This window comes from Telopea speciosissima, chromosome 8 (genome assembly GCF_018873765.1).
Source record: "Telopea speciosissima isolate NSW1024214 ecotype Mountain lineage chromosome 8, Tspe_v1, whole genome shotgun sequence".
Taxonomy (NCBI): domain Eukaryota; kingdom Viridiplantae; phylum Streptophyta; class Magnoliopsida; order Proteales; family Proteaceae; genus Telopea; species Telopea speciosissima.
In genome coordinates this window covers 58,240,925-58,313,013 of record NC_057923.1, presented here as the reverse complement: position 1 = coordinate 58,313,013, position 72,089 = coordinate 58,240,925, and the positions used below count along the sequence as shown (strand labels likewise).

Genomic DNA, 72,089 nt, shown 5'->3' with positions numbered 1-72,089 from the left:
CATTGAAACATATTAGACATTTTTCATATTCCTTTGTGGAATAACAAAGTAAGGAGACTTCACATAAAAATTTGCTACACCATCAAGTTTGGAATGGTTTCACAAACCCCCATACTTAGTAACCTAACTAAGTTATCTGAAACATGTAAACTATCCCGAATGCTTACCAAGGCTAGATGAGATTCGAATAATTCAAAATAATATTGGGTTAGGTTAAGACCTGACTAAATGGTCTTTAACCCCATCTCCCCTGTAGTTTTGAATGTTCGATCTTTGTTCAATCCCTTTGTAAGGGCATCTGCCATATTATCCTTCGATCTCACATCAATCAAAGTGATAATCCCTTGTTCTGTTCTATAATTCAGCATGGCCTGTTTCAACCTGATGTGTCTCCTCTTACCATTAAAGAGTGAGTTATTCACAATCGTCTTTGTTGCTTGATTATCACAGAATATAGATATAGAGTTTAACTTAAAACTCCTCAATGGAATATCCATGATCGGATCATTTATCCACTCGCTTCATCTCCGCATGAAGCTAGAGCATAAAGTTCGATTCCATAGATGACAGAGCAATACTAGTCTGTCTTTTGGATTTCCATGCTACTACTGCTCCTCCTAGTGTAAATACATAACCACTTGGATTTGTTGTCTCCTAAATCGAGCACCAAGATGCATCGAATATCCTTCCAAAGTTGGAGGATGTCCATTATAACATAAAGCATAACCTTGAGTACCCTTAAGGTATCTCATCAGCCTCGATAGGGCATCCCAATGCTCTTTTCCAGGATTACTAGTGAAACGACTCAGCATGCCTACCGTAAAGGCTATGTCTGGCCTAGTGCAACTCATTGCATACATGAGACTACCAATCAGTTTAGAATAATCTAACTGATTCACGGTGTCACCTGTGTTAGGTTTCAACCGTTTGTTGTAGTCATAGGGTGTCTCAATCGGTTTACAATCACTGTATCCCCAACTAGAAAGTAGCTTCTCAATGTAATGAGTCTGACTAAGGGTGATCCCTTGCTCACTGAAGCTTACTCTCATTCCAATAATGGTGTCTACCACACCAAGATCTTTCATGTCGAATTCTTTGGACAAGGTTTCTTTAATGTCACTCACTACAGAGAGATCAGAACCTAGAATCAACATGTCATCTATATACAGGCAAATAATCACGACCTTGTTTGACTCAGACAAAAAATAAAGGCACTTATCCGAGTTGCTGGTTTGAAAACCAAGGCTCTTTACTGTCTTGTCAAACTTCTCATGCCACAATTTAGGTGCTTGTTTAAGACCATAGAGAGATTTGTTTAATTTACAAACTCTTTTTTCAGAACCTTCCATGACAAACCCTTCAGGTTGGTTCATGTAGATTTCTTCTGTTAGGTCTCCATTAAGGAAAGCCGTTTTTACATCCATTTGATGCACAACATAGTGCTCAATAGATGCTATGGCAAGAAGAATCCTTATTGTTGCCAAATGGCGATCGGGAGTAGATGTCAAAATAATCTATCCCTCTCACCTGTTTATAGCCCTTAGCTACTAATCGTGCTTTATACCTGGCTATAGACCCATCCGGATTAAGTTTCTTCTTCAGTACCCACTTACACCCTATTGTCTTGGCCCCTCTAGGTAGATCAACAAGGTGCCAGGTCTCATTCTGCATTAAAGAGCTCATTTCCTCATCAATGGCTTCTTTCCATAACAGTGAGTCCCTAGATCTCATCGCTTCCTTATAGGTGGATGGATCAGCCTCTAAATGGTAGGTCACAAAATCCTCACCAAAATTCTTGGGTACTCGATCTCTAGTAGATACTCTTCTAGATTCTGATTCAAGGAGCATTGTGGGAGTAGTGTCAGAAACAATTGGTTCAGATTCCAAAGGTGATTCTGTAACCACTTCAGTTAAACCAGGCAAGGTCAGGCCTTTATCTCTAAGGAATTTATCCTTAAAGAATATAGCATCCCTAGATTCTATCACCACATTGGTTGATAGATCCAAAAACAGGTCTGCAGCACTGTCTTCTGCACAACCTAGATATACACAAGTGTTTGTTCTAGTTCTCACCTTAGGTCTCCTAGGGTCTTGTATCCTAACATAAGCTACACAGCCCCAAACCTTAAGAGTGTCATATCTATAGGGATGATTATGCCATAGTTCATAAGGTGTAGAAGTCAGTTTTGAATGTGGTAGTCTATTTAGAATGTGATTTACAGTCAACACTGCTTCTCCCCAATAGCAAGAGGGCATGTCAGCTGTCAATAACATGGAGTTTAACATCTCTGTTAACGTCATGTTCTTTCTTTCAGCTATGCCATTTGATTGAGGTGAGTAAGGAGCAGTAGTTTCAAGGATTATGCCTGCAGATGCACAGAATTCCTTGAACTCTGTCAATTTGTATTCTCCTCCCCTATTACTTCTAAATCTTTTAATTTTCAAGTTCAATTGATTTTCTACCCTATTCTTGAAAATTTTAAATTTTTCAAAAGCTTCATCTTTAGATTTTAACAGGTATAAATGACAATATCTAGAAAAATCGTCTATAAATGTTATCAAATACTTCCGACCTCCTCTAGTTGTGTAGCTTTTGAAGTCACAAATGTCAGAATGTATAAGTTCAAGAAGTTGAGTGCTCCTAGAAACCGATCTGAACGGTTTTCTAGTTATTTTGGTTTGAGCACACACTTCACATCTGTTAAATCTAATTGAAGTGTCTAATGGTAAATTATGAGTTTTAGCTAGTTTGAGCATTTTCCTATAATTCACATGTCCTAACCTACAATGTAGTATTTTGGGATCAAGTGAATTATGGTTAACCTGGTTTATTGTCTCATTAGCTAAACTCAACCTAAACATACCATTCAAATTATAAGCACATCCAAAATAGAAGGAGTTAACAGACAATGTTACTCTACCACTACTAAATGTAATAGACATGCCAGCATCAAGCAAAATTCCAATGGAAATTAAATTCTTTTCAAAACCAGGAAAGATTTTAATATTTTTCAAAGTTAATATTTTACCTGATGATAGAACCAGGTTTGCTGTCCCTTGTTGAGCCACTTCCACGACGTCTCCATTTGCAACAGTGACAGTCTCTGCTACTTGAACAACATCAGTGAGCAGGTCCTTGCTATTGCAAACATGACAAGTCGCTCCAGAGTCTAACCACCAATCGGAAGATGTACTGGCCAACCCCTTACCCTTGCCAATCATGGCAACAAAGTTAGTAGGCTCAGTCTTGTCCACCAGCATGTGAACTTCCTTCTGTGGTGTGTCAGTGTTCCCTTTCTTAGGACCCCTACACTCAGATGCATAGTGACCCCACTTTCCACAGTTGCGGCACTTGCCCCTCTTTTTAAAATTAGTCTTTTTGGCCTCCAACTGTTGGGGTTCTTTCTTAGGTGGCTTGGACTGCCTAGGATATTTCTTGGGTTGTGAAACCAAATTGGCAGATGCCTGTTGTTGTTTCACCATCTCTAAGTTATTCCTGGCTCTGTTCTCATCTTCGATTCTAATGAACCGTTTGAGATCATCCAGCCCCACTTGTGTTTTCTTTCTGTGCATTTCAGTTTTAAAGGAATGCCAGGTAGAGGGTAACTTAAAGATAATTGCACCCACTAAGAATGCATCAACAACGGGGATGTTTTCTTGGTTCAATTTTGTTCTCAAGTTCTCAAAGTCTGTTACTTGTGGAAGTATCTCCTTATCTTCTTGAAACTTGAAGTCCATAAACTTGTCAACCAAGTGAGTTTTTGATAGGTCCTCCTCCTTTTTGAATTGGGCTTCTAGGTTTTCCCAAATCTCTTTTGCAGTCTCATATTTATTATAGGTCTCTGCCAGCCTATCTGACAGGCAGTTCAATAGGTAGTCTTTGCAAAAGTCTTCATCACTTATCCATTGGGCTTCAGTTAGGTCCGTACAATCAAAAAATTTATTTACTACAGTGTAGAAAATATTGAGGTACTTCAGTCCAAACTGAGTCCTCCTTTTCCAAGAACTGAACTCAGAGCCACTAAAGCTTTCCAATTTGATCATCTCAATTGGAATAGCGTGTTTCTCCATATTTATGTGATTTGTTTATATGCCCAAGCAAAAGTTTAAAAAAATAAAAAAATTAAATGCTCAAGGAACAGTCACACCTGAGATGGAGAACCCTGGATTTAGATGACGGAGGAAAAGATCGCGACGGTGCGGGTATCGACACTTGTAACGTACACGCTAATGCAGGCTGCTGGTGCAGGTGTTGATTGCTTGCGGGTATTGGCAGCTCACAAGTACTGGCCGAACCCAAAAGCAAATAAAAAACTAAAGCCTCTTTTTTTTTTTTTTCTTTTCAAAACAGCCAAAGCTTTGCTTGTTCCAACGTAATCTGATATGCCTCTCTTTTTTGTTTTTTTTTATTGCAAATCAGAATCAAATCAATTGCTTTTCAATTCAAAGCATTGATTGCTTTGACTTCTTTTTTTTTTTTTTTTTTTTTTTTTTCAATGATCAATCAAATCAAAGTGCTTTTTCTGTTCAACCACTTTTGATAGATTAATGGAACAAAGGCTTATCTCTGAAATCAGAAAACAAAAGGGCAAACTTCTGAATAAAGAAGCTTTGGATGTTCTCTCTGACAAACACAGAAGCACGATAACCAAAACTTTGAAGGTGCAAATGAAATTCGATTTCAGGAATCAATCGCGGCTTTCACTTCGCAATTAACACCTGACACGAAACCCTCGTGAATGATATGCCCGCGTAAAAAACGATCAAAACCAGAGTTGTAGATCCGAAAATCTAAAACCGATCACAAAGGTCACCTTGCCGTGAATGATAAACGCCAATAAAACTAGGATTGCAAAATCGATCTTCCAACTGTAATTCGATCTCCAAAGTCGATTGACAGAAAATACCTAATGCTTTAAGATTGTTAGGGTTTAGGGTTTAAGCACAAGGTTGCTTAAAACATTACACCCTGGGTATCTAGTTTGGAATACCCAGACTGGTGCCTCCAGCTAGTATATATAGGAAAATTAGGGTTTAGGTCAGATGGGCTAATTACTAGATTGCCCCTCATAGCCTGGGCATTAATACAAGTAAGATTATATTAGAACATATAAAGGGATATTACATAAATACCCTTACATCTTTGTCATCATTTTAGCAGGGAAAATCAAGCTTGACTAGCTTAGGAACGTAAGTTTAATGTAAAGTAGAAGCTTGTACGTATGGGTTGGTAACGTGGACTCAATCTCTCAAATAGCTCGTTGAGCCTTAAAAGAAGATGTTGTTACCATTCCAATTTGGATAAGATTTGTTCTTATCCTTGTTTGAGCATATTTACCTCATGTTCCAATCTTTCCATCCGTTAATCCTCCCTTAAACTTTGATACCAAATGATACGTGCACAAAGAAGAAAAGAGAGAAAAAAAAAAAAAAAGATAAAATAAAAATGGTAATAAAAATATAGAAGAGAAAGTAAGGGGTTTTGGATTTATAGACGAAGCCTTATGTCTTGACTTGGGTGAGGAAGCCTAGCTTATCTTTTTAGAGATAATTTAGGGATTCAAAAGTTGACTATTCTTTTATTCATCTGTTCCTAAATAAGGTACAAAGTGGTTATTATAACTCCCCACTACTATCTATTATAACTTCTCCCTTACACATCACCTCCACTAATAACCACACTATTACTCCATCTAACTACTACTATGAAACATATACTACACTTAACATATATAATACAACTGACCATGCTAACATAACTTACATCATAACCACATAAGCCCTCTATACATGTATCCTACTAACCCGTGCAACTCACTTACAAACAATAACTCTCAATTCTCATGACTCCTAATTAGTTGCACTACCACACAACATGCCCTACTCCCATAGGACTCCATAGATGATTTGCAGATTCTCATGTAATATAGTCACTCGTGTGTCTTTCATGTAATACAATCAAAACATATAATACAAACCTCTTAGACAAAACCCATATTTTCCAATATATTACGAAATTAGGCGGGAAAAAAAAAAAAAACAGCCGAAGACATTCAGAAATCTAAAAGAAAGTCATTTAGAGTGAACGGGTGTCTTAGTGCCACCGTCAAAAGAGTTGGGGTGACATAGTCCGATGTAAATACCCTTTATTAGTCAAATTCACTTGAACCTTATCGAACAATTTGCCAATCAGCTAATGATAATTTGAAGGCAAATTTGATTCTCACACGAAATCAATAGACGAAGCAATGTGAAAGGCTCGAGTCAACCATGCAAAATTACAAATATCAGATGGGTGGATTTAAATACATAAGAATTATAGCAACACAGCTCTTCGGCCTGACTCTGAGACTAGGTTTTGAAGGAGAAGAACTGATGTATCAAATGGATTTACAAAGGAAAATGTAAGTTTCAAAATACCTCTTTCGATTTTTCATGTTTTCGCCTTCCACAAGGTTTGACCATTGATCTCCCCGATGTTGCTTTTTATGAAACAAAGTAGTGGAAAATGTTTAGTCTCACATTGCTTATAAAATAGAAAAGAGTGTGATTCATGTTATTTAATGGGTGATTTCTATTTTGAATCGGTTTGATTTTAGTACCTTATTAAGGGTATCAATTCTAGGCCCACACTGGTAGAACCGATCTATCCGGAGCGATGAAAACCTGAAACTCGCCTAAAAGAGAAAAGAGTGTGATTCATATTATTTAATGGGTGATTTCTATTTTGAATTGGTTTGATTTTAGTACCTTATTAAGGGTATCAATTCTAGGCCCACACTGGTAGAACCGATCTATCCGGAGCGGTGAAAACCTAAAACTCGCCTAACACGTTAGCTAAACTTGTTGTTCACGGTGCAAGAGGATGGATTGATGGACACCGACATGTTTAAGCCCATTTATGAACGGTTTGTTTTGCTCCAATTACCCCTTAAAATTTTTATTTTATCCCAAATATACCCTTTCTTAATATCTGTGATTAATTTATCTTCTCGCATTATGTAAGCTATAAATAAAGGACTATGACCCAAGTAAAAACATAGAATTGAAAAATCAACTATTAAAATACTATGGAGTTTATGAGCTAAAAATAAATGGAGCATATAATCAAGATCATTTATATTGTTCGAAACCATCATATATATGTCCATTGAGATTGAAGTCCATAGAGCTCCAAATGCATTGAGATTTATTCATTTAACATTTAGCTCAATGAGAAATATTCTCTCAAGTTCTTGTTCATCCTAAAGATTTGAATCATTATATGGACCAAACATGCACATTTAACCCATTTAGTATTAGTACGAGTTTGATTATAGATCGGTACTCAACTAATCGTTTATAAATAGGATCACGCCTAACCTATGAGGATCGATTAATTAAACGGTGCCGGATCCTAAAATAGGGGGGACTGATTAGGTTCGATCGAAACTAGCCCGGATCGACTGATTGATACCCTAAAATTGTCCAACACTTGGATTAAAGCAAAAAATAGAAGAGGTCATTCTAATTTCATTAGCAAACAAGACAATGTCTATTCCTTTTGCCTTAAGAATGGGGAGAATTAAACCAAGGAAATGGATTGCCAATGATCAAGAAAGATATATCGATTTTACAATCCCAACCAAAAAATTTTCAGTTTTTTATAGTAAAAATCATGTAGGAAGGAAAGCAATAGAGAGATGGCTTAAAGAAACAACAAAATGAAATTGGACATTCATACTTGATGTAGCTAAAGCTTGAGGATGAAGAAAGATCGAAGAAGAAGAACCAGACTAAAAACCCCCAAAAAAATGGAGGAGCTGCAAGAGAGCTTCCTCCAAATAAGGCAATGATGGTTGGGGTCATCATAGCAAATGTAGATTGAAAAACCTCGCTCACCCCAAACTACCTTATATCAGTCAGGGTGGACGGAGGTGTTCCCTCTCCTCAAAACAACATTTTATAGTCTAAGGACAAAAGTTAAAGTGGGTACGAGTGGTAACTAGGCCCAACTGGACCCTACCCTATTACGAGCCTCATAATTAAGCTCAGGTTCGCATTGTATTCATGCCCGACTTGGTTTCTTACTAGTTTTCATGAATTGCATACATCTTATGGGGGAGGGGGATTGCTACCAAGCTGCATGGCCCTTGCACCAATGTCGAGGCCAATGAGAATGTGCAGGGCATCCCACAGAGTAGGGGTGTCAATTCTAAGCCGGCATTGTTTCAACTGATGAAAGCCTAAAATCGGTCTGACATATTATCTAAATGTGTCATTCACGGTGCAAGGGGATGGACTGATTAGTGCTTGATTGAGCCCGACAAGTTTAAGCCCGTTTATGAACCATTTTCTTTACCCCAAATACCCCTATAAATTCCCTATTTTATCCCAAATATACCCTTTTAATTTTCTTGATTAATTTTTCTTCTCAACAATACGTAAACTATATATAAAGGACTGTGAGCCGAGTAAAAATATAGAATTTGATAATTGAATATTAATGTACTATAAAGTTGATGGGTCAAAAATAAATGGAGCACATAATTAAGGTCATTTATATTGTTCAAAATGGCATCATATGTATCCATTGAGATTGAGGCTCATAGAGTTCCAAATGCATTGAGATTTACTTATTTAGTCGTTAGTCCAGTGAGGAACATTCTCTCAAGTAAGTTTTGTTTCATCTTGAAGAACTGAATCTCATTAAGAGCTATGTGGAACAAATTTGCATAATCAATTGCAGTGCATTTAATATGAGCCCATTTATAACTCATTCACTATAAGCCTGATTATAGACCGACACTCGATCGACCATTTATAAATAGGACCATGCTTTGCCAATGAGGATTGATTACTTAAATGGACCGATCACGATGTGGGGTCCTAAAATAGGGGACCAATTAGGCCCGATCTATTGTCACCCCTACACCTTATCGCTTTGATATAGAAATCAAATGAAGTAGAAATTCTGAAATAGCCTAGCTAGGAGCTTTTCAATTTTGAAATTGGAATTGGTTTCACTCTTGCTTTTTATAATGAGCACATAGTTAATTTGATGGGTAAAACAATAATTCATATTAAAAATAAAACACCCAACTCTTCCTATATATCCACCGCCCTGCCACCACCACCCTCTCCCAAAGATATGTAGAGAAATTATCTTAAAATATTAAACTACCAAATATATTTTTTATTCTTGAAAATTTTCAAATTGAATCGATTGATGCAACCAAAACAATTTCAATTTCTTAACAAAAATATATTTATTAATTATTTAATGAAATCAATTCAAAATTTAAAATAGAAACCATACCAAATCTGACCCAAGAACCAGAGCGCAACAAAGTGGACGATTCAAATCACCCGGGTTGGTGTTAGTTTTAGAATTCAAATCATTCACACACACACACGAAGGAAAGAAAGAAAGTGCTAGAGATTACAGAGATAGAGATAGAGATAGAGAGAGAGAGAGAGAGAGAGGTTGGTTGTTGGTCATGATACTGATGTGATCAATAAAATTAATGGAATCTGAGAATTGAGTTGTTTCATTAACGCATTCATTACTCCAACTAAACTTCACCAATACTAATAAATGTGAAAGAGACCCCAAATTCAGCTTTTCGAGACCAAGAAACACACCAAGTTATCATCACACAAGACAGAGAGAGAGAGAGAGAGACTGATCAAGAGAGATAAGAGAGATGGAAAACGGTAACAAGTGAGATGCTAGCAGTGCTGTACCTTCCATGGATATAATGGTGGTGGGTTCAGTTACAGAAGAGAAAGGAAGCACGGGTGTGCAAACTGTGGAGACCTTGCTCCGCCTCTTCCCAATGGTCCTCTCTGTCACTGCACTAGTCATCATGCTCAAAGACTCCCAAACTACAACTGATTTTGGCTCCATCTCTTCCCTTGATCTTGGAGGCTTCAAGTATGTACTAATTTCTTGCATTTCCATAAATAATTTCCTTTAATTTTAGTTCTTTTGATTTCATATAACTACAAAGGGTGGTGGTGATGGGTTTGCAGGTATTTGGTGTATGCGAATGGGATCTGCGCGGGTTATTCTCTTCTTTCAGCTTTCTATACTGCGGTTCCTCGATCCTCCACCATGTCTCGAGCTTGGTCTTTATTCTTCTTCGACCAGGTGAGTCACTTACAAGGAACTACTACATCTCCCAGTTCTTAAGTTATTAATGAAGAACGAAAAGAAATTGGAGAGGAAGTGAGAGAGAGAAACGGTTCATAGAAATTCATGCCTGTGTGGGTTCACAATATCATTTTCTAAAGATGAATAAAGTTTTCCTTCATCCGTAGAGAATGAAGAATTTCTTCATCACTACTGATTTGACTTTGTGATTGAACTCCTATATTATCATTAAGCCTCACCCCTATTATATCGGTTTGGGATCAGGTTCTCGTATGAGTAACAGGTATGAGAATGCCTCATGAGTGTACAGATGGAATCTACCATGTGAGTCCAACCTGTGGTAGCTAGATTCCATCTTCGTACAAGAACTTGATCCCTTCTCGCCAAGAACACCCATTCTTGGCTTGTTAGTCTAATTAGACTAGAGCAATGATAGTTGCTAGGGTTTTAAGAGAAGAGATTTATGTAGGATTGCATGAATCCCATCAACGACCTATACAATAAGGGGTGTATTGTCATTTTGATGTCTACATCGAAGGTCTTGTGCGTGATCGTGCATCATGCACAGCCGTGCATGGAACGTTTTGCCTGATTAAGCTCTGACCTTAGAGCTGGACTATTAAAACTATGAGAAGGAAGGGGTTACTCTTGACAATAACGGTGAAACTGTAACAGTGGACCACATGGTACCAATGAAATCTGTTGGGTCCATGTAGTAGAAGGTCCCATGACCACTCCACTACAAAACTATTTCAGCCCTAAAGGAATATAAAAAACAAATGTGGTTCAAAGTTTAAACTCAAAGTATTTGTGAAGAGTCATTTTCTTTCTGATAGTACAATTCAATTCTTTTTTTGAGCAAGAAATAGCTGCCCTACATTGAATATACCCAATTCTCTCTGTATAAGGATTTGGATAAGAAATGCTAGTACTGCCACCCAATGGCACAAGGCCACTATGTCCCCTGACTCATAACTTCTATAGTTCCATGCATGTCCCCTAACTCATAACTTTTGTCCTTGCTTGGTCCTTGGAGCACATGCCAATAAGGAGTGTGGTCTTGTTAGCATTTAAATGGGTGTACTCAGAGCATGAGACTCTCGTCATTGCGAGGTCTGGGGAAGGTTTAATGTATATAGTTTTATTCTTGTTTTGTAGGCATTGCAGAGAGGTTGTTTTTCAACTCAAATCTGTGATTACTAGGTTGAAATGGAGCAACTTTACCGTTGCACCGTGGCCTTATTAGCATTTCCTAATTAAAAATCAAGTCAATTGCCACCTCCTAATTGTTGAAGTAAATGCCCATAGAATCCAACTCACGCAATGAAAGGTTAGATGCTAATTCTCCCTTGATCCTACTCGGGGTGATTTTGTATGGAAAAACCCTAATTATCTGGAATATGTCGATTTAATCCGATTTGGATCTCTATTCTGGGTTCTTTTAATTTGTGAACAACAAAGCAGAATGCCATTTGAAGTGCAAAATTTGAAGCATTCATGTTTTCATATTAGACTATTAGCTAGAATTGGTACAATCTTTTTGGTTGGGAGTCATAGAGTTATAGTCTCACATCGATTTGTTCAGGTCTTTAATGCCTTTCATATACTTGAGTAACTCTCTCCACCTAATGCCTTAAGATTTTGGGTTGAACCCTCCAATATTTTCTACGTATTAAGTCTGGCCTCAAGTGAACTAAGGAAGGAAATGCCTGCCAAACAAGTGATGAGATTGGATTTACCATTGACCTTTAATTTATAACAAATGCAGATATTGACATATATGATCCTTGCGGCTGGGACAGTATCAGCAGAGGTGGTGTACTTGGCTTACAAGGGAGATGAAGCAGTAACTTGGAGTGAAGCATGTGTATCTTTTGGTGGGTTTTGTAGAAAAGCCACAACTTCAGTGATCATCACCTTTGCTGCAGTTGCTTGTTATGCTGGTCTTTCTTTCATCTCTTCCTATCGTCTCTTTAGTAGGTTTGATCCTCCTGTTAGCTATCCTTCTAACAAGGGGGTTGAGAGTGCAGTATTTCAAGGCTGATGGTTAGAGAGATAGCTAGAGTCCATCTCTACTACTTTTACATGTTACCAACCTTTGAACCATGGAATCATCTTAAAGCTTATGTGTATTGAACCTAGCACCCATCCTTGGGGTTAATATAATGGTATTACATATTACTTAAGAGAGTTTTTCGCCACCTAGGGTGAAGAGAGAATCTCTTCATCCTCATCCAATGTGATTTAACGCTATGATTGAACTCCCGCCCATTTTATGATGGTCTGATATAACGTTTCTCATTCATATTACTTAAATCTAGGGACTGAGTTCCTTGTTCCTGGTAGTATTCTTTTTTTTTTTCCTTATTTTTATGGACAAAGTTTTCCTTCTCCCATAGGGGTGATTCACCCGTGATTCACCCATCATCATCTAGTTTACAAATATTTATAGGGTTTTAGTATTTTTCCAAAACATCCTTGCAATGCCTCTCCCACCCATCCCAGACCAATAGTAAATGATCTCATTCACATTATAACCAACAATAAGACTAATCTGATCTTGCTCTAGCAATCACAGTATGATTGATCCATAATTTTTTTTTTAGGGTATTTTGAAACATGCCAAAACCCTAGGAGAGGTTTATGAACGTAAAATGGTGGGTAGGTGGAGGAAAATTTTGTCCTTTTTTATATTTTTTCCTTTCTAAGCACAAAAAGCTTACTTCACTAAAACCAGAACAAAGCAGAGTATGCTGCCATAAAATGAGTTCATCAACGGATGTGAGAGAAATCCACAGGGCGCAGTAGAGGATCTGAATTGAGAGAAGGATCCAGATCTTCTATGGCGTGCTGCCCGTAGCGGCCTGAGCAGCGTAGACACAGGGGACTGCCTTACCCCGGCTCGGGCAAGGCACTTAGGCAGGGGTAAGGCAGTTATTGCGCCTTAGATGCACTTGGCGAAAAACATAGGCACATTGTCCAAGGTTTTGAAAGGGCGGTGGAAACCTTTGAAACTACGCTCACAGTTTAAAAGTTCGGCAGGAAGGTCGATCAAAGGTTGAAAAATTCGGTGGAATAGTTCGACCAGAATTTGAAAAGTTCGTATAAACAGTTCGTGATTGGGTTCTAAAGGTCCGGTTAGAATTTGAAACGTTCGTCGTAACAGTTCGGATTAGGGTTGAAAAGTTCGGGAAACACGGTTCAGATAGGGCTTGTAGGATTTGAAAAAAAGGCAAACAGCGTAGCGGTATTTGCAGGAATAAAGCAGCAGTGGAACACAACTTGTGAACAGCGTCTTCTTCTCTTGGGGATTGGTGGATCGCAGCAGCATAGCAGATGAGGAAGGCGAAGTCAAATAATCAAATTGCAACCTTGTGGGGCCTTGGAGAAAAAATTTACAGATTTTTCTTTCAAATCCATTATTCTACAGAGGAGGGAGGGAGAGGATCCAGATCTTCTACGGTGCGGGTTACCCGTGCTGCGCAGACATAAAGTGGTGTGCATTGACCGTTTTACTCCTGTCTAAGCACCTTACCCGAATGGAGGTAAGGGGATCATTGTGCGTGGTGCAGCATAGGCAGGACATGACAGCGCACGATCTGTGTTGGAGAAGAAAGGCTTTTGAATAAGGGTTTCTCTTCTAATTCTTATGATACAAAAATTTTTCTAGCCCACCATTTGTATATTTAGGTTGAAATAGAATTGCAGAATAAGGCTTGTAGTTCTGGTGTCATTTAATCTTCGTTGGTTCTTTTTTTAAGGATTCACAAGTTGTGTTTTCTATCTCTGTATTACTAAACCATGCATCTCTCCTTCCTTCCCTCCCTCCCTGCCAACCCCAAACCACCCCACTCTCCCAAGAAAAAAAAATCTTTATTTTCTTTTTTAGTAATAATATTTTATTTCCAATTCTATAATGCATATTATTTTAGGAGAGAATTTTCCAGGGTGAAGAGAGAAGAATCTCTTCAGGCGGATTGATGGAATCACTCAATATTGGCGGTCCTCGATCTCGATTCCTGGTGGATTTTGTATCAAAAAAGTTGTATCAGATCAAGGGAAAATTACATGATTAGGTACTTTTGGGTTTTCATTTACAAAACTGTCCACCCTATGTTTGAGTTAACAAATATAGACAAAAACAAGTTAAGGTTTACAAAACTGGACAAAATAGTATTTCTCCCTCCCACACTTACTTTTTTAGACATTTTTACCCCTGTCATTGCCTTCTCACCCAGGCATCCTCCGTTCCCTGCAACTAGGGCTGTAAACGGATCGGATTCGGCTCGGATAGTGCTATATCTGCATCCGTATCTGATTAGCTATCGGACGGATTTGGATAGTGCTACACGGATACGGATCGGATATTTTATCCGTTTACATGTAAGTATAGTTTTTCGGATAGCTATAGCCTATCTGTATCCGTATCCGCATCCGTTTAACTTTCGGACGGATTCGGATAGTGCTAAACGGATACAAAAACGGGTTTCGGCTATTCATTTACACCCCTACCTGCAACCCTACCCTTGTCCCAGCCACCACCATTCTTTGCTACCCCAAGTAACATAGGAAAAAATTAGAGATTTTTTCATAGGGGAACTGCCGAGGAAGGAAGGAGAGTCACTGTTTTGTCTAGTTTTGTAAAACTAAACTTGTTTACTTGTTTTTGTCTATTTTTGTTAACTCAAACATAGGGTGGACAGTTTTGTAAATGAAAACCTAAAAGTAGCTAATCATGTAATTTTCCCTCAGATCAATATTGGCCAAGACGGATCCGATACCAATTCCTAAACTTTGATTCTAACTAATGTTCAACTAACTAGCTTGTATAATAAGACGAAGAAGGTGAGATAGGCTTTAGTCAACAACCCTATAACTAAGGGTGTTAAACGATTTGGTTCGGTTCAAATAATTTAATTAAACGTTCTCAATTTCGAACCATGTATTTAAACGGTTTTGATTTTAAACTGTTTGATTCGGTTTAACTCGTTTGATTTGGCGGTAAACGTTTCTGCTTGATTTTGGCACATTTATGTGCATTTAAGAGTGTTAAACGGTTCAATTCGATTCAAACCATTTAACTAAACGGCCTTAATTCTGAAACCATAACCGAACCATTTATTAGATAGCTTAATGGCTTCCGTTTATTTTGACATCCTTACCTATAACAATAGAAATCATCTTTACCATGATGATTTAACACTTCATTGATTAAAGAGGGTTTTTTTTTTTTTTTTGTGTCAAGGAATTGGTTAAAGAGGTTAAGAGATTTATTCTATGGAGAGATTCTTTTTTCACTGTGGGGTGAAGGAAAACTAAGTCAAACCCAATCATATACAAACTCTAATAATTTTCCAAACAAGATCACAATATGGATCATCATTCCAGAATGCTTTTAAATGGACAATTGGATTGGAATAATTATATTGGTGGGAAGCACTTATTGCAGTCCTGGCAATCACTCATGAGGCCTTCCCCTCTGCCCCAATTCTGCAACCCCACCCCCCTAAGTTGAGCTCGTCTCTAGGGAGCCCAGTATGCCTAGGGAGCATCCAGCCATTGGGCTGTGTCGCACACATCTCTAGGTGTGCGTCGAGATGTGTGCAACACAACCCCACCCTTGGATGCCCTAGGTGCTGAGCTCCCTGGAGAGGAGCCGGATCCCACCCCCCTTCCCCATCCCCCACTCTGCAACCAATACATGCCGTGTCATAGGATTAGTTTGATGAAGCTTGTAAAAGATGGCAAAATTGAAGACGGATACCCCAAAGGGTCAGCTGAGTTCAAATAAGAGGTCATGAGTTCAAACCACTTTGGGGTCTGTCCCCATCCCCTTTCCCCCCCCCCCCCCCTGAAAGCTCTCCAATTCCAAAAAAAAAAATAAAAGAATGAAGAGGGATGAGGTAGTACATTTACTTTTTCAGTCATTCAAAATAATTGACACATGTAAAAGTCATAAATTCCGTTTGAAACCAAGAAGCACCCTTAAATATATACTAAAATAGGTTCAGATTAAAGGAAAATGCTAAACTAGATCACTCAACACGAAAGCCTAAACCCAAACCCTAAATTCAATTGCTCTTTTTCTCTCTGTGTCTTTTGGTTTGAAGAGATATAATTGATAGTTTGAATTTTTAGAATTTATAGATGAATCGAGGTGAGCCCCATTGAGAGTTTGAATTCATTTTGGTGAGTGAGTCTCCAAAAAAACCTAGAGTTAATTGCTCATCTTTGACTCTTGAGTTAAGTATTCTTCTTTTTATTTAAAAAAAAAGGGAGAAAAAACGTCATCCAGTTGCATTAGACATGCCACCCTTGTGCCCTAACATAAGGGTGTGTAAAATGACCACTACACCCTTGGTCATTTTCGAGGTTCCAAGGGGTACGGTGATCATTTTGTGCACCCCTATGTCAGTGCACAAGGGCAGCGTGTTTGGCGCGATAGGGTGGTGTTGTCTTTCCCTAAAAATAATTATAAAATCTAAAAGTTTGTGTCATGTCCGATCTATCTCAAAGGAAGACTTTGATGACGGTCACTGCACTATCGGTCAACGGTCCAAACTATTTTTTTTGAAATTGGAGAGCTTTAATGGGGGGGGGGGGGATAGGCCCTAAGGTGGTTTGAACTCATGACCTCTCATTTGAGGAGTTGGTCTTGTGCCAATGAGCTAACCCCCGAGGGTTCGGTCCAAACTAATATTTTTTTTGGTTGAAATCAAATGAGATATGCCAATCAGCACCCAATGATTAACCTTATGATACCTTTTAAAAACCCTAAGTTGAACCGGAGTGGTTGGACCGGCAAGTGTCAAGCCATAATAGACCAAAACTCAGAACCCTTTTAAAAATAACCCAAACCCAGAAAACTGACGGGTTTATGGGTAGTCCGGATCTGCCAGTGAGGCCAAAGGTGGACTGATCTTAGTTGCCCATGTGCCTCTCGTTGGCGTCAAACTTACCGTATCGCTCCTCTTTCGGTGTTTGTACTAATTTGGGTCAAACCAGGGTAACCAGCGGAGACCAAGAGAACCTCTGTCCGTAACCCTGCGGAAGAAACGGAAAGCTGTTAAATTCAGCTTCTCTGTAAGTATACAGAGAAGCTTTGGAATTTTCATCTTATCGAGAAAGCTAAGTCCTCCACATTGATCTAAGCGGAAGAGATGGAGATTCTAAACAAGCTCCGAAATCTCGACGCTTATCCAAAGGTCAATGAGGATTTCTACGCTAGAACCCTTTCTGGAGGAGTCATCACGCTGGTTTCTGCCTTTTTTATGCTTCTTCTCTTCATATCAGAGCTTAGTAAGCTTTCTGTCTATCCTCCTTTTGCAACATATACTTGTTCTGTTACCGTTTTTCTTGTTGTATTTATCTTTTATTTCCAAGATTTGGGGTTTATGTGATGGCGATGCAAAAGGGCTGTAATTGAAATTCGGGCAACCATTCCACTATCCAGATAATTTCCTGTCAATGGGTTGAAGGCTTAATTTTGGGAACGGTGTGATTCTAGAATAGAATAATGTGATTTGACTGGCAGAGCAAAAAAGAACTTATCTCTGAATTACCTACATGCTCTACATAATAAAATATTACTTTTTGAATTTGGTGCTAAATGTTTGAAGTGCATATGTTTAAAAAGTTGCCCATGTGAAAATACCAATCCCAAATCTATGACAATATATGGGAAAAAGAGTTCCTTGCATGGGTAATGAATTGGCTCATTAGAAAATATTTCATTCTAGAACCATGAAGAAGAGGATAGGAGAACCTTAAGCTTAGAATCCTATGAGGAAGCTACAGCGTGCACTTAATTTTAATTAGCAATAGCAGCTTTTAGACCTAGCCCAATTTACACCTAATAGTGCCATATGTCGTGCTAATTGCTAAATCAGTTGTCACAATGGAGCAACTGCCAATATCAGCATGCACCATCATTGTTATAGATGTAGCCTGGATAGGTTTGTTATTACTTATCGAATCCAAGTTTCTAAAAGTGTATGATTGACATATAAGGAGTTACGAGGATCAACGGAATTGAAACATTGATAGAATACAAGGTGATAGAAAACAACTTGGGACAAATGGATTAGCTGTACCTATTCAAACATGCCTTTTTGCATTGAGCTGATTAGCTGCACTCTAATATGCCTGATATGGAGCAAGAATGCCAAATTTTACTTTACTTCAGGGTCCATAGCACATTCAGTTTGTGTATGTATGGGGTGTTTGGCAGGTTTGGGATAGGGGGAGGTGTCAAACCTCCTCATACCAAATGGTTGAATAACATTTTCCTCATTCTGCATGCATCATATGCTATGTTACATGGACTGGTTGCCCTCAGATATATGTGGACATGGATTCCACAATGAACATGCCATTCATCCCTCTAGTCTTGTAAAATTTGTTGTTCTTAGTAGGAGATGTTATTTGTTGTTCAAAAAATAAAAATTGAAAAATGTGGCAAGGTGTCAAGTCTTGATATGTATTGAGATTGGCCAAATAGATACAACACAAAACCATACATAATAAAGGAAATTAGGTACAGAACTGTGTCAAATTGATATGGTTCGCTATGGACCAACATGGTTATGATTTGTATCATAGTTGTCACGTTTTCACGGCTTCTAGGCGACCCAAGGCTTTGGTGGGGGCTTGAAGCAAGGCGAAACCAACAAGGAGACCAAGGCGCCTGGACGCCTAGGCGGCGTCTTGACAACTATGATTTGCATAAATTAGGATTAGTTTTTTTTTTCCCCTCTTCGAATGATTTCAAACTGAAAAAATTGCATAATTAGGTAGATTTGGATCATCTTGAGCGATTTGTGATCTATGTGTAATTATGTTTGTTTATAAGTACTGATTAATGATAATTAAATGCTACTTTAGGTTTGTTTAATATGTTATTATAGAGTAGTATAGGCAATATGTGTATACGTAGGTATGTTACTTAATACTAAGTAGTATGTTTAATATGTTTATATTACATATTGCTTGCTTAGTTTGGACCTTTGGGGGTTACTTAAGGCTAGTATAATAATACACAAATCTAATTTTCTTTTTCAAATCTTCTTGCTTAATCGCTTCTTAGTATTTATTAGTAGGTTTGATATTGCACTTGCCGATGAAGATTGAAACACATAGATGCTGCAAGGACAAAGATAACTTGATGTGTGTTAGATAACATTATTTATTACTTATTTATGATGCACAATGTTCAAAAACACTAGTTTTGCATGTATCATAAGTATTTCCATGCGTATCAAAACGTATCTTAAGTGTATTTAGTGTTCCTGCGATAGGTCTCTTAAAACCAGCTTTATGATAAGCTGCTCAATGCCGATACTTGACACCTTGAAATCTGGACAATAGCCCTGTTGTAGCAGTTGAAGATGAAAGGGAAGAAGAAGAGAGGCTAACAGTCTTCTTGCAGCAGCAGAAGAAGAAACCGGAGGGGGGGGTGGAGCATACCTGTTTTGTAACTATCCTCCATGCTTTTTGTTCTATTCGTGGAATTGGGGTGTTCATTGACTTTCATATATGTGTGATGATAGAATAGACCTACGATCCATTGCCAGAGCTATGGATCCCGAGTAGAAACTGCTTTTGTGGAATCTTTGGAGATAGGAACTCTGGTAAAATAGTTTATCTGTGGGCCTGGATTGAGGAAGTTACCCCTTTGTCCTTGCCTACGATCTTCCCTCAAGTCTATTGATTAATGCATAAGGATCTTCTGAATCACTCAACCCTATATCACCTGTATTGGGCTTCATTTTGACTATATGGAGCACTGATGTGGCCAATCCCAATCATTGAATGTATGGAGAAATCTCTGACTTGGCCACATGTCAAATTTTAGGGCTGCAATCTGTCGTATGGTCCACCTTCTGTTGTATTTCTTTTCTTTGTATTTCCAATGGTCTAAAATTGGTCCATGAGGCATAGAAAACTCCATTTGGAATAAACTTGACACCTGAGTTGGACTGGCTTGTGGGAAAAATTTATGCCCCTTCTAACCTACCAAGTGTCATTTATAGAGGCTTGATGCAGGGTTAGGGTGATACAGAGGTTGTTATGTGCCTAATGAGGTTCGATCTAGTGTATGGGTGTTAGATTGGGCCAGCCTAGTATGGGATAGGTTAAAGGGTTTGATTTAACGCGTTCCATCAGCTTTGGAGCTTTTGGCGTATTGGTCAAGTACCTAACATTTCGTATCAGAGCTGGGCACCACGTCACAGGTTCAAGTCACAAAAAGGGCTACCTAGTAGAGGGCTACCCGGAGTAGAGTGAAAGCTGTCAAAAAAGGGCTACTTGCTACCTAGCAGAAACCTTGGGGCAGAGTGGAGCTGCTTGGAAAAGACTACCTATAGCCAGAGTGAGAGCCGCCAAGGACGACGGCTGCGGAAGCGTGGTGGTCTGTTATGTGCTTGATGGGGTTCAATCTAGTGTATGAGTGTTAGATTGGGCTTGATGTAGATCAAAGCATGAAAAAGAGGAACCAAAATAGAATTCAGCATAGTATGGGATAGGTTAAAGGGCTTGATTTAGCGCGTTCTATCAGCTTTGGAGCTTTTGGCGTATTATTCAAGTACCTAAAGAGGTTCTGAAGCATTAATTGATGGAGGATGTGCTGTGCATTAAGAGATTGGTCTGTAGGAGTCTAGTATGGGATAGGTTAAAGGGCTTGTTTAAAGATACGTGTGAGTTGGGATCAATTTGATCTATTAATCTATTATTTGATCAGTTAATCCACTTTGTTTTATAGCTCTTTTCTTCTTGGGTCAAGCAATCCTTTGTTTGGATTGTCTGTATTTGGGTTCATGAATGTTCTTTGAACCTCTGATCTTGGTAGCAGGCAGCCTTTATTTTAATCAACTCAGTCCATCTGATTACTTCTCCTATTATTGTACCTTGATGTTCTTGTTCTTTAATTAAAGGACTTGAGTTTATTTAAAGAAACATTACCCTGTTCAGCTGCAACCCTTAATTTATTGAAAGAAAAAAAAAAATTTCTGTGCTGCCCTCTATATTTTTCCCTTCTACCCTCATCTAAAATTTCATCATGAGCTCTTAGTTTATTCGATGAAAATAATTTTCTCTGATGTCATCAAGAACTCTTTGTTTAGTTGAAAGTAATTTTCTCTGTACCGTCCTTTAGATTCCCCCCTTCTAAGATTTGTCTCAAATTTCGTCAAAAACCAAGCCTTCAAACCCCAGTTCTGTTCATCCCATCCTTCATTTTAGCTTGTCCTGATTGCCCTGGGTTGCAAGCTTCAAATGATAATTCATTTGATTACAGAAGGGCATCTGTAAGGTAAAACGTTTTGTTTGCACTTTTGTTATTTGATCAAGTCGTGACTTCAGATATTTGAAAGGAATAGGTATTCTAATGCAGTATTCTCTTAGAAAAAGAGGGGGAAAAAAATCACTTCTTGCAGTTTAGGCTGATTTGTCCAGATTTGAACCTTTATGGTTTTATCTGGTTTATTATTGAAGTTTATTGTTCACGTGAACAGTAACACATGACCACCTCTTGTGTGTGGAATATCTGGATTCCTTAAAACCAGCACTCATGGACCCAGGTGAAAGAAGTTTGTAGTTTGCGGTTACTGGAGTTCCTGAAAATCAGGAACCTTATCACCAAACCATAACTTGCGTTTGGAGAATTCTGGTGGGGCCAGTTTGAAGACTTTTTAAGGCTTGTGGCTACAATATTCCTGAATTTCATGAAGTAGATCTTCAGCCAACCACGGGGATCTTATTAGGGTGTTATTTTATTCTTTTATTTCTTAGTAATGTAGTAAGGATTGGATTCAATCATATGAAGTTCTTTTCCTGCGTAGAGTCTTTGTTTTCTTATTTCCAACATTTTTTTTATTAGATTCGGAAATTCTCTATTGAGCAGTTGATCATAGTTGAATTCACACTTGTACACTTGCATTTACTTAACCGACATTTACTAGTTACTGTTAAACATAATTAATGGGGTTTGAAATGGACAAATATTCCTTACAGTTTTAGCTCTATTCTTCTAATTTCCTTATACTAGGGCATTTCTTGATTTTTTTTCTGACTTCACAGTTCATTGTATTTTGTGTTACTTGGTTGTTTGTAAGCAGCTGGTTGAATTAGTTGGTCAAAAGTTTGTGCTGCATTTGTGATGTCGATTTCTTTTGCTGTGCAGGAATCTATCTTCACACTGTTACAGAGACTAAGCTGACCGTAGATACTTCAAGAGGAGAAACTCTTCGTGTTAATGTTAGTCAACATTCTTCTATTTCGTAAATTCCATCCGACCAATTTGTTGCCTAGATTCACTATTTGCTCCTTATTTCATTTCTACAACTGGTGGCTTGCTGATAATATGTATCTTTTGGAATTCTAAGGTTTTGGTAAGCTTCACTAAATCAAGGAATTTTTGGTGGTGACTTTGATGCCATATTGTATTATCCTACGTTAAAGCTTCAGCCTTTGGGTTGGACACTCTAATATGGTATCAGAGCCACCACCAATGATACCTTCATAACACATCCACATGTATGGCTCACTTATGAGGGAGTTCGAGTATCATGTGTACGACCATTATGGGGGGCTACATGTGAGGGGAGTGTTAGGGAATAATCTCACTCCGACCAAGTCTGGGACCTTACTTTTGGGTTGGATACTAATCATGTTTTTGTCCATGGATTATCAACATCATCCCATTTTTTAAGCAAATATACTTCTTTGAGAGTTTACAATTCTGATGATGCATTGAGCTTTCTTAAGGAGGACTTAATAAAGTTTTTGGGGTTACTGGCCGCAGTTATAATATGGACTTGTTTGCTTGTTGATTTGTCAAGAAAGTAACTCATGTGTATAAACTATTTGTATATTGTGATAAAAAAAATGACTACTGGGATCTCCTTATGTTGTGTTAGACTGCCTCCCTAAAAAGGATCATTAAGGTAAGTGAGGCTTATTCCCTAAACCTTGCCCTCGTATGATGCTCATAACCAGCACATAATTGGTGGAGAACCTAGATGGATTATCCTGACTATAGTGGTAGAGAACCTGTTACATGGGCAGAGATGAAAGAAGATTTGAGTAAGAAATATTTCCCACGAACGTTTAGAGCTCTTCAACAAGGTAACTTAAATTTCCATCGACAACATCACCACCAAAAGGCCTTCAAATCTGAAGACAACTTGAAGCCTCCATCAATGAGGTTCCGTTTGCAAGTTGAAGAGTGTGGGAAATCTAACTTCACCAGTATTAAAACAGCGGCTGAATACAAATTTCCATTACCAAAGGAATTTGAGAGAGCACAAGTTACAGATAAAGCTGAAGTGGCAGTGAATTGTGATGAAAAGAAAAAGACAGCCCCTATAGCTTCAAAGATGGAAAGTCGACAAGTAGAAGACCCTACTGAAGTGGTCAATGTCGAAGAAACCAAAGTAGAAAAAGATGAAACAGCAGAAGATGAAGAGGTGGTTGAGAGCACTCCACAAGAAATTATTGGCATTCAAGATGCTGTTTTTGAAGAGGTGGAGCTTGTGTCTCAAGTATTAGATGCAAATGTTGCTAACACTGAAGACTCTATGGACAGGACATTCATAGTTGCTGCTGATTCAAAAAATGAACACATAGAGTTTGTTATGCCACCATGGTTCTTCGAAAAGAAAGCTCCACGCCTTGGAGATTTTATCCCCAATGTTCCTGCTTCATCGGAATTCTGTTTGGGGATGGTCAAAGCTGCTGATCACATGTTGATTCCCCCTCATTACTACAAAATTCGAGGACGAATTTTTTCAAGTTGGGGAGAGTTGATGCAGATTCATCACCAAATAGGGCTTGTTTCATTGGGAATAAGTCTAGGGTTGAGTTACATACATGTTGGGCCTTTGATCCCATGGGTTTCTAATGTAATAGGCCACTTTTATGGGCCTAAAATATGGGTATATAGGTTGCATACGGGATTAGCCCAATACTTAGTTTATTTTTATGTTTTTTAATTGAACCGGTTCAAATTGATTGCATCCAATTGGTTCAATTTAAGTGATCATGTGACTTGGTTAAGTGGTCATGTGATGTAAGTTGGGCTGGATTAGGACTCTATAAGTCCAGCCATGTTTTGAGTCTATTTCTTTTAGTATTTTAGTTTCCTAGTTGGTTTAAGTTACCTAATAGGTTAGGGATAAGGTTAGGCCATTCCTTTTTAGTGTCTAAGTCTATTTTTGAGTCTTCTATATAAGTTTGTAAGGGAGGCCAGCATTACATAGGAACTTGATTAATAAAAATTAGCTTTATGCTTGCTGCCTTTGTTGCTGCCTTTGCTCCATCGTGAGTGTGCCTTGTGAGTAATATCAAGGTTGAAGGGATTGGTGGACTCCGATCGACTCCTTGCATCTTGTAGATCGGGAGGTCTTTCTTCTTATTCAATCGAGCTTCTTCAAGCTGCTGCTGCTGCTGCTGCTGCCTTTGAAGGAGATCAAACTAGTAAGTAATCTTAGTTTTTTACATATATCCTTCCCCTCTTCATCCTCTAACCTAATCCACACCCCCTCCATCCATCAAATCCTAATTTCCATTAAACCTGCAACTCCTACCTCAACTAGGACTCCCTCATAACTACAGATCTGGCCATCAATTTCGAACCATACTTCCAGCCTATATTCTCCACACCTCTCCCTACACTCGACCTTAAACACAGCCCTTAGTCTCCACTACAACCCCTCCATTTCCCCACTCCATTAAACCTAAAATCTGCAACTCAATTCTGTCAAGAATTGTAGAATTTTAAAACCTTCCCAAATCCTATTATTTTAATACCATATTGACCCCCTAGACCTGCCCATTAATACCCTATAAACCCCTTTCCCAATATCCAACCCAAACCCTAGGAATTGACCTAAATCCTAGTGCTGCCCATTCGAACCAGCAGCCCCTTTTGTTGTTTGATCTTGTTGTTTGGCTCCTAGTAGGCCTCCTACCTATCTAGGACTACATTACCTATCCTCAGTTGTAAACTTTTTATGTGTGATTTCTTACCCTAAGGCTTTTTTTTTTCCGAGAGTTTATTAGGGTCCCATAAAATTTTGGAAAAGGAAATTGTGGGTGCTCTGGATCCTGGTGAAGCCGTGAGGGACATAAACAGCAAGAAAAAGTGATGCGAATGTAAAATAAGAATTTGAATTTAAAAATAAAAAACTCTCTTGTCCTATTGGTCTTGAGAAACAAAAACATCCTATAGCGACTGACAAACCCCGACGGATCTAGCCTCTCCAAAGCCCCTCAAACCAAAATTCCAATTCAATCCTTTTGGCTCTAAGACCATGCATTGACTGACTCTCCTATTTGCAACATTAGATAATGAGTAAAGCCTAGGAAATAAATCTCTTATTGATGGTTCCCCCATGCCAAAGGTCTTCTAGAACCCAATTCTTTTCCTATTTCCATCATCTTCATATCTTATCTATTCTATCATCAAAGGGAGCACTGTCATAATGCTCTTCTATGGAGATCTCTAGATTGCCCCTTCTGCATCGTTGCAATCGTATCCATTGCTAGAAATATTATAAATGGATGTTATCACTTCATGCCATAATGACTCATGCTGTACTGAAACCTCCAAATTCTTTTCCAACAATGTTAGATTCTTAATTTCCACATTACCAATTCCCAACCCCGCTTCCATCATAGGCATGGTTATTGTGTCCCGCCTGCCGTTGATCTCTTCTCACCCAGCTCCTAGAAACTCCTTTATGCTTCTCCCAATCAAAAAGGAAGAAAAGAAAAATGACGATCATGGTGAAAGTAAATAGTATCAAAAAGGAATAGTGCCCTGTACAAGGGTGAAGTGATCTGGAGAATCCGATTGAATTGAATCAACTCGATAACTGGGGTATATTCATATTTCATCCAACTTCAAAGTTCGGACAGATCTATCATGGATTTGATTATCATTGAACTGAATCAAAGCTACATGCCTACATATTTTCACTTCTACCTTAATCAAGTTGGTTTGCAGTGGATTCAGATCTTATCCATTGGTAGATATGGATCATATGGCTTTTTGGAGTGATTGAGAAATCAGTAATATGGAGAGCAAAAGGGAACTGCAACCATTCTGTCTCTAGCATGGTTCTAAGTAACGGTATCATAATGGCGTATTGATCGATACATATCAGTATCACCAAAGCCCGATACCAATACGATATCGGTACAGATTGGGTGGATAGGCCAAAAGTGGCTCAGGCCAGCCAAAACCACCCGATACCACACGATCTGTACTGGTATCGACCGAGATAGATTCGGACACCAATGTTCAAGGTTTCACCGGAATTTTATAAAATTTGTTTTGCAAGATTTCAAAATGAAACTCCATGCGATAGGTAAAAAGTGCAAGGCTTCGGACAAAATTGTGCTGTTTCGGTGAAATTTCGAAGATATTTGTGGTTTCGGTCAAAATGGTACAACCCTTTTATATAAATGTATAGTTTCCTTTGTTTCTCTTGTTTCGACTATAAGGTTTGTGGAAACTTGGTTTTTTGTGATTTTTGGCCAAATCACTCCCATACAAGTGTGGAAATGGTGGCTATGGGCGGTATAGCAGTATAGCTCTTCTTTATCAATACCCTATGAGTTTGAGGATCAGTCACACGGTGGGTTGTCATTTGTGGACAACATCTTCTCATTCCCGGCTCCTCAATCATACATGCTGATGCCGGATCCACATCCACGATCCAGTTGCGGTGGCTCTCAATCGAGTTCTTCACGGTTCGGAAATCTATACCCTAGGTTAAGAGACTTCCAGCATGTTGACGATGTCATTTATTGGGCTGCTGTGGAAGACTTCGAGTGTTTCTTCTGGTATACTATGACATGGCCAGCATTTGTGATACTGTTGGAGGAGAACTTGCTTGCGCAGCATCAACAACATTCTGCTAGTGTTTTGATCCTGCCCGGAACTTGATGTGGTACTAAGAATCTAGGATGGGCAGTGGGATGACTTGCTTTATTCTTTACTCCCATATCTTTGGCTCTTTGTAATGAACCATGTATAGCATTTGATAATTATGAAATGGTTTATAATTTTATGTTTGTTCATTCCCAATGTAGTGGCGGGAGCCTCATGCACCAGGTACGCCTTTTAAAAAAAAAAAAATTGAATTATGTATGTTCTAGTACTAAATTTTGTGTGGAATAGGGCATATTAGAGAATGTATACAGCAGTGTACAACGTATATTACCAACCTAGGGTCCGAAGTCAAACTACCATTTTCTGTGTGTGTGTGTGTTTATAATCTAATGTTTCCACTATGTTTAGAGGGCCTAAAATAGGGCTTCCTAGAAGTTTCGGGACCTAATTAGGCTATTTGGGCCTTGAAACCATCCTCTGAAACCGGGACCAAACTTTCATAGTTTCGTGAAAAAACTTGGTTTCGAGCCTGGCCAAAACCAGACTCGCAACTGAAACTTGGAACATTGACGGACACCGATACCGATACTTATATTTATGGTCTCTAGTGGACGTTTTGTGATCGAATTGCTTTCACCTTGTACACCTACAAGACAAAAGGGTGGAACATTGCAAAAAAGAAAGGGGGAGGGGTGATCATGTTTCCAACAGCAAGAGGAGATCTAGAGAATCAGAGCTACAATACCTACTAGAACTGCAGTGAGTATCTTGCTTTGTGATCACTGGCTTCTCCTTACTTAGAAATGGATAGATTTCTCAAAGGTAACTCCTCTTTACCTCTTCCCCTCTTAAATGTGCCTTTGGAAGCTCTAGTGTTATAACATTTAGATTTCTGTCTTTACTCTGTCCAAAGAATAAAATTACCGATCTCACTGATAGTTCTCTATCTTATTAATGTCATGGTTAAGCAGACTACAGGCCTCCTTAATTTTATGTTTCCTAAGATCTTACTAGGGTTGGAGGTGATTGATTGGAAAAGAGTTTGGATTTTTTGCCTAATGTTAGTCAAGCATGGACCATGTAGGTGGAGGGGGCTACTTCGTGGGAAGTGGGCTCTGTTCTCTAGAGGATTTTTTGTTATTATCTTGTTCCTGTCACCCGCCCCCCCCCCCCCCCCACTACCAAAAAAAAAACAAAAAAGTTAGGAACCTCCCAGCCTCTCTGTTATTTTCATCATCCTCACTTTTCTCTGGCCTGCTTTTGGGCAATGTTCTCCCTTTTTTGTTTTTTTTTTTTCCTTTCTGTTATTAAGTTGGTTTGTTTTGAGGGGTTGTTATAACCACCATTCTGTCATAGAGGTTTATCTTGGCTTCTTTATGACCATTTGTTGGGGTCACATCCACAAGTTCTATAACCTTTTGGTAGTAATTGATATCCTGACATTGTTTGCTTCTCTAAATGTTCACTGACTAAATGGTAGTTGAGGCCTTCTCTTCCCTGTTAACTTATTTTGGATAATTATTTTGTTGGATACACATGTATTTTCTGAATCTTCTTCAAAATGTCATTTTATTCAATGCTAATAAGTGTTTCTTGTGGTTCCCTATTGAAAGACTTATGCTTGGGTAGTTTATTTTCTGTGCTCCTGCAGTTTGATGTGACTTTTCCGGCCCTTGCATGTACCCTTCTCAGTGTTGATGCCATGGATATCAGTGGGGAGCAGCATTATGATATAGTATGTTAATCTGGCTCTTTTGTGTCATGTCTTGTCTTTTGCTTTTGGTGTCACTGTTTGCTTCCATTCCAAGAATATATCTGTATGTAACGTGTTATTGCAGAGACATGATATCATCAAAAAGAGAATTGACCATGTTGGTAATGTGATCGAGTCAAGGCCAGATGGCATCGGTGCACCGAAGGTCTGTACCTCTTCTTGGTTTTAATATTAATGTTAAAGTTAATTTATAAGTAGGCCGATTCTGTTTGTGGGTAGGTGGGTAACACCTTTTTTGTGTAATTGCAAGTTTGCTTTTGTTCATCTATAATTGTATTGCAGTGCTCTTTTTTGGTAATACACAGTATTTAATTATAACCATGGTTTGAATAAAATCATAGAAATAAGAAAAACTAAAGAAAAAAAGGGGTGGAGGAAAACAGAATGGAGATGATCGTGGTTGAATGTTTTGCTGTGACTCAAATGAGCACCTACATAATGTGCCCAATAGACATGCCAATTCTTCCCTCAAGCTGATGCGGAGATGCGTCACTTAAGGCTCTAGTCAAAATGTTTACAACTTGCTACAGTAGTTACATACGGTGTACAGATCAACCCAATCTCTCTGATGAATGTCGACCCACCTCAACATGTTTATTTCTGATATGCTGAACTGATTTAAATGCTTAGTGCTTTCTTATTTTATTAATATAGCCTTATTGAAGTGTGAACTGAACATTTGAACCCCTGTAGCAAGGCAAGCACCTATGATATGTTGAATACTACATAATCTATGTGCGATAGGTTGGAATTCTGCTTTCACACTTGACCTTGCAACTACCGACTGCTTCTTGTTTCTCCAAGTAACTAATAAGTACAATAAACACAAATAGATCTCCTGTTACAAACCAGCTTAACTTGCATCTGTCTAGGTTCACATTATCATGTTATGTTTCCTTGGGAATAGAAGATCTCTCCCAGGACATCCCTTGAGGTATCTTAATATTCTTGCCCCTTGATTAAGCTTCAGATGTACAGTTCATGGAGCTTGCGTAAATTGGCTGAGAATACTAACTGCAGATACAATATAGGGTCCAATAAGAGAAACGTGCATCAACTTCTCAATCAATCTTTGATTTCTATTACATCCACCCAGTACTCTCCATCATTATAACTAAGAATATGATTCAAACTCAGTTGTATGAGCTTGTTTCAAACCTAATATTCCAGCTTCATTTAATAAATCCAATACAATTTCTCTTTGTGAAACAATACCTTCCTTTGATGTTGTGATTTAGATCCCAAGTACTTTAATAAGCTCCAATCTTAAATGTCAAATTCTTTACCAAGATATCCGTTTGATTTTTTAAAATTTTCTAAACTGGTTCCTTTGAGTACAACCTTTTTAATATTAATAAGAGTAAGAGGAACGGAAACCAATGGAAGATAAGTCCAATCTATCGTCAAATATGACTACTTTTAACAGATAGAGGGATTGAGGGAGCTTCTCCATTTGAAAAGAAGCAGACCAAAGTTCCATTGTCCACACCCTCCTTCGATAAAACATCTGTAACTTCATTGACTTCTAGGTAGACATGTTGAGTAGTAACATTCAAAGAGAGAAGTAGTTCTTGAATTTCCCTCCACAAGTACTTCTAACACAGCTTGTACGGTCCTCACTGAGCAACAAGTGATGTACATTGGCATAGTCAACTTCTATCTCAGTTCCTTTCTTACAATGTAAGCCTTCCAGAAGAGCCCTCCAGTTTGATCATATTATTTGTGCCTGCACAAAAATGCTGAGAATAACGAAGCTCCAAATCAGCATTTGCAATATGAACCACCTTGCCTCCACAATGATTCTGTAGATTCCCAGAGTGAGAACCATCCGTATTAAGTTTCCAGTTACCTTCTTGTGTACTCGGCCATCTCACAAATCATATAGGATTGGAGACGGGGTTGAGTCAAGAAACACCAAGACAAGATAAAACTTGAAGTTCATACTTATTTAGTTGACATGTTTATCCTAATGGATTTCCTTCGGTACAATCTTGCAAAATTTCCATGATGTTTCATGTTTTGGACAGAAAGCATGTTTTTCATTGAATATTTTACCTCTTAAATCCTCTTTTTGTTGTTTCCAGATTGAAAGACCTTTACAAAGGCATGGTGGAAGGCTTGATCACAATGAGACTTACTGTGGTTCTTGTTTTGGAGCAGAAGCGGTAAAATCTCTCTTATACTTATCTTTAATCAAATACACCTTTTCTTAGTGTCAGGGAAATTTTGTACATTCGATTATCCATGATCTAAATATTTCTATTAGCCCAGGGGTCTATCTTTAGATAATAAACTGTGTTTATGATTCGCATTAACATTTCTTTTTATTCTGCAATTGCTGAACAATGGCTAAACTTTACTTGGATTGGGTAGGACAAGTGAAAGTCAGCTCTAGATTGCATGATATTCTACCATATCATTAATCTGTAGTGGTGATTTCATATTGATGGTGAAAAGCATGTGTGACTTTAAAAAGATGGGTCCAATACATGTTATTGTGGCAGAATTGTCAATTCAACAGATGGACTGTTCATCCCTCGTTTGTGGTGTTAACCATCTCTTTCCTCATAAGAGTGGTGAATCCCTTTATCTAAACCTAACTGTCCTAAGTTGTCTCTCTCATCCAACTCACTGCAACTTAGCTATTCTTTTTGGAGCAAGAATCATTACAATCTAGCTGATAAAGGGAAGCTTTGAATCACTTTGCATGGAGATTCACCTTCACAAGTGGAGATTCAGGTTTTGAATCAGTGTAGCAGCAAAGAGTATGTGTGTGTGAACTCACAGGGCACCTGTTGCACAGTTTCAATCACATTCCAGCTTAACTATGAGCTTCAGTGTCTGGTTTTTACACACTACCGCTGTGGACAGCAAGACACTTGCTATTTCATACAATTCTGGCAATGGAGAACCCCTGCCTTCTCTCTTCGGATGATTGCCTTCCACAGACCTCACAACGACCTGCCCTCCCATTCAGCTCCACGTACCATTGTCTTCAAGCTTCCATCACCCACTGCAAAAACTAATTCTTTATCCCAGTCGAACAAGGGAAGAAGACGACCTAAGCAAGCTGGGTGTTCCAAAGGAAGAGAATGACTGCAGGTTCCCACATGCTTTCCCGAAGGTGTGTTAAATTCTACTCTTTTGACCTTGAGATTGGGACAAAGACCCTGTTGGTTGGGATTTGAAATGCGAGACTAAAATTTCATCTATGCTCCTTGTCCTTATTAGGCTGTCCATATAAGACAAGGATCAGTGGAAATGAGGTACAATTTCATTTGACACCTACAGAGGTGTCATTAAGACTCCGCCTTTATCCTTTTTACTGTTTGGTGTTGCAGTCCAAAACCCTAGGCTTTGATGGCGGTCAAACATTTTTTCCTTGGACCCTAAGCTGCCCTTACATCAATTTGTATCGGAGTAAAACTCAATCATACAAACTCCAGTGTGCCCTTCACCATAGCACTCTTCGGAAATGCATCTATAAGTGAATTGGTACCTCAAAGCTATTTGACAGGTAATTTGATGGGTAGCACCATATACCTATCAATCGTGAGAGTATGGATATTCATGGTGGAAAATAGATCAGGGCCAATATGGTGAATGGTAATTGCTTCCAAAATGGAAACTATGCCAGTCAATCCTGAGAAGGATGGTGGAAGTTCATGGATGCAGATAGATCAAGGCCAAAATGTACTCCGTAGGAATTTCTATAGTCACTGAAGTAAATATTCCAAGCAACTGCCAAATAAGAAGAGGGGAAGGGTTGGGAAAGACGAGTGTCTTGAAATAAGTTAATTGAAGTTCTTGGCTATGAGAAAATAGCTTTGAGGCACTGGATTACTGCAACACTTCTTTCTGTTTTGGAAGCAGTTTATGAAATTTGCAATGGCAGTCCTCTATCAGAAGTCGAAGTTTCGAAAATGGGAATGGGAAAATATAAAGTGCAACTGCTTTGTGGTTCTTGCTTTTGTTTGAGCTTATATAAGTTGAAGGCTTTAAGCTTCTTCATGGCATGAAGTTGTAGCATTATTGTCCAAATTATGATGGAAATACCGTGCACACAGCAGAATGATTCAGCAACATTAGTACGCTGTGCTAAATTGAAAGCTCTTCATGTTGGAATGTGGAGTTTAGAAAACAGAATCATCACATCATATTGTAAAGCAGAGATGAACAAAAATGGCATGATAAGTAGTAAATTTTGTTGAGAGGGTTACCTAGTAAGTTGATGCAGGTGACACCTGAGCTGAGAGACCATGCTTTAATCACCATTCCCAACTGCTCGGGGGGGAGGGGGGTTGATTCACGGCATGAGGGAGAAGGTGGTGTGGCATTGAAAATCCTAAAGGACTCGGTCATTCCGTCCTGGCCAAATTCTGAAGCTGTTAACTATGGCCTGCTTTCTTACTGTCCCACTTGGGCAGCTCTTTTCCGAGATGAAGATATCTGAATATTCAAATCTTTCTGTATCAGCTGCCATGCATAATTGAATCCAAACCACTAAGTGGTATTGAATCAAATATCAATGCCACTCCATAGGGAGTTGTATTCAGATTCACACGTTCATTAGCTACACAAGTTCGAATGGAAAACAGAATAAGTAAATTGGTAAGCTGTGTTCATTGTGATAGAAGTATAGAACACCCCTCCCCCCCCCCCCCCCCCCAAAAAAAAAAAAAAAAATGGGGGGGGGGGGGGGGGGGAGAGTGAAGTAAACAATAAAAAGGTGACTGCTTCTCATTCTCAAAATGCTTAAAAAACATAGGTTATTTTCTATTTGGCTCCTAAAATATTGTTTGTTGGCACGGACAAAGTCAGTGAAAACCTTTCAAATGATTTCAATATTTGACCTTGGACATATAATAGTTCTGAATTGAATCTCTTAAGCCCACCTCCCAAAGGGGAGAGGGAAGAGTGGGGGGGGGGGGGGGAGGAAGGGGGAAGAGAAGATCAAAAGAAAAAAACTATTGAGAAACCCTTGTAGTTCTGTTTTTCTTAATTGTCCTACCCAATCAATGGCCGTGTAACTGCAGAAGACAAAAATTATGTTGATCTGTTGTTTATTTTCTGATTCCTAATCATACTTTGTTATGTTGTCATATGATTTACGATATTGTGGCTCTTGTGGAAGCTGTTTGGTTCAGTTCATTGGTTTACCTGTGAAAACCTAGATTGTAGGTGCAGAAAATTCTAATTACTGCCTTTGAACTGGGATTATCTCTGAACATTTTTATCTGCTGTCAGTACCATGTCCAGTAAGCATCCATATGATCATACGAAGTCATTAAGATAAAATCTTTCTTTTCTTCTTTTTTGTGGTGGTCTAATCATATTTATTTTTTTCATTTTCCCTTCTCTTTCCCTTCATCTTGTTGCAGGCTGATGATGACTGCTGTAATTCATGTGAAGAAGTTCGAGAAGCTTACCGGAAAAAAGGATGGGCACTAACAAACACTGACTTGATTGATCAGGTAAATGGAAATCTTCTGTTTGGCTCTTTTTTTTTTTTCTGTTATTTACTTTTCATTCCATTTCGTTTCTCACTTATGCTGAGTTTTATGGGAATCCTGGAGCCTCGAAATGTGGCTGCTCTATTTTGAATAATAGTTACAGTTGTTATTTGTGAAATACTATTGTTTTTTTTTTTTTTTGGATGAATACAAAATTCATTAACCAAAGCAAAGAAGGTTGGGGGGGGGGAATGCAAGCACAAGGCAAGAACAAAGCCTTGCCTAATCAAGGCAAGGACAAACAAAAAAAGGGGAACATCCCCAACAAAAGCGCACTAAAGAAAGGGAGACTTTTGAACTAATAACAACCAAACCCAGCCAATGCGAAGCAAACTATCTAGGATCCATTGGCTCACAGCAAAGTGCATGACCTCTGATATCCGAGCTTAGAGGCGCAATCCTCTCCGGGCAGGGCAAGGAATAGGCAATGTAGGGACGATTCTTAGGAAAAGGAGGGGAGCTAGGGTTGCGGCGGCAAAAAACTCGAACAGATGGGGGGGGCAATAGACTGGGGCAAAGAGTGGAGGAACCCAATGTTGGAGTTTAAGCCCAAGTGTGGGTGGGCCGGGACAGAAGGGTTAGGGCAATGGGTCGGATGGCTAGAAAGAGCTGGCCCATTAAGTCCAGATGGATCAGCCAAAGGGAATCGGGTGGTGGGCTGGGCCAGAGAAGGAATGGCCAAAGAAAGAGAAGGGACCACAGGTGCGTTTACCTCAAGGGATTGAGGGGCTAAAAATGCTTTGACTTGGATTTTGAGGAAGGGGGTAATCCCCAGGCTCATAGGGTTAGGCCTTGGAGAAAGCGATAGAGGAAGGTTGCTGGGATGAGAGACGTTATGGAGAGGGAGAGGGTTCCCAGGCTGCAGAAGGGTTTCAGACTGTTGGGGTAGGGGGAGATCATCCGCCAGAGAAGGCGATCTTATCGTATTTGCGTTGGGCAGAGTGTTGTAACAAGGATCTCTCTCACAGAGAGGAGATCAATCGAAGGCAAAGCGCAAGTAGCATCCTGGGATTCCGATGACTGCAGAGCAACTGCATCTGGGATTTTGCTAGAGGAGCTGGGAATGGAAAGGTTGCACAAGGAATCCTCTGGCATGTGTGAGCTGCTTCGAGGAATGACATCAAAATGGAGCTTTTCTGGACAAGAGCTGTGATCTGACCCATCTGCAGAGGACAGAAGCCTGAATCTGTTCAGCCCAACAGGGAAAGCCTGGAGATTCTGCAGAGAGTCCTTTGGTGCAGTGGTGGATGGAGGGGCAAATTTTTAGTTTGTAATTAGGTGTTGTATTCTTATTAGGAATGCAATTGCTGTTATGCAATACTATTGTTGACTATGCATGATAAAGGGAGAGTGGGGGAGGGAGAACTGTGGTTGCTGATTGACTGACTTCATTAGTGTTTTAAAGAGATTGAAGATTCTGATTATGTTGGATAAATGGTGAAGTTCTGTTGAGGGGCAAATTTTGGTGTCAAATCTGAAGCAACTTCAGACCAAGTTAGTGTTTGCTTCATATTTGCTGTCAAATTCCAAACGAGTATTTTGATTTCTACATGTTTTGCTGTCAAAGTGTGGACTGTGGAGAAACAATTTATTCATCTGCTGTCATAAAAAAGAGAAAAGAAAAGAACCTTTTTTTTAATTGTTGGACAGAACCTTGTGAAAGAAAGAGAGAACAGCTTTGCATAACAGAAGCTATTCAGGAGGGCATCCTGAAGCATTAAAAAGGTAGCATCTCTGTGAAATCTTTGATTAGCTGGAAAATCTTCACATCAGTCTGCCCATTTTGGATGCAAGAAAAGATATGTATATAGGTGAATGCTGACTTCAAAGTGCTCATTATTTTTGTTGAAGCCCAACGAGATGGTGATTGCTAAAATTTCCTTCAAACACAATGCTAGTAAATGTTGGGAGAATCGTGGGTTAGAAAGAGAGAAGGAGAGATAATAATAGCTTAGAATGTTATATCATCATTGATAGGTAAGCCTTGGGAAATTACAAATAGACTAAACTAGGCGATGTGGGACTAAAACCCACATAGCCGACATAAACTTAATAATATAAGAAGAATAAAACTACCACAAAAAAACCAGAATACCCCCACGGTATTCTGGAGAACATATTCCAACACTCAAGGTACTAAAACTCAAGTCTCGGTACCAACTCGGCTCTTGGAAAAACTGAGACGAGTCGAGATCTCGCCGAGTTGGTGCATTTTTTTTTTCCCAACTCGAAGCCTCAACTTTGGGTCAACCCGAGATCTGAGATCTCGCCGAGATATGTCGAGTTTTGGCAAGTTAGGTAAGGTATTTAAGTGATAGGTGGGGTAAAAAAAGGGTCGAAACCGAGATCCAAACCAAGATCCAAGATCTCGCTGAGATATTGCACTTTTGAGACTCGCAGACAGTCTCGTCTCGGCTTTTCCAAAAACTGAGAAACTCGGCGAGATCTCGATCTATGCCAACACTCCCCCTCAAGATGGATTATACAAATAAGTAAAGAAAGAAGATCCAGCTTGAACTCAAGAAAAAAAGAACTCCTAATAATGCTAACACTCCCCCTCAAGTTGGCACATACGAGGTACTAATGCCCAACTTGAACAAAATGGGAAAAAACTAAGTTGCAGCAGAATCTAGCTTGACATATGAATGCAGCTCCCAAATAAACCTTCAAGAACTTGAAAAAATAGATCTTCAAAACTTGGGTAGACTTGATCAGCAAACAGGGACTGGAATGTCTTCCAAAAAAGAGGCATCTTTCACCAATCTTCTAGTGCTGTCCAGTGATGAATCTCTGAATGATAATCTTGAAGATAAGTAACTAGGATAGCAAGCAGATGAATCAAGCAGCAGAAAATATCAAGCAGCAGAAAAAATCAACCCAACTGTAGAACCTCATATAGGCAACAACCAAATATCTTCAATACTCTTCAATACTTCAATCTCCCCCTTACGGCAAACTCAACCCAATAACGAAGGATACCCAATGGCAATGCTGGAGAAAACTCTGATCTTCTATGTTTTGCACCAAGTGTTCCTTCAAGTTCTGCTTCTAAATTGTCTGCAGGTGTACTGTACATAATCCCCCCCTCACGTGTAGTACACATGGATATAATAGAGATGATGTAAGAGATAGGGCAAAAATATATTATTCCAGAATTTTCCAAGAGGTGCTAAGGGTAATGGAAAAGGAAGAAATGGCAAATTAGAGAATACCATTATCGTCCAAAGTGGTTATGGGTATATGCCAAAGGTATGTTTTGGGAGGTGGTGAAGTGAAAAGAGCAGCGGGATAATGAACCATGGACAAAAACAATGCAACAAAGTAATCTTCAACCTTATTCAATCGATCAAACTAAGTCCAAAACACCAATCTCCAATGGTCAGATCTGAATTATTAAAAAACAGGTCTGATTTTTAGAAGGAGAAGACACTATTCTTCAAAAACTTGATCGATCTTTACACAAGGAAGAACAAGTGTGCAAAACTCCAATTTGTAAACTCCCACATGCTAAATAGAATTGATGAAGAATGGATGTAAGAAGCTTCAACAAAAAACTTGGATCAGATTTGAATTTGTGAATAATGCTAGGATCAAGCTCTCAAAGTAAGCCGAATATGAACCAGAAAAGCTTCACATAACTAAATAGGTTCGTAGTTGCAACCAATAACCTTGGAACACACTGTTGTAATCCCAAATAAGCTGATCTCTGGGGTAGTAGATTCGAGTATTCAATAATGAAAGAAATTCGATCTCCAATAGTAGGATACTTAATCCCAATAACAATAACAGGGCAGCAATAGTCCTCATAAAGGCAGCAGTAACATGTCAACCAGTCATGCTTGCAGAAGCCAATCAATAAAACCAGCAATATATGTAGTAAAGCTCAATAGAACCAGCAAATATAGATTAAATAACCCAACAGATCCATAGGTAGTTGAAGCAGCCAGCCACATAGGAACAAATAAAAAAAATAGGTTGATAATTGGAGAAATCGAGCCATAAGAATGAACCTGAATTTTTTTCAAAAAATAACTGATGAATGATGCTGAAATATGGGTTGAATACTCTTCAAAAAATCAGCAAGAGAGGACTGCCCGAACCCTTAGATCGATTATAGGCAGGGTTTTGTAAAAAACCCTGAAAGTGAAGATCGATTGTAGGGAAGGGGGCTTCAACAAAAGTGACGAAGACTTGTCAAAGGTGATGTCTTCTGGTAATAGATGCTGACCTCAACTGTGGGAATGGATCTCCAGTTCGAATAACCAATCTCCTTGGTAATTGAGACTTGATCTTCAAGTAGGAGAAACACCAAAAAGTGCAGAAAAAATAGGGCAGTACCTATCTTGTGTAAAATATCTTCTTCAAGCCATGAATAATTGAAGTAAATTTCCTCTCTTGATAGTAGAAACACCTCCAAAAAACTCCAGCAGCCGCAAGCAACCCTAACCCTAAAATCGATATGTGTCAGGGTTTTGTAAAACCCTGAAAAGGAGGATCGATTGGGGTTAGGGGTCTTCAAACACTTGGAAAGAGGCTAATGCTGAGGTCGAGTGGTCCTTGTAGCTGGAGTAATCAGCCTCCAAAATTAGCAAAAACTGAAACCTGAAAGTCAGGGTTCTTAACAGGTAACCAAATTAGTAGGTTAAGAAAATTTTCTTGTAGAAACAAATCCAGCCATCAGAAAGGGTCCAAACTTAGGTTGAGTAGGGCTTGTAGTAGTAGGGAATCACCTCCAAAAAATCAGTTGCATTTGAAAAAGGAAACCCTAAAATCAATTGGAGTCAGGGTTTTGAAAAACCCTGACAAGTTGAGATCGATTTGGGTATGGTGGCTGGAAAAGTTAATAAAAGATGGAGAGAAAGAAAAAAGGGAAGGAAGACAATGGAATAGGGTAGAAGGGTGCTGGAAAAGGGTGTACAAGAAGCTCCAACAATGGAGGATCAGTCTTCATTAGGTAGAAATCAGATCTCCAAAAAATTCTGGACAGCTTCAATATCGCAGGTATGGCTCCAGCAGATTTCGAACAGAATTTTTTTATAAAAAAAGGTAGAAAGGGAGGGGGGCAGCAACTAAATCATTGGTATGCTGTATTTACCTCATTAGTGCTGCCCCTTTACAAGGTTGAGAAGAAGAAAAACAGAAGAAGGAGAAGCCGAGAAAGGGAGAAGAAGGGAGGAGTCGATTGAAGAGATGGATTAGGGTTTTCTTTCTCTTTTTCTAAGCTAGATCAGACCAGCTCTGATACCATGTTGGGAGAATCATGGGTTAGAAAGAGAGAAGGAGAGATAATAATAGCTTAGAATGTTAAATCATCATTGATAGGTAAGCCCCTGGGAAATTACAAAGAGACTAAACTAGGCGATGTGGGACTAAAACCCACATAGCCGACATAAACTTAATAATATAAGAAGAATAAAACTACCACAAAAAGACCAGAATACCCCCACAGTATTCTGGAGTACATATTCCAACAGTAAATTTGAAATTGTGATCCTTAAAATTTAGCGTAAATTACTTGGACACCCCCTGTACTATAGCCATTTTGCTTACGATTACCAACGTTTGAAACAATTACTTGACACCCCCCGAAACCTGATGGTGTTAGTCTGTTATTAGAGTTTGAATGGAAATGTCCATTTTACCCCCTTCTCCTTCTTCTTCTTCTTCCTCCTGCAACCCCACCGCCCCTACCCCCACTGATTTCACCTTGTGCCCTTCGCCCTCGATTTCGATATAGAACTCTGCATGGGAAACTTCGAGGAGTCCAAGGCTCAGGCCTAGGTTTACGTGGCTCTCGACGACGCATCTGCAGTCTACCTTCCACTCCCCGGTGAAGTTGATGAAATCGACGTCGTTGTCTACATAGTCCTTCCTCCTGAAAACACCCTTGAGCACCTTCTCCTCCCTCCAATACACTTCGAATCGGACTCCTTCGCTCACTCGGACTCACTCTCTGCTTGCGAAAACGACCTCTTTTGAGGATTCCCCAAGTGGAGGAGAGTGGGAAGTGATCACCTGGTGGAGGGTAACGAATGCGGGGGAGTCGGAAGGGATAGGGATATCGTTGATATCAAGTGGGCTGCCGCTGATGCGAGGCAGATAATGGAGAGTGAGGGAGCCCGGAAGCGGATTTTCCTTTAAGTGGTATGAAAATTTAAAGGTAAAGAACTGGAAAGGTAAGCCAGAACTTAATACTAATTTTTTTACAGAATTCCTCAATGGCTGGGAATTTGTAGATCAGATTCCCAGGCACACAAATTCCCAGCCACATGAGAGAAACAGATAACAGGGAGCAGCATAACATCAAAAATGCCACCGCCAAGCTTTCAAATTTTCTTCTTGGTGACAGTAAAATTCAAACTAAAATCTCAATCAAGCTTTGAACTTTGCCAGGGCTTTAAGCATTGTCACCATGCATTACTTTAAAATTGGCATCGATAAGCCATCAAAATCTTTAAGAATTTACCCTTTCAGGAAAGACTTTTAACAAGTTTAAATCTCTACATGAATCCATAAAATCCAAGAAAAAGCATAAACAAATAAAAAGAGATCTTTTTTTGGGTGAACAGAACAAATAAATTACATTCTCCCATTATATTTGAAGGTCTTGTGATTTTGACTTCTCCATTATGATTACCCCTAATTTTTCTTTTAGATTTAATCGGAAATCTGGAATTCGTTTTTCCAAACCCTAACCTGTCTCTGCAAATATCGCCGGTAAACTAAAATCAAAGCTCACATTCAGCAGAGAACCGAGACAGTAGGTGCAGCAGGATTCTCTTCGTTTGATTCTTTCTTGAATCCAAAAACCCTCTGTAGGGGTAGGGCCTTGGGGTTACAGGAGGAAGAAGAAGAAGAGGAGGAAGAGGAAGAAGAAGAGGAAGGAGGAGGTAAATATGTCACTTCACTACACCTTAAGGGTAGTTTAGGTATTTATAAAATATTTAACCCAAGCTAACGGTGACTGACTAATGGATAGGGTTACTTGAAAGACATGGTAAACTGCAGGGGGTGTTCAAGTAATTGTTTAAAACATTGGGGAGTCTAAGTAAAATGGCTATAGTACAGGGGGTTCCAAGTAATTTACCCTAAAATTTAAAAGGCCCAAGGCCGTAGTCATATCTTCATTCTATTTCTTTCCCAATTTATTAGACATGATGATTTTCATCTGCTGATGTTGCTAATGATTGGTGTGCTGGAGCTGATATTACTACCTGAATTAAGTTCTCTCCGTGCTCACTGGTGTCTATGAGTACTATAAATGTTCAATACTGGTACTGGTTTTAATATCTATTTTTGTTGTTCCAAGCTGCAGTTTTTTGATATATATATATAGTTGAGTCTGGGTTTTCTTTCCTTTATATTAGTTTCCTCTTTAGTTTGTAATTAGGTGTTGTATTCTTATTAGAAATACAATTGCTGTTGGACAGATTTATATAAGTAAAGGCAGGTCACGGTGGAAAGACAATCTGAATCCACCGTGGGATTCCCGTGTGTGCGCCCGTCGTGGACTTAGTTGAGTCTGGGTTTTCTTTCCTTTATATTAGTTTCCTTTTTAGTTTGTAATTAGGTGTTGTATTCTTATTAGAAATACAATTGCTGTTGGACAGATTTATATAAGTAAAGGCAGGTCACGGTGGAAAGATAATCTGAATCCACCGTGGGATTAGATATCTCTCTCCCATTGTTCTCTTTCTCTTCTCTCCTATCTCTTCAACTTACAGGTACTGGTTCCAGGTTTTCGGTTTGTTACAATCATAAACTTATTCCTCGATTTTGCTTGGTTTAGCAAGAAAATCAACTTAAGAGAGCCTCATAAAACTGCTTTTGGAAATATTGATCATCTGGGAATCAAACTTTTTTATGAACTCTGATAGGGCAGTATTATACAGTTGAGAAACAGTGCTCGTGTTGGAATCCATGCATTTACAATATTAGCCCATATATGATATGGTCTTCTTCTGCACATGTATATTTTGAGCTTGATACATCAAAAGAGAGATCAAAGATGATCTGAGACCATTTCCTCCTGAGCACATTGAATTCATCCACTTGAAGCGCTGCAATAAAAGAAGATGAAAAGACAGTGCAGTATCTTTCAAAGCACATGATAACAGAACTGCATTGTTATAGAGAATTAGGTTAAAGAAGTTCATGGATTTCTGTAGACTTGTGTCAGTTCAGAGACATCTATTCCTAAATGTGAGTTGGAACTACTACCCGAAAATATGAGTAGTGGAGTTAGTCACCAGAATGCAGGCAGCTAGGATTCCTCAGAAACCTTGGAATATACTGCACTTGACAACTACTAATATAAGAACTATTTGAACTCCAATGTTTTTTCATTACATACGTATCTGGTTGATTCAACGTTACAGATTTGATGAGCTCAGATCTTGTTTTTTGGTTTATTATTTTTAGAAGTGGCTATGGAAACTTGAAAACATTAGTATGCTCTCAAATTTAATTGTATGCTTTGATATCATCTTCCTTTGTTTGCCTGGACTAGATGTTTAAGGATAATTTGTGTAATTTCTTTTTCAGTGCAAGCGAGAGGGGTTCGTTCAAAAAATTAAGGAGGAAGAAGGTGAAGGATGCAACATCCATGGATTCCTGGAAGTTAATAAAGTGGCTGGCAATTTCCATTTTGCTCCGGGGAAAAGCTTTCACCTATCAAACATTCACGTGTTTGATTTATTGTCAATTCAAGGAGAGAATTACAATGTGAGGAGCTGATCTGAACTGGGGGAAACTTTCTCTGTGATCTCCTTTAAAGTTTGTAAAAGAACATGGGTGCTTCTATATTAATTTGTGATTTTCTTTATCATAGTGTGAGACAGTTAACATTTCTTGTTTCTCTGAAACCAGATAAGCCACAAAATAAACCATCTATCTTTTGGTGAAGAGATTCCTGGTGTTGTCAATCCCCTTGATGGGTAAGAATCATCTTACTCATTCAGTTACCTAAGTGATTAGGATAAAGTTGTATTTTAGTCTTTGATTGGTAAGGTTATATCAATTTTGATCCAATTTAAGAATTTTATGTGATCATAATCGTCTTATACTTTCTCTGGGGGGAATCCCCCTTCAATACTTACCTTATTATAGGAAGTTCGTTCATTATTAAAAATGAAAAAAAGGTTCTAATCTGCCTTTGTCTTGGTGAGAAATTGCAGCGTCTCATGGGCACAGGAGACTTCGTCTGGAATGTACCAATATTTCATTAAGGTGCGCATTTTCCCCAGTACTTTTTCTTCATGTATTTCAATAGGGTAGCCATTTTGTTCTCTGCAAATGCATCCAACCTGAAAATCATGTCAGTATGTCGAATTAGTCGTTATCATGTGAAAGAAAAATCCTTTTTAAGCGAAGGGAGATTCATGTTTGACTTATTTATTCTTGGTATGTATATGCATCCTTAGTCTGGATTGCTTTATACCATTTTTGTTCTCGTATGACCTTCATTTGTTCAGATTGTTCCAACAATATACACTAACAGAAGGGGGCGCAGAATCAATTCAAACCAGGTACAAAAAAGTGGTTGACTCATGAACCCCACTTCTGTTGTTTCTGTGGTGGATTCTATATTAAATTCAAAGGCATTCTTCATGCAGTTCTCTGTGACCGAGCATTTCAGAAGTGCAGAGGGTTATCCTCAGACCCTTCCTGGAGTTTTCTTTTTTTATGACTTCTCCCCAATAAAGGTGAATGGACTCAAATTTCCGCCCCGAGTCAATAGAAGTTCTATATGCTACTTGGTTATTACGATGCTTATTGTTTTCACTAATTTATGCCTGTGCAGGCTTTTCTTTCCTTTTTTTGTTTTGTTTTTGTATTTTTTTTTTGGAACTTCCTGTGTAATTTTTTGAGTTTGATTAAAATGTAGATTTTTTGACAGTTCTTTCAATTAATTAATCTGAGAAAACTATGGATAACTTTCATCTCTCCAGTTTAAAGATTGTTGCTGATGTATTCATACTATCAAGGAAGCATCATATCTTCAATTTTGGTCATCATACCTGATGAAGCACACATCCGAGTTGCTATGTTTGGTTTCTTTTATTTTTCCCTGTTTCTCAAAAAGTTTCCATGGTGGTTTAAGACAAAAAAGTTGAATGCTGCATACTTGCTGAGTTTTCTACCTGTAGATAATCATGAAGAAACCATGGGCTTTGGAAGCATTTTAGCAAGCGACTGATTGGGGGTAATGGGACTAAAATTTGAACGGAATCAAGGGGGAAAAAAGAGAGGATTAGTGCCTCTTTATTATTAATTTTTTTTTTGGTGAATGTTAGTGCCTCTTTATTGAATATAGATTTATTTGTTTTCTGTACTTTGACTATGGATATAATCTAGGATAGGGGTCACTACTCATAAATAGAGCATAAAAAGGAGCTGGTCAGATCCGAGATCCACTTCCCTGGTTTGAATCTGAGAATCAAATTAAAATTTTGGGTTGGAGAGAAAGAGAGCAAATATGAGCCAAATAGGCTAGTTTTGATTCCTAAATTTTGAAATGGGCATTTAACTCTCTTAAGCACCATTCCATTAAACATTCATCTCTTCTTAAGAAGTTCTGCAGAGTTAGAGAAATGCAAGTTCTCTGGTTTCTTAGTTTTCTGTTATAATTTTTTGCCCTTTCTGTGATTCATGTTCTTTGTAAATCACTGACAAGTCGTATAATTAAATATTGCAGGTGGCCTTCACTGAAGAAACGGAATCACTCTTGCAGTTCCTTACTAATATCTGTGCCATCGTTGGAGGTAAGTCTGAGAATAGTCCACTGTTTTTGCCTAATCGGGACAAGCATTAAGAAATATAGGTTTAATTTTTAGCTTGTAGAAATCACTGTTTATAGACGCATACTAGCTCTTCTATGGGCATTTCCCTGCTGCAGTTTTACTTATAGTACCGCATTTTGGTCAGAACCTATATCCTAAAGGATCCTTAGAGCACATTTGAACAAAACTCAAATTGATTTGATTGACACTACTCATCAAATCAGAAATGGAAGGGAAAGTAACCTGGATCTCTTTGTTTATAGTTTATTATCTTAGAATTCCATGGATCCCAACCCCTTTTCTTTTGTTTCCTTGCACTGCCTAACTTGTCAATCTTTGTATGCCAAATGATGTCCATTAACCTAATAAGTGTACAATTTCCTTCTGTTTTGTGGGATATCAGGTATTTTCACAGTTTCTGGAATTGTTGATACTTTCATATATCATGGTCAACGTGCGATGAAGAAGAGGATGTAGATTGGAAAGCACAGGTGATACAATTCTGAGAAAGTTAAGACCAGTTATAATTTCGCTCTTCAGATAGAATTCTTGGGACCTAAGAGGTACAGATCAGATAGAGAGAAGTTTCAGTTGATGGCTGGGTGGATTGGATTGGATTGGATTGGGTTGGGAATTAGGATGGACCCCCTTCAAACTGGGAAGCCATTTCAATGTTTCTATGTTATTTGTTTGTCCCTCCTTTTCTCTGGTGTCATATTGTATTTATATAATACCATTGAAATAGCCTTCATAGTTTAAAATCTCTCTCCATCAATGAGATGAATTTAATCCAAGACTCTCTTACCCTACTACCATTGCAATAGTAACTCAACTAAACATAGGTTTTAAAAACAGGATCCAGGCCATTCCAATCCCGAATCCATTCCGGATGGCAGGATCGGTAAGGAATCAGCCATAATCTGCCCTAACCCTAGATATTGGATATGGATCAGCCAAATTGGGATTCCGATTATTTATATCCATGCCTGAAGCATGAAGGCTTATCCACTGCCATTGTCTTGAGCCCAGAAGAGACAAATGTGATCAAGTTTGTTTTTTTGGAGAGCTAATTTTTAGGACTAATAGCCCTGAGCGTTAATTTGGCAAGACTACAAGCATAGTTCTATTGTTATGTGCTGGTTTCGAGAGGGTTTCAAGTTCAAAAAATATATTTTTTTGGATTGCTCAATTTCAGATCTATGCGTACTCAAATAAAAAAGGAGGTGAAACCGTGAAAGTTTTTAACTTCCCTTTTAAGGAGAAAAACGCCAACCGGTGCTGCGCCTCGATGTGTACGTGCGTTCAGACACAATCCAATGTGAAAAGACAGGTACACCTTTGGTCCTTTTTGCCTTATCAGGAGGTATGCCGGTCTTTTTGCGCTGGGCTGTGTCTGGATGCAAGTACATGCCACATTGCATCTAAATATGAGGATCACGATTAACTACTCTCTTCTCTCTACTCACACTTGCGGTAGCATAGGAGAAAAAATAGAGTTCCTCTGCATGCTTGATTCATGTACATGGAAACAATATAAGTGAAAAAAAAAGGACATTTCCTAATGGATGATGTTGTCAAACAAGTCTACTTGTTGAAGTAGAGACGTTGTGGGGTAAGTACACATGGGAACTAAGATCTTCGAAGGATTTCTCCGTCCTTGGAGTTATACTAGAGTTACTATACCTCAACTATAATACCAACGGTTGGGATTCGATTATAACTTATTCTAAAAAGTTAGTCATTAAGAAGAGGGTGTTCAAGTCCTTATAAGTCTTCACATCAGGTCATTCACATTCGATGTTGGATCCCTATTTTCATGTGGAATCCAGATGGTGGTATTGGAGGGGGATGTTAGAGAATCTACCAGAACTGACCAATTAATAATCGGTTCGACTCAGGTACTAGGTTGACACCCTAATTCTAGGGGGAAAAAATAAGAGATTTAGGTGATGCCGGATAGAAGTTTCTTAAAATAAGCAGAATTGTTTTCTCAAACATAAAGGTTCCCTTTTGGCAGTGGATTCTTGGACTGGTGGACTAGAAACAAATTCGTGGTACTCATGCTTATATAAATACTATATGGCCCGTTGGATGAGGCTAAAATTTTGTTATCAAGAAGACCCCAAAGTCCCATTAATCACATGTCAATTTTCAAGCCAAATAGAGTTTGCCAAGTGGCAAAACAAAGCAATATTTGCAGTGGTCGACATACTAGTAGGTAAATATGGACATACATAGGGAGGCATGCTAATACACGGGAGGTTTTTTTATTAAGTTAGGCTTTGAAATTTAACATGTAGTTAACGGACTTGGGTTTCCTCCAGCCATGACGGGAGATGGAGGATCCAGCCCACCTATGAAATCCCTGTGAAATGATCCAAACACCCTTTGTTTTGCTGGGCTGGATCCTCCATCTCCCGCCACAGCTGGAAGAGAGCCAAATTGATAGCTAACCCAAACCATGTCTTCTCTATCCAATTGTCAGAATGGTCACATTACCTTTCCATGTGGCACAAACAGGTGCGTTAGATCAGATATTTTTCTTATTCCCGCTTGAATTAGGGGGATTTTTACCCTTTCATTTTTAAAATATTAAAAACTTTTGGAGGACCAAAGAGAAATCATAGTTTGAAATTTAAAAAAAAAAAACGAAAAGTGTCCCAATAAAAGGTAGTGTGAGGAAAGGCACTGGTTCCTTATAATATATATTTACAGTTTATAATTCAGAAAAAAGACGATTTTAAACTGCTCTAATTCATAGGTTTAATTGTTTATAATCCAATATATTGGGGGAATACACATAGGAGGATACTTTTCAAGGATTCCAAAAGCAGTGGCTTAGCTGTTCATAGTTTATCCATGAATTTCTCTGGTTACTCTGGCTTTCCAAGGGTAGGTGATCCTACTAGCCTTCTAAGCCTACCACTAAGAAATGAAGTGTAACTGTGTAACAGATTATTCATAATAGCTGCAGTCACTGGGATATAACTTGGATTGAAGATGATTAAGAATTTAGATGGATGGGGTTGGAATGAATCTCCACTAAGGTTGGGTTCTGCTATTGCTCATTCTGAAAGTTATGAACCAACATATTATACAGACACAAATATTATCAAAGATTTATTACTCATTTCCATAACTCTTCATTATCAACATTCAACAAGTGAAAATACAAGCCAAGCCCCCCTCCCCATCTTATCATTTCTGGGTGTCTCCTATCTACAGATGCACTCACTACTTTTTCTTTTGTAGTTATCTTCAACTTTGCAAATAATTAGCATATAAGAATCCTCAGGACCTCAATCCAGTAATCATTTATTCCTCCAATTTACAAATGTGATAGCCAAATAAAAAATTCCCAACTGAAACACTTCATAGGTTGACAAATCACCCATCAGCATCATAACTGCTTCAACTGAATTCTCAGCTCCCCAGCTTTTCCTTCTTCCTTCCTCTATTTGTTTGCTTCCTTTTTTCTGTCTCAAAACAATCAACCATCTCATGAATATGACCTCCGTGTGCTTTGTTCATAACCATTTTTAGCTTCTCGAATGGCCACTTGAATCTCTATAAACATCTTCATTGATGACTCAGCGAAGCAATTGAATCGATCAAGAACACCCACCAAGCTTGATTGGAAACGTTCAATACCTGAATCCCAGTCTTGCGGTGGTTCCTCTCCCAAAGCATTGCTCGTTGCTTCGTCATTGCCAACTGTCTTCCAGGCTGACAAAAATGATTGATTTGAACTCTTCCCGTGGTTTTTCTCTTGGCGAGGCAAGAAGCTCGTGGTCTCTGCTGCTAACACTTTTATAGAATCTGATACTTCTTTTGTTGGTAGGGCCTCTAGTTTATCCAACCATAGACCACAGGTTACAAATATGGGAGGGCCTAGTTCCCTCAAGGGTGGATCAGGTAGATTCCTTTTTCTCCTCGAAGTTTTCCGTTGAATAAATACACATTTGTGGAGCCATCCATCTATAGCCCGCATATACGATTTCTGTGCATTGATCCACTTTGTGAAGCTTGAAGATAGATAGCTCAATTCATATTCCAGATGAGAGGTAGCATGTTGATGTGATTCTGACTGCAAGGACAATTTGGTACTCCCATTGTTACTTGCTATACTGATGATGTTAAACTGAAGCTTGTGGCATTCAGACATCATTTCCCACATTCGACTTAACCTGTATTTAGTGTGGACAAGGTAAACACATTTACCAACTGGTCAAAGCATATAAGAAGGCAAGTGAGGAATTTTGTTAACAGATGTGTTTTGTGTGCATTGATGAGAAGTATTCAAATGTATCTTATCTGTCCGTGTTACTTGTTAATCACATAGTTGTGATGGGTAGGCATGCTGAGAGAGTTGGGAGACAGAAATTGGGGATGCTAAGTACAAAGATATAAATTCAAGGCAGAGCTTTCCTCTTGACTTGAATTCTTGTCAAACAGGGCCAGAGATTAGATAATTGTCAATATCGGATTCCACATTCATTTATTTATTCACTTAATTGTTTATCTATTTATCTGAGCAACAGTTAGCATCCATAATTCTTTTGATTCGTTCAGACTATGGAAATTTTCAACAGGATGGAAATACCATACTTAACCAGAAAAACGACTCAGTTTTCCATAACCAATAACACATCTAATTAAATTAAAATGGCTTGGTAAAGTGATGATTTAAGATATATATTATAAGATAAAATATCCCACAAACATCATAGCCAAATAAAGTAATCTAAGGTGTATAGACATTATCTACTTCTAATGATTCGGTGTCAATGTAAAGGATATATAAATGCACTAACAAATCATACCCTTCAATCAATTCCTCAAGTTGCGGTTGAAGCTCTTTGTCCCTTAATTCCTCAATTCTCTTTGATATCGAGTCAATTCTGTGAATTGCAACTCTAATTCTTGAGTGCAGATCCTTGACAACCGCACGAGTTCTATCGATCCTGATAGTTTTTTCTCCATTTGACTCCAGTTGTCTTAGAAGTTTACACTTGTTGTCATACTCACTTCTGATCATCCCACTAGCCTGAAAAGTTGTTATTGAGTCAAAAGAATTGGAAAAACTGTATTAGCATCTAAAGAAATCAGCAAAATGGTGATCTCACAAGTGGTAGTTTGAAAAGAATTACCATTTTCGACTGTGAAGGATATAACAGTTTTGAAGTAGTTTAACATCTAGTCTCTGGTTCCAATATTGAAACAAAGATGTTACACCTTTAAAATGTCTGATGTCTTGGCTCAGACACATTAACTCTTTCTCATTTTGTTTTGTTAGATTATTTAGGCAGTTTTATTACATCTACCTAATCAGAATTATCATATGCATCTATATATTCTTTTAGCCATAACAACAGGGGAGAAATCATCTGCAGAAGCTTCCACTGGAGAATCAGCATTAGAAGAAGATGTTTCAAAAGCATCAATATCAGCAGAAGCCTAAGCCGAAATTGTATCATCAACTTCATAAAAAGAAGCTGGTGGTTGCACAATAAACCAAAAGAGGAAGCTGGTGGTTGCACAATAGACTAATACTTGCCACACATACAATGAAATTACAAGCTAATGAAAAAAAGAAGAAGATGCATTTACATATTCTTTTAGCCATATAAACTAATATTTACCACACATACAATGAAATTGTATCATCAACTTCATAAAAAGAACTCGATGAAAGAAGAAGCTGGTGGTTGCACAATAAACCAAAAGACGTCTAAGCAAGAGCTACAGGACGTAATTATGTCCAAATAGATGTCTGGACAAATTTATGTAGTATTCCCTCATTTGGCATCAAGCAAGAGCGACAGTCAATTTATAAATAAGTTTCCCCGTCTGACCTGTGGGTCAGTCACAGGCCAAATAGATGTCTAGACAATAGATTTATGTAGTACGTACTCCCTTATTTGGCATCAACTAAATTGTTTGGGACTGTTGACTAAAATGAAATTTCCAGATACACCCAAACTGGGTAGGTTTTATATTCAAGCCCATCTGTGTAGCCCAATTTTGTAAAATGGGCTTGCACTACCTGAAAACACCAAAATATTCTCGAAAGCTACAAAACCAAATGAAAAGTTGCGGCCCCCTAAAACATATTGGTCCATGGAGTATGGGCCAAAGCTGATATTTTGCCTGAAGTTTCTGAAAAATATAAAACTGCATAGCTAAGGTGTCGGTTAACAGTAAGGTAGTTCTGACATATACATTTGTAGTATACTTGCATGAACTAATGTTTACATACCTAGTTCATTGTTATCAAATAATCAGGCTGATGTAGCAACAACTGCTTAATATATGATCCCTCTACCTCGAGAAAAATATGATTAGATTAAGGCTTCTCCTAAAATATTATTTCAGCAAAATATATCCAAATCAAGTTTTCTGGACACAGATGTTTGTACAATCATATCTGTGTGTAGGTCATGTCATGTCAGAAACTCAGAGAACTCCAACTGGAAGTCTGTGTATCTGAAACCCAAAAGGGTCCATACTTTATACTCCAAAACTGGCTGATAAAGGCAGCCTTCATCAGGTTCATTCACCTTGACACATCACTTGGTTCTGGCCTCACAGGGCAGTTTCCAGATTCCTAGAAGAGATATTTACCAATAGCCATACTCAAAAACAAATTGGACATCAAATTATCTGGCAACATAGTCATCCAGGCAAGTTTATTAGATATGCTATTTAACTCACCAAAGTAAGAAATATATAAAGATATTAAATCAAAGATCCAACACAACAATTACAATTACCCTCACCATGATTAAACAAGTTTTTACCTTGACTTCATCATAAAGCTTCCTCTCCCATGCATATAACCTATCTAAGGTGGAGGCATGACTGCCTGAATTCATGCAAGAATTACTGAACAGATTACTGTTTACGTTGTCGATATTTTCTTTTGAAGCTGATCCAAGAAGATTCCTGGATGACGAGGAACGGGATGATGTCGTCCTATGCCATGTTAAGTACTTTACTGTTGTTGCAGCTGGCCCTATATAGATAGACATAAACAAAGATTAAGGAAATACCCAAAATATGCAGCAGTTAAACTTACAAAAATTCCAATTTCAACGAAGAGGATAGTTTACAGAAAATAAGCTGCTTATACAATACAGTTCTTAATCTGTGACTGCAGATTCGCACTTCTTTGACACTTGGATATTTTTACATATGCATCTGACTGTAATTGATAGATAATACAGTAATAGAATTAATAATTCGGTGAAAGATAATATTTTATGGGGATATATCACACACATTCCCTTGGGAAGGCAAGCTTGACCTATTTTAGCCAACACGGAGGGTTGATCACTCCAATTCAGCAACTGATAGGCAGGTTTAGGAGTAAGAATAGGACAATCGCCAAGTTTTGGGGGTCCATACCAATAATTAGAACTAGAAGTCATATTACATTTTTTATAAGATGAAGAATTAAAGAAGCTAATGCTCTTATTTGTTGAAAGAAACGCTAGTGTCTCACAATTCCTGTTTTCTGATGCGATAATATTACAAGGATTTTCCTTGGCAATAATCTCTCATCTGGTGTCTAACTTTCGAAATGTGGTAAAGGCAGTCACATCTGGAGAGGGTTTTCTAGGCAGGCCATGTTTCTGCCACATGGCAGGTCAGAAGGGGCTGTGATTTTGTGGACAAGTGGACATTAGAGTCCCCTGCTCACATGTCAAGTTTCAGCCTGAACGGAGTTCGCCAAATGCAAGACAGAGTATTGAAATTTCAGGAATATGGAGAGGGTACATGCCAATACAAGGATGGCTGACAAATATAGGGTGCATGGCCATACATGGGAGGGTATTAGTCACTTGGCTAGTCTAAACCATTCCTCCATATCCAATGGCTAAAATTGCAACTATTTGAATAAATTATTACAGGTTGTTAAGTATTACTATCTGTGAGAGCAACAGACAGACAGCCGTGCAGTAACTGATAACCACATACGAATTTATTAAATGAGAATAAAAAGTACAAAAAATGGGCCAGGGGACTCCTCGCATATAAAACATCTATGTAGTCTTTTTTTTTTTTTAAACACAATTTTGGTAAATGGCAGGGCCTCAAATTACTAAGCTCAGCCAACTTATTGGTAGCATAGAGAACTAAAAATTCTTAATATTGCTTCAATCTGTAAAGAATCTATATCAAAAACCATTTTGAAATAGTCCAACCCGCACCCACCTCTAGTGTAATACTTCAACTCTTGCAAGTAATTATATAAATACTAACTGGAGTAGTTCTTTCTGTAGAAGATGAGTTTCTTGCCCTTGGGGACTTCAAGTAAAGTTGTCTGTCTATCCTCTTTTTTGGGGTTCCCCCTCTTAGCAAGCCTATTATTTGAAGAAGCGAAAGAATAAAGCACATATAGATCCAGTTCATAGATCCAGTTCAGGTCAAATCTTGTTGGATTTGAACCCAGCCCTAATAATTTCAGATCCAAAGGATCTCAGATTGAAACCTAACCTAGTTAACTCAAAATACTTATTTGATCCATTAACAGCCCTAATGCACCAACTTATGAGAGCCGGTTCTTGGGTACACATCATATCAGACAACTTTATCAATGTTTTCCTGTTCTGGTCTTAGTTAGACTTCTTGTTGAAATGTTGTATACAACTTTTACAGTTAAAAAAATCTCAAGATTGGTAGGACGGCTTTATATGTCATGAGAAGCAAGGTGTCAAGTACCGGTATCAGAGAGATGCTAAGATACACATGGAGATGCTTATGATACATGCAATACAAGTGTTATAAGCATCATGCCCTATAAATAAGCAATAACTAATGATATCCAATCAATGTTAGGTTATCTCTATCTTCACAACATCTATGTGATTCAAATCTTTTTGGTAAGTGCAATATCAAACCTACTAGCAAGTAATAAAAAGCAAATTAAGCATAAAGATTGGAAAACCAAAAATCTATTTGCATATTAGGACACAGCCTAAAAGTTATTCCTAAAGGTCCAAACGAAGAAGCAATATGTAAGTACAAACATACTACTAAGTATGTACCATACATTAAGTATATACACATAACATAACCATACTACTATTCTACTAATAACATATTAAACAAACCTAATGCATAACTATTAATAATAAGTACTTAGCAACAAACATGATTATAATTGATCACAAATAAGCATATCAGAGCAGTGCCCAAGAGGCAAACAACTCCTAACACATACATTCAAGATCGTAATAAAATAAGAAAAAAGAAGAAGAGGGGAGAAAGAGAAGAGAGTTGCTGCAACAGTTTGGGAGTCACAGCCGTAAGAATGACTGCCCCCAAAACCTTCAATATATAATAACTTAATTCAATAGACAATAGGGTAAACCTAAAAATACCAAAACACCCCTGAGGGAGAAGTCGTGAATTAGCTCTAGCGCTAATTCACGACTCCCTCCCCTTACTACGACAACTTCTAACACTCCCCCTCAAGCTGGAGCATATATGTTAATCATGCTCAGCTTGTTACAAATATAATCTACTCTCACACTCCCCAATGACTTTATAAATAAATCAGCAAGTTGCTCCCCAGTTCGAACATGACGAGGAGAGATAATCCCTTGTTGCAGCTTTTCACAAATAAAATGACAGTCGACCTCAATGTGTTTTGTCCTCTCATGAAACACAGGATTGGTAGAGATATGAATGGTAGTCTGATTGTCACACCACAGTAACATAGGAGAATCATCATCAAACCCAAGTTCTACCATCAACTGTTTAACCCACATCAGTTCACAAGTGCCATGTGCCATAACACGATACTCCGACTCTGCACTGGACCGAGCTACAATGGTCTGTTTCTTGCTCTTCCACGAAACAAGATTTCCTCCAACAAACACACAGTAACCTGAAGTGGATCTTCGATCAACTGGAGACCCTGCCCAGTCAGCATCAGTAAAGCCTTCAACCCTCCCATAACCATTATCAGAATACAGAAGACCACGGCCTGGAGCTTTCTTGATATAGCGCAAAACCCTTATAACTGCATCCCAATGGGACGTCCGAGGAGAGGACATAAACTGACTCAGTACACTAACAAGAAAGGAGATGTCAGGCCTAGTCACAGTCAAATAGTTGAGTTTCCCTACCAGCCTCCGATACTTCTCTGGATCATCAAGGATGTCACCACCATCTGGCACTAGTTTCAAATTAGGATCCATAGGAGTATCCAAAGGTTTAGATCCCAGTAATCCTATCTTTGAAAGCAAGTCAAGTACATACTTTCGCTGTGATTGGGCTACCTCAATACCCAAGAAATATTTCAGACGTCCCAGATCCTTAGTCTGAAATTGCCGTCCCAAATGTGTCTTCAAGCTCTCAATACCTAAAGAATCATCTCCTGTGATAACAATGTCATCTACATACACTACCAAAAATATTTTCCCTGCATCAGAACACCGGAAGAACACCGAATCATCACTCTCAGACCGAGTTAGTCCAAACTTCAACACAACTTCAGTAAACCGGCCAAACCATGCCCGTGGAGACTGTTTCAGCCCATACAATGATTTCTTCAGCCAACACACCTTACTAGACTCCCCTTGAGCAACAAAACTAGGGGGTTGCTCCATATACACCTCCTCATAGAGATCACCATGCAAGAAAGCATTTTTGACGTCCAACTGAAACAAAGGCCAATGATGTGTAGCAGCCAAAGAGAGAAATATGCGAACCGAAGTAAGTTTCGCAACAGGAGAAAAAGTATCCAGATAGTCTATACCATAGACCTGGGCATAGCCCTTAGCAACAAGACGGCCCTTCAACCGAGCCACAGACCCATCAGGATTAACTTTCACCACAAATATCCACCAGCAGCCAATTGCGGTCTTACTAGAGGGTAAAGAAACAAGGTCCCATGTCTGATTTTCCTTCAGCGCAGATAATTCCTCAGTCATAGCAGCCCTCCACCCAGGGTCAGACAAGGCTTCGACAACAGACTTAGAAATAGGATGACTCTCAATAGTGGATAAACAAGCAACAAAATTAGAGTACAAACCAGAATAGGACAAAAAATTAGAGATAGGATGTTGGGTACAACTCCGAACACCCTTACGAAAAGCAATAGGAACATCTAATCAGAAATAGCAAGAGCGGGAGGTGAAGTGGAAGTACCTATTGGAGGATCCGGATTTGGAGGCAAAGAAGACGTGGTAGAGGTAGCAAACCATTTGCTATATGTGTCAAAGGCTGAAATGCGAGGTGTCGGCTCGTCAGAAGAGAGACGATGAAACACAACAGGTGGCTGAGCCGGATGTGGCGCTGCTAGCAAAGGATCCTGCAAAGGAGAAGATTGCTCGACAACATATAGGGGTAGATCATCATCCAAATCTGAAGAAGGCAGCAAAGACTCAACAAATGGAGTGGACTCAAAGAATTTGACATAAGCAGTAACAAAGTATTTCTTCAAATCAAAAGAATAGCAATGATAAACCTTTTGAGTTTTAGAATATCCCACAAAAAGACACTTAAGAGCCCTAGGATCCAATTTAGAGCGACCAGGACAATGATCCCTAATAAAACAAACACTCCCAAAAAACCATGGGGGTAAAGCAAACAAAGGCTACAAAGGAAACAATAAAGAATATGGAATACTCCCACACAAAACCGAAGAGGGTAGACGATTAATAAGATAACATGCTATCAAAACAGCATCAGCCCAAAAAATTTTAGCCACTTTCATCTCAAACAAAAGAGAGCGAGTAACCTCCACTAAATGCCTGTTTTTCCTTTCGGCCACACCATTTTGTTGTGGTGTGTCCGCACAAGAGGACTGGTGAATAATGCCATGCTGAACCATAAATGTAGAAAAAGGAGTAGAAAAGTATTCTTTGGCATTATCACTATGAAGAACTTTTAATGAAGTGTGAAACTGATTCTGAATTTCAAGAACAGAAACACAAAAAATGGAGAATAACTCAGAACGATTCTTCATTAAATAAATCCAGGTAACTCTAGAATAATCATCAACAAATGTAACAAAGTAACGAAAGCCTAACTGAGAAACAACCGGACAAGGGCCTCAAGCATCAGAATGAACAAGAGCAAAAAAGTGGGCAACCCGTTTATTGACTCTAGGGGGATAACTTACACGGTGAAGTTTCCCAAACTGACATGACTCACAATCAAAACTAGACAAAGACTTAAAACGACTATCCAAAATTTTCAAACTCTACAAGGAAGGATGACCCAAACGACAATGAATCTGATGAGGAAGCGCCACACTCGAACATGCCATAGCTGATGTGTTTTCAAGAAGATACAACCCCCCAGATTCACGGCCTCTACCAATCGTCTTCTTCGACTTGAGATCCTGAAATACACAATAGCTAGGGAAAAAGGTGACAGAACAATTATGAGCTTTGGTAAACTTGTGAACAGATAACAAATTAAATGGATACTTAGGCAAATAAAAAACAGAGGATAATGACAAGGATGAGGTAGCATGCACAGTGCCTGTACCCCGAACCTGAGCTAAAGACCCATCAGCTAACACTACATTGGAAGAAGACTCACAAAATGAGGAAAAAATACCTGGAACCCCAGTCATGTGATCCAAAGCACCTGAATCAATGATCCAGGGACGAGAAGTGGATGAGAGGCATGCAGTAGCATTACCTGTCTGAACCAGAGTAGCGGCGGAGAACTGAGATGACTGGGAATTCTGAAACTGAGTAAAGTGCTCATAATCTTCATCAAACATTGTCACAGTCTTACCCTCGGACTTGGAAGAAGAAGAAACACCCGACTCACTGCTAGCCGAGTTGGCAAATTGAGGTGGCTTACCATGTAGTTTCCAATAAAAGCGCTGAATGTGGCCAGGTCTGCCACAATGATGACAGGTCTGCACCTGTCCAGAAGTCTCCGAAGCACCAGTCATTGGGGCTTTACTAGTGGCAGTCCCACGACCCCTACCACCATCACCACTATTACCTGATCCTCCTGTAGGACCACGGTTTGGTGGAAAAGAAGCAAGAGCAGAATTTTCAGCATTAGTGGTCTCTTGGCTGCTCTCACGGGAAGCACGTAAAACTCGAGAAAAAGTTTCTGAAAGAGTGGTGACCTTATCCCCACCAAGAATTTGAGACCTCACCGACTCAAACTCCTTACGAAGTCCACCCAAAAATACCATAACAGGAAGTTGTTCTCGCTGGTTTTGCCTTGCCTGTACATCCGATGAGATAGGAAGGACTGAATTGAGCTCCTCATACAAACGTTTGAAGTCAGCAAAATATTGAGTAACATTGAGATTCTTTTGATCCACTTTATAAAAAGCCTGGGACAGATCATATATACGTGACAGGTTATCTTGGCCAAAGTACAAGACATTCAAATGTTCCCATAATTCCTTAACCGTATCAATATGAGTCACCAAATCTGCAATCTGATTTTCCATTGAGTTCAGCATCTGGCTCAAAATTCTTGCATCGACAGTGTCCCATGTTGTATCTCCATCAGGTTTCGATTTAGTCAAGTAATCCTGTTGATCACGGCCAATCAAAGCCAATCGAACCACCTTTTTCCATTGCCGGAAATTTGATATTCCCTCTAACTTTCGGTCAGTAATATGATGAGAAGATGAAAGTTCAGTCACAGTAGTCTTGGTCTCAACCATTCTCACAAAGCACAGTAATCGGCAAGGCACAGAGACGGCCAACAGTCCACCAAAAAAGACACGAAGCAAATTAAAAAAAAAAATCGTGAATCACCTCCAAAGCATACACCACCCCACTGCAGAAAATCACGCACAATTAAAACAAAAAAATTGTGGATACTTCAAAGGTTGCTGACTTCCATCAAACTCACTGCTCAAAACACTTGATCAACACCACCATACATTAGACTAGTTCTTCATATAATCACGAACTAGTCTCCAGACACCATAAAAAACAGCATAGGGTGGTGCGCCCCTTCAAATGAAAGCCTAAAAAAAATTTACAAACCAAACAAATTATCGAAGAAGATTTCAGCCACTGTAGAGCCTCGATCAAGAGAGAACGACTGATCCTTGTAAGTGTGAACCAGTCCCCATCGATTCAGCTTTGATACCATGTAATAAAATAAGAAGAAAGAAGAAGAGGGGAGAAAGAGAAGAGAGTTGCTGCAACAGTTTGGGAGTCACAACCGTAAGAATGACTGCCCCCAAAACCTTCAATATATAATAACTTAATTCAATAGACAATAGGGTAAACCTAAAAAGACCAAAACACCCCTGAGGGAGAATTCGTGAATTAGCTCTCTAATTCACGACTCCCTCCCCCTACTACGACAACTTCTAACAAAGATGATCCAAATCTAGGTCAGTTTTACAGTTGAAGTAGTGATACTTGGCAAAAAACAAGCAAGAAAAACCAAGATTCGAGTTAAAATATCAATTGTTTTAACATACTTCAACCTGTGGCTTTGATGTTCGATCTCCACTTCGTTGAGCTTTAATGCACATTTTTTCTTGTTTGTCGTTTATATATATATATATATTGGAATAGGATTTGTAAGAAGAAGTTTTCTTTCAAAAACTGGGATTTTTGGGCTTTGACAGCCTGTGTATCGGTTTGTTCCGGTACCGTATTGGTACTGTAGATAACATTTTTATGTATCAGTTATGTATTGTATCGACATGGCCAATCTCGATATTTATCAGCCGTATCAATCTGTATCGTATTGCAACTTGATACTATTATTAAAAAGGTACTAATAGTCACAAATACAAATGCCATATAATCACAAGGGAAAAGGAACGCCACTTGGTCGTGCATCTGGGCGAGTACCTGCACTCAGACACAGCCGGGTGCAAAATGACCAGTACACCCCTGACTTTCCATGAGGATAGACTGGTCATTTTATGCCCTGCTGTGTCTGGGCACAGGTACACGCCCAGACACGACCGGGTGGCGTTCTTTCTCCCTAACCACAATTATGAAACAAACAAATAATTATATCAGTAATATTATTATTTCAGAGCTACTGCATGCATCTTGGTCCAACGATAAAATCTACATTCAAGTAAATAACAGACATGATTGACAGAAAAATATGGAGTAAGATGGACATAATTTCAAAAGAAACATGGTAGAGTATCAGAATTAACATAATAACACGTCCATAGTCTTGCCTTCAGGAACTTGGGTTGGATCTTCACCACAAGAAAAACAGGCCTTCAGAAAAATAGATGTCCTTGACTGCCCTGCCAGATCATAAGATTTCCCTGTTAGGCAAAAGCTTTATGAAGAAAACAACCCCAAGTTATTGCTTGAAGCAGTATCTTAAAAAGGAAACTAAAATTATGCTTCTTCCCCTATTCAGCATCCATTCATCATGGCCCCCCAGGATTTTAAACCTACCAAATTGAAGAACCAAAGGCAAAATTTTCACATGCAGAACTAGATCAATGAATGACAACATGGGATTGTGAGGACTACTATTTTAGGCTTAATCCTCTGGCAGGTATTTTGAAGTAGGGGATCGTCAGCTGCTGATGTTCCAAAACTCAGCAAGTGCATCAAGTAAAAAGTGGATTGAAGATAAGTGCAACAAGTTTCAGACTATGCCTCACTACCATTCACCAACTTCTAAATTATTTTCATGGATAATGTAATTTACAATAAAAAAAAGTGTGTAAAATAACAAGTACTCTGGCATATAAAATTAATGGATAAAAAGGGCATAAAATGCCTCACCTTCTTTCCCAGGGAATATAGGACGAAAATGCAATTTATTTGCTTCCAGCATCCGGGGAACTTCTTTTCCAGATTCTGAAGCCTTGAGGAAGAGAAATTCAACTTCTTTTATGCTTGAAAGGAAGTCCTTAGGTGCATGCTTGTTTTCATTTCCAGCTTCTTTCTCTGTTATTTTTTTGTCATCAATGGGAAGTGGAACCACAGAAGCTGTGGTCCTTAATGGTGTCAAATCAGGGGACTTTGTTTTATCCCCATTCAAGAGTTTAGCTTCTGCAGCTATACTCCTGGCAGATGGAATAGTAGGAGAGGTACTAGTTGAATGAGAATCCAATACCCTATTGCGGTTTTCAAAGCTTCGAACAAGATTTTCTGTAGAAGGTTCATCAAATTCATCTTCAGACTCCTCAGATTCAATACTTCCACTAAAAGAAGATTTCTGTTCTTCCTCTTCGAGTTCAGGCATTCCCTCCTCCTCCTCCTCCTCCTCCTCCCTAGGGCGTGTTATACCATCATGGTTCAAACCCCTGCCATCTTGAAAAGAGAACTGATTGTCTATTGGATGGGAAAGGCCAAAATAATCCCAAGGTCCCTCAGGTGGAAGAGGAGAATATTGAAATGGTGATGTTTCAGACCTTTCAGCAGATCGAGGTGTGAGATTTTGCAGCGTACTTGAGGACGAATTTAGTGTCCTAGTTACTGGAAATGGTCTCTCTTCAATTGTTCTTGAAGAACCACCACCTGCTTTCATATGGTTTACACGAAATCGGCCGGAATGGGGAGGAGAAGGAGTTGGGGAAAGGGTTTCTGCTGCATCTACACGCTGTGACAGAGATGGTGAAGAGTATGAGAACTGGGAAAGGGACTTCTCTGTTAATGCAAGTGGCTCGGGTGTTGCACTGGTGGAAGTATACAAGGAAGACTCTATTGAGGCTTCAGGTTCAACAAACTTTCGCAGCGCAGTCCCTGTATTTTTCAGCGATTGAATATATGCAACATGAGCAGCTGCTAGCAAACATCTTCCATCAAGTGCTTGTCTAACAAACTTCTTCCTTTCACGACATAGTTGCAATGCCTTATCTTCATCTATTTTAGAGTTTGAGGCTCCCATCTCCAAGATAAGACTAGGACTAGGTCACTTCCCAGAAACAAAAAAAAGTCTCAACAGATTCAAAAAGAAACAAGAGTTCCCTATCCAAACCTCAAACCCAATTTTCTCCAAAACTAAAAATCATCCACAACGGGTAAAGCCCCACTTATATTTGACTTGGAAAACAGCAACAACAGACGGTCGGTACCTTTATCTTACTTCCAAGATGAAACTTCCATGATAAACCATATACCACCAACAGAAAATTCGAGGTTCCAATTCCATCAGCCAAATTAAACAGGACAGACTGAAATTTTCCACCAAATTAAACAGTTACCATCTTTCAAAAGATAAATAAATAAATTTATTCAAAAAAGATAAAAATTAAAACAGATGAAAGAAAAGCTTTAATTCTTAAAAACCAGATCCCAAAGAATAATCGAAAGAATCTAAGAAAGGCACCGTAAAAGAAATAATTTTCAGCGAAGAATAAAAACTAATTCCCAGGAATCAAAACTCAGAAACATTGAATAAGTTCCTCTTCTCAAACAGCACCCTAAAAGATACAGGTTCAGAAAGTGAAAAATAAGGAAGTTCCCAGAAAGCTTATTCTAATTTCTATATCTCCACTTTTAGAAATCAACCCAACCAAAGCAAAGAGAGGCAGAAAAGATAGAACTTTCTTCAGGGTTCTAGACTACGATAAAATAGAAAATGCAAAAAAAAAAAAAAATCAAAGAATCCTAATCGCTTGAATTCCCAATATTTTCTAACCCAACTCCAATTTACCAACCCACGACGAATGAAAATCTGCGAAATAAAAGAAGCTTACCTGAAAAAAAAAGTTCTGTTTTTTTGTAACAATTAAAAGCAACTATCAAATGTCCCTACTTAAAACAACTTCAATCATACCAAAACCCGTCTAAGTGAAAAACCCATCTCTAAGAATTCCTCAAATAGTAACGCTCCTGTCTCTTCTTGACTCAATCGATCAAACCCCGACAGTCAATACCAGAGAACGACAGTACTTCAAAATTCGGAGCAATCCACCATGGAATAATTGAAACCAAAGTACTTCAATTCAGAAGCCATTAAAAAACCAAGTCCAAATCTCACTAAAACAATAAAAAAATTACCACTGCAGCATAAACATCTATACTGAAAACTTCAGATTCACCAAATATAGAAAACCCAGAAAGCCGATCATCCCAATGAATCCTAATCCAAAACCCATCAAATTCCCGACAATTAAAGAGCAGAATTCTCGAGAAACTAATGAAAAAAGTAGAAACCTGAATCGGAGTTTGGGAAATTAAAGCTATTACCGTACAATAAAACCGTGGAATTCAGAGACGATTCCAACTTCCATGTGAGAGAATCATGAAACGTGTAGAAAAGATATACACAATTGTGTTCATAAACAAATCGTCCCTCTCTTTCCTGGCTTTTCATGCAGAAAAGCATCGAACTTGCAAACCAGAAAGAGACACAAGTGTGTGTATCTGCGTGGACTGTAAGCCCTCTCTCTCTCTCTAAGATAGAAAGATGTAAGAAAGAAACTTCAAAAGGTTGACGCTAGTGGGAAAAAAAAATATGAATTATCAGGGTAGTGCTTAGATGAAGGAATTTGTAATTTAAGAACCTCGAATATTTCCCTTGGATTGGAATCTTTTTTAGTAGAAATCAAGAAAAATTAGATCTTATAATCTAAGGGTTTATACTGATTAGTGGAGAACTGATTCAGTTGCACATAAACCGTTGGATATGTATCTGTATGGATAGACTGATTAGTGTTTAACAGCTGGCTTTGGATCCAATGCAATGAAATAACAAAAAATGGAAAGACAAAGCATGGACTTGACTCTTGACCCAACCATTAATGCTTCAATAATTGAAACCGGACCAAAGCCTTAGAGGTCCGACCATGGTTCGTAATATCGGTATCGGTCACGATAGATACTGATCCAAAATGGATTTGTATCCATAAAAATGATAAAAGAAAAAAAAAAGGGATTTTATCGGATCGATTCTCATATAGGCCAGTATTAGTAAATCAGAAAATCACGACTGATACCGAGTTGATCTGAGCAAATTAATCGATCTGATCCTGAGATTATGAACCATTTTAGAATTGTAATGACCAATACTGATCTCAGTTGATTCGATCGAGTTGATCGATCCAGGGAACAATCTACTAATATCAAGTACAATCGATCGTTATTTGGGATAGAACTACACCAATATTGATTTGACCCGAACGATTTTAACCGATCTGATATGAGATTACAAACCATGGGTCCTCCAACCACCCATAGCAAAACTCTATGGAATTAGTTCAAGAGGTGGTTATAGAGAACCACTATTGACCCATCAATTAGGCCAGTGAACTTGGGAATCAACCCTTTTCTCCGGTTCAACATTCAAATCAGATCTGATAATTATTGGCTAGGATCATCAGATCTCAAATCGTACGGTTAAAGGATATATATGACACCTTGGCAGATTCCTTTTTAACGTTCACAGTGAACAAACAGATACACGTAGAATTGGTATTATGGGAAAAGATTAAGGGCAAAATTGGGATTGCATTGTAAATTGTGAAGGCGGTGAATATAGTTACGTGTGATATCGGAAATCTTTCCATATTTTTTTATTTTTTATTTTATTCTATTTTTCATCATTAGTATTGAACGAACTGACCCGTTGACGGCTGACGGGGTCATTTCTGTGTGCGTCAAGTGCATGGAATCGTGATACGAAAATGCCCTCACCTCAATTGAGAAATTACAGATGGCATATCTGACGTGGAATCCATTAGGAAGGAATATCTTATCTGGAGAGTGGGGACACACTTTCTGGTCAAGGTGTCTTTATCTGCTGCTACGTGTCAAAATTAAAACATATAATACTGCTGCTAGTGATAAAGTACAGACGGGATGGATTGAAAAGGGCTCACATGATTTGAGGATTTTGTGGCACTTGCCAATTATGACCGTTGGAACATTGCATCAATTCTTGTTCGGAGTATAGTTGAAAAATCGGGTTTTGAAAAATCTGATTAAGAATTGTGTTAATTAAGTCAGGGTAAAAAATGATAGATCGAATCATAAATCGTTTGAGTCAAATAAGACTCAGTACTTTCATTGGAGTCATTACAAACTCAATAAAGTAAGTATTTTTTAAAAAACCATAAAGTCATTCAGAAACTAAAGCTCTCTTTGATATAATTGAAATTTATATTTATTTGACATATAAACATAAATAGATGCGTTTGATATGATTTGTAATCCTTATTTCTCATTAAAATAAATCAATATAAGCATAAATTCATAAACAACTTGAGAGTTGTTTATGATTTATCACTATAAACTGTTAATGTTTGTTTATGCGGGTACCATTAATGAACATGTGTAGAATTTCTATTTTAGTGAAGATAAATTGGTAACATTAACGAAAATTAGAACAAAGACTCTCTTTTGTCCTCCTCTCTCTCCCCAACCCCACCTGACCCCCCACCATAGTACATAATATATTCTTCACTTAAGTATACCAAACCTATTTTTCATTATATAATCTATTATGTCTAGTAGTAACCAAATGATTATTGTTTATAACCCATAACCTATTATCATAATTGATTATTCATAAATAGATCATAAATATAAATATAAACTATAACAAAGAGAGCCTTATAAGTTGAGAAAAATAGTACATCCGTATTTTAAAGCAATAAGAAACCCTCAACTCCTTGTCTCCTTTCTCTTGTTCAATGGTATAAATTCAAATTGCATTGATATGTGATTTCTTGATTTTTTTTTTGATTTATTATTGATTTATATATACTTATTGCAATAAAAATTATAAAACACGACTTACTTTGACCGGGTTTGACAATGCCGAGTCACCAAGTTTTTTTTGAAAGATGAGTCAAGTCAACATACCTGATTTTCCAACTATACTATGAAGATCAATTTTTCCTAAGTACTTTGCATATAAATTTTTTCTTTTGTTTGTCTTGAGAAATTTTGTCATGTTTCATTTTTGGAGAAAGTTTTCTTCCATTATTCATCGTAAAAAAAAAAAAGTTGGCCCCCTATGATAAAAAGTCACTTGTGCCCCAAGGGGTCTGAGCCGACGTCAATGAAGATAAGAAATCCATTCACCCTTTTTATTTTTTGGAGTGGTTTTTCTTCACTCACAATAAAAGAGCTATTCCTTCAATGCGGGTTATGATAGCCGTGTGGAATGAGTGTAATAATGAGAAGAGTATTTGTATATATAGTTAAAGAAGAGAAGCGATAATGGCAGTAGATTCGTGGGTGTTATATTTCTTCTGCGTGGAGAATTTCTCCAGGTGCTCAGAGAGCTAACTCTCTCAGGTGTATCTATTTGTCACATAGATTGGTTGGTTGTTTCTATTTTTTTTATTGTTCACACACATTTAACTCATGCGATAAGTTTCAATTAAAAAGCAGGGAGAATGTTCTCTGTGCCGCAGCATAGGCTGCGTTTAGGCACATGGGCCTGCCACTCAGGGGGCAGGGTAGTCATTGCGCCCATCCCCATGTGCCTGGGCGCAGCCTGCGTTGCGGCATAGAAAACAACACCCCTAAAAAAAAGTACATTACACTACAAAAAATAAACTACTACCACTTACAGATAAAAACAATATTAAAGGCTTGGCAGCCCTTGAAATCCTAGTAGTGAAATCACCATAGCTTTAGTTTGACTAGTTTTAAGATCTTATCCTTCTATACCCAATAATGCAACAACAATCACTAAACTATACACAAATCATAATCAGAATGCTATGCTCAATTGAATTATTGGTTAATTGTGTGGAAAAAAGACAGGTAAGGGAAAGGGTTTTCCTCACAATGTCTTGTAGTTGCACTTGACAGAAGAAGGGATTTGTTGCATATTTTTTAATCTTTTTCAGGAAAAAAATAATTCTTGGGATGTCTCTCCTCCCCCCCTTAAAAAGGCAACCAAACTTGCTTTTCCTAATTTCGAGATTGTTTTTCTTTTCAATTCGTCCCAAGAGAGCAACCAAACATAGTAAGAACAATCTTTTACGAAAAGGAAATGACTATTTCTACATTTGTTTTTGATAACTCCACATCAATAATACATTTGAAAGAAATTGCACGCAATAAACTAGAGTAAAAGAATAAAAAAAATTTAGTCTTTTTTTTAGGGTACTTCCAAGAACAAGTGGAGACAGGGTGGGGTCTCTGTAGCTCAGAGGATTAGAGCACGCAGCTATGAACCACAGTGTCAGGGGTTCAAATCCAAATGGACCCCCATATCGAATATAGAGATGGGCATCTACTTTTGCCACATGGAAGATTGATGTAGCTGTTCCAAACTGTTGGATACCTAAGTATTAATGATTTTGGATTTGACTATAGGTCAAATTTCGTATTCAAACCCTATAAGTATCTATGCACTCTCTTGGTAGTCTATAAATTTTATTCATAGTCTTGGATTTAAAAAATTTTTATTTTGTCACATAGAAAATTTCATTCAGGCTGAAACTTAACATCTGAGTAAGGGACCTAAGAGTCTACCTATTCACAAAATTTCAGTACCATCACTTATTTACAAAATTCCAGTACCATCCAACTTGCGATGTAGAAAAACTAGATGCCCATCCATAAAATCCATATGAATTTGGTGGTCTATAAAATCTACTCCTATAAAATAGGATAATTGACAACGAAATAAGAAATACATGAGGTAAAAGCAGTGGGAGAGGGTTCCCCATGCCAATAATGCAGGGGAGGGGGGGGGGACCTCCTACACCATACTAATGATCACTGTATAGAAAATGACATCATATCCAAACAAGACCCACCAACACGGGGAGGCCTGAGAACATCCACAGGACATCAACATAGATGGAATTTTCAATTTCTTGGGAGTAGGGCGATAATTCCACATGCTCCTATTTCTTGGTGCAGGAGCCACATGACCAAACAACGTTCTTTTTCCAATAGCCATCCCCATGTTATATTTCAAAGCCCAAGGGAGGGAGAGGCAAGTCTCTCTCTCTCTCTCTCTCTCTCTCTCTCTCTCATGAAAGCTATTGTTTTCAAGATCCTCAGAGACAACCTTGTTCCTCTCCTAAAAGCAATACCCATCTTTACCTTATCTTTATATACAATAATATCACTTTAGCATTAAATTAGTAAGCTGGCCAACATCCAAACAGGTTGCTATATTGCCTTTCTTCCTTTTGCTTTTAAGTTGACACTTTAGTTAATTTTTGCATGATTCCTCAACAACTCAAGAAAAGTAATTATTTTGAAATTGCAGAAGCAAATAGAATTTAAAGCACTTAGACTCAAAACCCTTCTTTGTTTCACTCATCTTTTTTCACTTCTATATTGTATTGATAAATCAACAAAAAATAAAAGTGAAAACAAGTTCATCAGTTTGGTATATTCATGATTCTCATAAAGACCCAAATAATATCCTCTTTTTTTTTTTTTTTGAAGTCCTAAAGTTGTGATCCAACTAACCGACCTTTTGCCTATTCCCTTTTCTCCCACACTTGTTTATGAGTCATAGATTCTCTATAGGTGTGTGCCCATAGTCTTGAGAGATCTAGGGCACAAAGACAAGGCCAAATACCCTTTGTTCTTTGTGGCAGGGTACCCAAAAGATAAAGTTTAAAACTTGGACCCTTATTTGCAAGTAGGTCCTTCATCTTTCCACTCCTTAATTTGTTTTTATTCAGATGGGTCTTTGTCATAATAATTTAGGGGTGTCAAAAACAGGCCCGGCCCATCTGAACTTGACCGACAAAGCCCAAACCCGAATCAACTGTTTCATAAACAGTCTGATTTCCGTTTTCTTGGTCTTGCTTGGTCCAATCTGATAAAGATCGATTAAGGACCAAAAGCGATTAAAAACCGAAACCCAATCGATTAAGGCCGGAAATGACCGACCAATTATTAACCGGTCTCAATTTTGGCTTTGGTGAGCAATTATATTAACAGTTGGTTTCGATCTTGGACCTTCAATGGTTAGGCCCGATTAAAGCCCGACTGAGACTAACCAGTTGACACCCCTAAATAGTCCATTAGTGAGACATTTTGCATTCTGGGCTAATGTCAAATTAAGCAGCCAAACACATTTCTCTTTCCAATGGAGAGGGTATTTTGGTCTTTAAAACTCATATACCAAAAGGGAGAGGGATGGGTAAGCAAGCCCATGTATACATGTCAAGTGCAAACGTGGCAAACGAGGTGGAAAAAGAGATTACTAAGGTCAAGTGCTATAACTGTTAGAAGATGGAAAAAGGAACCATTAATTTTAATTAGGGTTTTTTGAACAAATATTTTTGTATACACGAAAAAGTTGTTACAAAATAAACATAAACAGAAGAAAATGCACGACAGAGGGGAATAAAGGGTTTTGGTTGATTACGAATTGTACACATTAAATGAGGAAAGAGAAGTGTGAAGGGAAATGGGAAATGTATTAGGTGATTCAATACCAAAATGACGCAAACACTGTTTCAAAAATTGGAATCAGATCGGCTGTGATATGCATAAAAACCACCCATCAATGGGTGAATGACACGAGGTAGAAGAGATCAAACCAAAAATCACGAATCATAATAAAAGCCACAGTGACACACTACGATCCTAACTTCCCACAACAGGAACATTCCTACTAGGGATCATATTCTCCTTCAGAAAAGGAGACCATAGGGCTCTGTATGTGTATCTCCTATCATTCAGGGCTCTTACCGGGATTCATCTTCCTTCATAGGATCTTCAACCAGGAATCAGACTACTCTACCATCCATTCTATAAATAGCGAGGTAAAACATAAGGTACATTACGTTCAACCATACATAGAAATTCTCTCAAGTTATTGTTCTTTCAGTATTCTTGTTGTTGCTTTAGTTTTGACTTCAGCATTGGAGAGTCCCACCGAAGTCTACTCCAGCCCTCTTTGTTGTTACGACAAATTTTAGGGTTTTTGAGAATGGATCATTGGGTCTTTCAGATATAAGGAACCGATTCTAGGGTTTTTGAGATTGGATCATTGGGGTTTTCAAATCTAAGGGACCAATGATTCTAAGGTTTTTATATTTAAAATCCTTACTAAGTTACTTGATCTTGCAGACAGATCAAGATCACAAAATCACCTTTCATGTCAGGAATATCCACTTACTAATTTGCTCCAAAGCTCCAAAACTTTATTTTCAAATCTCAATTAATTGGAATCATCTAATTGAATATCCAAGTATATTGAGAATCATGATCAATGAAAACATGTTGGACTTTATTACATTTGATTAATGATAAAGTCTGGTAGGTATATATATTTCTATAACTTTAATCTTTCCACTTTAAAAGAAAAAGCAGATCAAAAAGAAAAGCAAAGTTTTTGATGGGAGGGTGCATTGTCATGTAATGAGCTTTCTTTCCCACGGAGCCCGTTTCATCATTAAAGAATTCCTTACCTTTTTTCCATTTCAGCAGGATAAAACTACACATAATTAAGGAGTTGTGGCTGTTTTGATGAGGTTGTGATTTCACTGGCAACCATGCATAGCCCTTGTCTGATATTGGCAAGAACCCCCTTTTGACAGCAACTTTACAATGGAAAAGGTACTTCCTTCACATGAGGAATGTCTTCATAAATCATTTAGAAAAGTGCTGAATTGCTAGTAGATTTTATTAATTGAATCAGTTCAGAAACCGATTCCCCCTTGGTTTTGCAATTTGGAGGAGGAAGAAGGGTGGGGGTGGGAGGTTAGGGCCAAGAGACTAGAACTTGAGACATAATTATAGTTTTTTTTTTGGCTAAACATGAGCAAAATATGTATTATTAATAAAGTAATCATTTCAAGTTCAGGAAACCCCAACAGGGCAAAGAGGAGCAAAAGAGATTCAGAAATTACTCTAGAACCCCACATTCGGCATGGCCATCAGCAGGAGATCTAAAGTAATAGACTAATCCAGAAGATAAATTAGAGGGTTCAGCTCAGAACAAAACGGAGACGACTTCTTTCTTGCAGGTCCCATTCGATTTCGTAACGAACGAACGTAGGAGACTCAGCCCAACAATGAAACACCTGAAACACAGCAATCCTTTTGGCCAAGAGATCTGCAACAGTATTCGCCACTCTATAACTATGAGACATTTTCTATGTTATAGATTGTAGATAACTAGCCATGTCAAACCATTTTTACTTAAACTCCCACAGGATATTGCCATTATTAATTGATGTAACCACAGCCTTAGTGTCAGTCTCAATCCAAAGAAGGTGAACATTTTTCTCTCTAGCCATTAGAACTCCAATAAAGAAAGCTGAAAACTCAGCAAAAAAGTTTGTTGAAATCCCCCAAGTAATAAGAGAAACTACATGTTGAAATGCCCTGGGAATTCCGAAAAATACTTGCAGCACTAGAGTCACTTGCATTAGGTCTTTGGGAGACCTAATTATAGTTGACATCTTATTTTCTTGTATTAATTATTTAGGAGAAAGTTTTCGTCGCTCAGATGATTGGACTTTTGAGCAGGTGAGTTTTATCACTAATTCTTGTGTTTTCTATTGTACGAATTCCAAACTACCCTTCTCCAGTCCAGTTTAAGGATGAAATGTCATGGTTTAAGAGGTATCTTTCTTCACCGTGGGTGAAGGAGAACTCGATCCAAATGCTTATGTGAGCAAGGGAGAGAATTTTAACGTTGCTACATTTAAAAAGTTGGATTGGATTTTTTCATCACCCACGATGAAGAGAGAATTTCTTCACTAATTCATAGGATTTGATATTTGGTTGAGACTTCAAAAATAATGAAAAGGGTATTTTGGACCTTCCTCAATATGAGAATGTAGTGATGGTTGAAGAGAAGCCAAGAAAAAAAATCCCTTTTTTTCAGTGAGGACCATTCACTTGGACTGTTCAAACAGTGATTGAGGAGGTGGTAGCTCAACTGAATGGAGGTCATATATATCACATGAAGTTTATGGAAGTTTCATGAAAAAACCAAAAAAAAAAACATAAAAAGAACAGTTGTTCATGGGGGTGTACAGAGCAGATAAATTAGCCCCAACCAGGTCAACCTCCATTGCATTGAGCTCCTCTCTAGGGAGCCCAGCACGCTCAGGGGGCATCTAGCCGTTGAGCTGTGCTGCACACATCACTAGGTGTGTGTC

The 72,089-nt window shown here is 38.4% G+C and overlaps 3 protein-coding genes across 3 annotated transcripts; 2 read left to right on the top strand and 1 right to left on the bottom strand.

Annotated features, from left to right (window-relative positions):
* The first annotated feature begins 9,712 nt into the window (after window positions 1-9,712).
* On the top strand, window positions 9,713-12,286 carry LOC122670622 (CASP-like protein 2A1). The gene is made up of 3 exons (XM_043867563.1): window positions 9,713-9,916; window positions 10,015-10,132; window positions 11,904-12,286. The coding sequence occupies exons 1-3, from the start codon at window positions 9,732-9,734 to the stop codon at window positions 12,177-12,179; spliced, it is 579 nt and encodes a 192-aa protein (XP_043723498.1). The 5' UTR covers window positions 9,713-9,731; the 3' UTR covers window positions 12,180-12,286.
* Window positions 12,287-17,295: 5,009 nt separating this feature from the next.
* On the top strand, window positions 17,296-45,887 carry LOC122670619 (endoplasmic reticulum-Golgi intermediate compartment protein 3-like). Its single transcript, XM_043867560.1, has 13 exons — window positions 17,296-17,434; window positions 22,314-22,387; window positions 28,681-28,764; window positions 28,868-28,948; window positions 30,888-30,968; window positions 34,185-34,277; window positions 42,861-43,040; window positions 43,185-43,252; window positions 43,493-43,544; window positions 43,790-43,843; window positions 43,931-44,020; window positions 45,013-45,079; window positions 45,501-45,887. The coding sequence occupies exons 1-13, from the start codon at window positions 17,296-17,298 to the stop codon at window positions 45,572-45,574; spliced, it is 1,137 nt and encodes a 378-aa protein (XP_043723495.1). The 3' UTR covers window positions 45,575-45,887.
* A 2,336-nt stretch (window positions 45,888-48,223) lies between these two features.
* Window positions 48,224-62,241, bottom strand: LOC122671278 (protein ROLLING AND ERECT LEAF 2). Its single transcript, XM_043868405.1, has 5 exons — window positions 60,820-62,241; window positions 60,255-60,326; window positions 51,898-52,112; window positions 49,921-50,144; window positions 48,224-49,284 (listed from the first exon to the last, which is right to left on the bottom strand). Exons 1-5 carry the CDS (start codon window positions 61,925-61,927, stop codon window positions 48,597-48,599), a joined length of 2,307 nt encoding a protein of 768 aa, XP_043724340.1. The 5' UTR covers window positions 61,928-62,241; the 3' UTR covers window positions 48,224-48,596.
* Between the last annotated feature and the right edge of the window lie 9,848 nt (window positions 62,242-72,089).

Coding starts and splice junctions, on each gene's coding strand:
- LOC122670622 (XM_043867563.1), top strand. CDS start 9,732: ATGGATATAATGGTGGTGGGTTCAGTTACAGAAGAGAAAGGAAGCACG. Junction 9,917..10,014: donor CTTGATCTTGGAGGCTTCAA/GTATGTACTAAT, acceptor ATGGGTTTGCAG/GTATTTGGTGTATGCGAATG. Junction 10,133..11,903: donor CTTTATTCTTCTTCGACCAG/GTGAGTCACTTA, acceptor TAACAAATGCAG/ATATTGACATATATGATCCT.
- LOC122670619 (XM_043867560.1), top strand. CDS start 17,296: ATGGAGATTCTAAACAAGCTCCGAAATCTCGACGCTTATCCAAAGGTC. Junction 30,969..34,184: donor CTTGTTTTGGAGCAGAAGCG/GTAAAATCTCTC, acceptor ATCTTGTTGCAG/GCTGATGATGACTGCTGTAA. Junction 34,278..42,860: donor ACACTGACTTGATTGATCAG/GTAAATGGAAAT, acceptor TTTCTTTTTCAG/TGCAAGCGAGAGGGGTTCGT.
- LOC122671278 (XM_043868405.1), bottom strand. CDS start 61,927: ATGGGAGCCTCAAACTCTAAAATAGATGAAGATAAGGCATTGCAACTA. Junction 52,113..60,254: donor TCCAACCCAAGTTCCTGAAG/GCAAGACTATGG, acceptor CTATCTATATAG/GGCCAGCTGCAACAACAGTA. Junction 49,285..49,920: donor CTTGAGGAATTGATTGAAGG/GTATGATTTGTT, acceptor CACTAAATACAG/GTTAAGTCGAATGTGGGAAA.